At 50.5% G+C, this 69,428-nt stretch overlaps 3 protein-coding genes and 1 long non-coding RNA gene across 5 annotated transcripts in view; 1 reads left to right on the top strand and 3 right to left on the bottom strand.

Moving 5' to 3' along the window:
- The window catches only part of LOC139358895 (serine protease 27-like), a 6,542-nt gene extending 1,566 nt beyond the window's left edge, over positions 1-4,976 (bottom strand). Inside the window, exons 1-3 of the mRNA XM_071080937.1 lie at positions 4,931-4,976; positions 1,324-1,350; positions 596-758 (exon numbers count right to left, since the gene is read on the bottom strand). Coding sequence (XP_070937038.1) covers positions 596-758; positions 1,324-1,350; positions 4,931-4,976 — 236 coding nt within the window. The remainder of the gene's footprint in view (positions 1-595; positions 759-1,323; positions 1,351-4,930) is intronic.
- Positions 4,977-9,739: 4,763 nt separating this feature from the next.
- LOC139358894 (serine protease 27-like) lies at positions 9,740-16,334 on the bottom strand. Its single transcript, XM_071080936.1, has 5 exons — positions 16,289-16,334; positions 12,681-12,707; positions 11,901-12,063; positions 10,273-10,544; positions 9,740-9,906 (listed from the first exon to the last, which is right to left on the bottom strand). Exons 1-5 carry the CDS (start codon positions 16,332-16,334, stop codon positions 9,740-9,742), a joined length of 675 nt encoding a protein of 224 aa, XP_070937037.1.
- Positions 16,335-21,087: 4,753 nt separating this feature from the next.
- Positions 21,088-27,627, bottom strand: LOC139358893 (serine protease 27-like). Its single transcript, XM_071080935.1, has 5 exons — positions 27,582-27,627; positions 23,976-24,002; positions 23,248-23,410; positions 21,621-21,892; positions 21,088-21,254 (listed from the first exon to the last, which is right to left on the bottom strand). The coding sequence occupies exons 1-5, from the start codon at positions 27,625-27,627 to the stop codon at positions 21,088-21,090; spliced, it is 675 nt and encodes a 224-aa protein (XP_070937036.1).
- Positions 27,628-32,694: 5,067 nt separating this feature from the next.
- LOC139358585 (uncharacterized) lies at positions 32,695-47,725 on the top strand. Of its 2 annotated transcripts, none has more exons than XR_011613770.1 (3): positions 32,695-32,979; positions 33,778-33,931; positions 37,955-38,087. It is a non-coding gene; the product is annotated as an uncharacterized lncRNA (long non-coding RNA). The 2 variants fall into 2 exon arrangements; XR_011613769.1 differs by lacking the exon at positions 37,955-38,087 and adding an exon at positions 47,035-47,725 and having other exon boundaries at positions 32,698-32,979.
- The last annotated feature ends 21,703 nt before the right edge of the window (positions 47,726-69,428 follow it).

The following is a 69,428-nucleotide window of genomic DNA, read 5'->3' as shown; positions in this document are numbered from 1 at the left end:
AAGAAGAAAAAAGAAAAAAGAAAAAGATGTGGGGTTTAAAATAATTAGAGCTGTGGTGGTGAGGTGTGAGGTGAGGAACTTGAGACACACAGAAGGTGTGGGGCCAGGTGGTTCATACACGGCAGAGGGCTGGGTGGCCTGGCCTCTGCTCAGGGCTTTCTGGGGTGGCTCATGTGGGTGAGGGGAGGAAGGGCCATTCTGTCTGGTCCTTGGGCTTTGTGAGCAGAGTTCCTCCTGGGAAGAGTGTCGTGGAGCTGAGGTGTATGCGGGATGGGGAAAGGACAGGACAGGCCGGTGTGCAGAACCTGCCGGCGGCTTCCGCAGGGACCCACAGGGAGTGGGTGGAGGGGATGGAGGGGGTTGGAGGCCGTGCGAGGCGCCTCCCGCGGGCGGGAGCAGCGGTTGCAGTTGGAAGTTAGCCCTGGGGTTGGACCTAAGGGAAGCATCTGGCTGGAAAGGAGGCGGGGCTGGACCAGGAGCCCCCAGGGAGGTCACCCGCAGGACTTGGCGCGGCGGGCGCTGTCCGCGGTGCTGAACCGGCCGCGCGCGGGGCGCTGTCAGCGCTGCGGGCGGGGGCAGGGGCGGGCGGACTCACTTGGGGAAGCAGTGCGCGGCCGTCAGGACCCACCGCTCCGCGATGAGGCTGCCCCCGCAGAAGTGGCTTCCGTTGCGCTGGATGCTGACTTGCCAGGGCCACTCGCCCTCCTGCGCGTCCTGCCCGCCCACCATTCGGTTCAGCATCCTGGTGTGCCCACAGGCTGGGGGAGCATGGGGTGTGGGTGGGGGCGCTCACTGGGGCTGGTTCCATGGCCGAGGCTCAGCCCTCAGCCTCACACTCCAGTCCTCGGCCCTCCTGCCCCCGACCTGCCCGAAGACCTTGGGGAAGTCCGAGGCCTGAGCTTCTGGGCAGCCTGGGATACAGGCAGACCCTCCCTAGTTGCCCCCTGAGTCTGGCTCTCCATGCGGGGAAGGGCAACCTAACAGCTGCCTCGTGGGGGCCACAGAGACACTGAGATAACCCGGGAAGGGTCTTGTCCTAGGGCCTGACCCAAACAGGCACCTGGAAGGATGGAACGGGTGTCATGCCCTCTGCAAGGGAGCCACCCAGAGGGGGCCGGTCAATGCTCTGTGCTGGCCATCCTGCTCCCATGTGGACCTTCCTCCTCCTCTCCTTTCTGGGCTCCAGTTCCACGCAGCCCCCACTTTCCCCTCCTCTGGAATTCTCCAGTGCCCTTTGCGTTCCAAATTCCCTCTCGGTGTGAGTGTCCCTGTTTCAGTCCAGCCGGCTCCTGTCCCTCCCACCCCAGGGCCTTGGGTGCTTACCTGTTGCTGCCTTGGCCACCTGAGACCCTGGAAGTGAGGAGAGGGTGATCAGCCAGGCCAGGTGCAGCCTGGCCTACCCTCCCCAACCATGCAGCCCCTCTCCACTGACCCTCCCCTGCTCCGGAGGACTCCAGAAGGACAGTCCACAGAGGGACCTCACAGGAGAGCCCAAGGGCCTGCAGTTTCCCCCCAGGGCTGGCTCTGCCATATGCTCAGGCCCAGGCCCATGGGCCAGAGCTTATCTGCAAGGGTGGATGCTCCTTGCCACATGGGGAGCCGGTCAGGAGGTGCCAGTGAAGGGATCCCCAGGCTAGATGTCCCCTTCTCATCCTGGCAAGGGTTCTCTCTCTCCACACTCCCCACCCATCCTTGTCTGGAAGTTTCTGGGGAGGGTCCAGCCTTCAGCCCTGACACTGTGGGGTTGGCCTTTTCTCCTGGAACAGCTTGGAGCAGAAGAGGCCCAGGAACTGTCTCTGCATTTGAGCTGCCCAGGCTCTCTCACAGTCTGCTCCAGAATGGGCAGGTCTTCTTCCCCAAGTCTCACTTTGGTCCTGAGGCTGAGGCCTGAGCCCCACAGGCTTCTCCCTGGCCTCAGGGGGGTAGAGAAGGTACAGTGGTCTGCATTGGCCACCAGAGATCAGCCTTGTCAAGATTCCAGAGTCCCAAGAGCTGACCCCTCTCCCAGGCATGCAGCAGGCTCTGCAGGCGAGACCCAGGACCCCCTGCTGGACTGTGCAAGGGGGACTTTGGGGCGGATACGGTGAGGGGCCAGGAAGAGAAGTAAGGTATGGGATCGTTCAGGGGAACCAAGGATGGGACATTGCCTCCCACACCGAGGACACAAAGGACCTCTTGCTGGGCCTTTAACCAAACACTGGAGCCTCTACCCCAGCTTGGAGACCCCAGTCAGGACCACAGTGTACAGCCCCAGGGGTAGCAAAGCCTGGAACTGCCTGGCCTTGAGTCCTCTCACCACCCCTGCACTCCGTGCGTCTGCTTCTGTGGGGGCAGATTTGCCCGTAGCTGGGCGGGGGGTTAGAACAGGCACCTCCCCACATCTCGGCCCTCAGCTTCCCCTTAACCTCCAGTGCCTTCTGGGACCCAGCCTGGCTGCTATGGACCATGTCTTCGCTCCGCCTGGAAAAGATAACCAGTTCCCTGAAGTCAAGGGGCTGTGGGGACAGGAAGTGGCCATGGAGTGCTCAAGCACCCCGAGGGTTTTTACGGCATCCTCTTCCTTCCTGTCTGGCTCACAGTCTGGGGGGCACCTTCCCCAACACCATTGGTGGGCAGAGACACCCCTGGGGGGTGCTGGACAATAAGGCAGCAAGCTGCGAGGGGGCAGCTGTGGATGGGCAGGAGGAGGAGGTAGAGAAGGTGCAGGGCAGGCAAAGGGGTCCCCTGCAGATGCGGGGTCAGGAGCAACGGGAAATGGAGAGTCTGCCCTGGATGCTCTGCTCATTAATTTGTGCTAATTAGGTGCCCTTTTAAAATGCAAACACCCCCAGGAGGGTTATTCCCTGACCCCCCCCCAACCCCGACCCCTTGCTCCTTCCAAGCCTGAGGATCCTGCTTGCAGAAGAGCGCATACTGTCAGGCCTTCTCACCCTCTGGGAGTCTGCAGAAGCTGTGTCTCTATGCTCCCGGCCTGAGCACTGCCCCCTCCAGCGATGCCTCCTCCCCGTGCAGATCCTTCCTTCCTGAAGTGACCCTGTACTTCTCATTTAGGCAGAGTCTTCTGGCCTGTGAGTGCTTGCTCCCCTCACCCCACAATCTGGATGCCCTTCCCCTAGTCTCTGTAAATCCTAGTCTTCTTTTTTTTTTTTTTTTTTTTTTTTTGAGACAAAGTCTCACTGTGTCACCCAGGCTGGAGTACAGTGGCACAATCTCAGCTCACTGAAAGCTCCGCCTCCCGGGTTCATGCCATTCTCCTGCCTCAGTCTCCCAAGTAGCTGGGACTACAGGTGCCCACCACCGCGCCCAGCTAATTTTTTGTATTTTTTAGTAGAGACGGGGTTTCACCATGGTCTCGATCTCCTGACCTCGGCCTCCCAAAGTGCTGGGATTACAGGCGTGAGCCACGGCGCCCAGCCAAGTCCTAGTCTTGATCTAGAGATCAAGGCCCAACTGAATGCTGCCTCCTCCAGGAAGCCTTCCTTGCTGCTTGCATTGTCTATCTTGGAAGCCCCATACTCTCTCTCTAGCTCTCTGTCCTTCTGATGGGAGCTCTGCCTACAACACCCTGGAGCCAGAATCAAGTCTTATCTTAGCCCAGGAGCTCCAAGAAGGCAAAGGCTGCGTCTGGGGGACCTGAGCTCAGGAAATGTGTGGAGAGACACAAGTGTGGCTGTGGGGGCTGATCGGAAATGGGTGATGTGGAGAGCTGAGCCCTCCAGGGTGGGCGCCTTGTGGGGGCTGGAAGCAACAGACAGGGGTGCCGGGGATGTCGGGAGCATTGTTTGGGGCCTGGGCCTGTGATTCGCTGGTAGCTGGTGGGGATGGTGAAGCCTAGGACTCTAGTGGGTGCCAGCCAAAGACCTGGTGGGGGTGCCACCCTGGGGCTGGGGGTGAGGACGCATCCAGGAGTCCAGCCTCTGGTCATAGCTGTTGGTGAACCAACTGCTAAACTCATTGCCCAAGAGTTTTGGCAATGACCTTGGTTCCTCACCCCGCTCAGGGGCAGTCACTGCCTTCCACCTTCTGTGCAGATGGCTCGCTCAGAAGGCACCATCATCCTTGTGCTGGGAGGCTGGGGGGGATGGGGTGGGGGAGGCCGGGCCAGAGGGGCCACTCTGGTGCCCTCCTGCCCAGGAGAACTAGGAAGCCAGGAGTCCTGGCTAAGCTGCAGCCTGGGATGACCCGACCCAGCCCCGGGAGGTGACTTGAGGACAGGGAAGTGTGGTGGCTGCCGGGCTGGCCAGGCTAGCCCAGGAATGTGAGAGGGTTTCCCTGACAGAGAGTGTCCTGACCTGCAGGGAGGACCTGGCAGGTGGGGCCCCCTGGTTGGCACCTGCTATCCCTGACCCAGGACTGGGAGACGGCACAGTGGCGCATTGCCAGTTCCTCTGTCAGCAGGGGATAGGGCCCTCTGCCACCTGCACCCCCTGCCCCCAGCTCTCTATTGAGCCCGCAGCCAGCCTGCTGGGGCTTCCAGGCACAGGCAGCAGCCCTGGCTCGGCCACCCTCCCACCCCAAGAATGATGGTCCAGGCACTTGGAGCCTGAGTTCACATCCTGCACATACGAGGCTTCTGTCCTCACCTAGAGAATGGGGGGAGAGGCTGGAGAGAATGAAGTGGCAGGAAGCAGGGAGCCTGGCCAGAACTGGCACACCAGAGCCCACGGAGAGGCATGGGAGGAGGCCTTGCCCAGTTATGGCAGTGGGGTCCTCTGCGGCCTGTGTGCACACCTCCCACCCTGCCCTCCCCACTTTGGGCTCCCCAGTTGACACATCTAGAGCCTTCCCACCTGCTCAGGGGCAGGAGGGATGGCCTGTCCCACAGCCCTGGCCTGTCCCAGGGAGTAGGGGGCTGAGCTGAAGCCTCAGGCAGTGCAGCGGGGCCTGTTGGGCGACTGCAGCTCCCCGACCCTGCACCTTTGTCACTCACCAAAACACAGCAGCAGCAGGAGCGGCACCGCAGCGGGACGCCTCATGTCCTCAGGCCTGGCTGGGGCACAGGGCTGGGGTCGGCGGTGGCAGAAGTGTTGAAGCAGGAGCGAGGTGCAGGCTCCATGAAATGGAGTTTTATGCTGGAGATGAGCACAGGCCCGGCTATGCTGCCCAACCCGATGGCCCGGCCTGTCCAGCTCCTCTCCTCAGGAAGGAAGCGCCCAGAGCCGACTCCTCTGTGACCTGGCCCTGAACCCTGAGACCCCCGGGCAGACCCCTCAAGTCAGCGCGGCGCGGGGTGCCGTTGGCCTTGGTTCCTGGACCCTGAACACCCAGCACACCCCAAGCTGACCGCGGTGCACGCGAAGTCCGTCCAGCTTCATTCATTATTATTATTTTATTTATTTTTTTAATTTTTTGAGGCGGAGTCTTGCTCTGTCGCCCAGGCTGGAGCGCAATCTCGGTTCACTGCAAGCTCCGCCTCCCGGGTTCAAGCCATTCTCCTGCCTCAGCTTCCAGAGTAGCTGGGACTAAAGTCACCCGCCAACATGCCCGGCTAATTTTTTGTATTTTAGTAGAGACGGGGTTTCACCATGTTGGCCAGGCTGGTCGCGATCTCCTGACATCGTGATCGGTCCTCAGCCTTCCAAAGTGCTGGGATTACAGGGATGAGCCACCGCGCCCGGCCTCATTCAGTATTTTATTGAGCGCCGACGGAACACAGTGGGGCTAGGCAGCGCTGGTGGGAAAGTCAGGGACAGGGGTGTTTGTGGGGCCAAGGGCAGGGGAGGCGATGGGACATGGGGCGGGGTCCGGGGTTGGCCCCAGCGACCCTCCTCCCGGGACACCAGGCCCCAGAAGTCCCCCAGGCGCGCGTCAGCCCGGCCCAGGTGGCCGACACTGGCTCCGGCTGCCGTCCCTCGGGTGGGACGGGTGCTTCCCGGCACCAGGCGGGGCGGAAGCGGCTCCGGGAAGGCCGGGCCGTGGTGACAGTCTCGGTGTTGCCGCCTGGCTGTGGGCGCGGCGCCGCGGCGTAAGAGACTCGGGGAGGAAGTTATTTGGGGCACGGAGCTGACGTCAGAGCCAGAGTGGGGCCGGGCCGCGGGGTCGGGGGCGCCGGGCCTCAGTTTCCCCGCCGGCGCCGGGGGTGTACTCGTGGGCGGGGCGGGGCCCGGGCGGCTCCGGGCGGGGCTAGGGGGTGAGGGCGTTCCCGCCTCAGCCTTGTCCGCGCGCGTCGTGGTGCTGCCCTCTGGTGGGCGCGGGGCGCGGCGCAGACGTCCGGGGCGCGGGCGGGGCTCTCCCAGCCTCCTGGTCGCGGCTCCGGCTCCCTGAGCAGCCCTCCCTAGCCCTGCCCTCCCACCTCTCCGCCTCCACCGCCCCCTCCCACCCTCCCCGCCCCTCCCGCTCTAGTCCCTGGAGTTCCCGGGTCGGGGGTGGGAGGCGGGCTGGGCAGTCCCTGGGGGGCTGGAGGGAACGAGGGAACGAGGGAGGGCGGAGTGGGAAGAGGAGACTCCAAACGTATTCATTCATTTATTCATTCATTCAGTCAATCATTTCTGAACGGATTTGAGCCCAATACCGTCCCAGGTTTGGGGAATACAGACGTGACTCAAACAGACCTCACCTCACAGTGTGAGGGAGAGGACAGGACATCATTTAGCAGATAATCTCTAATTATAAACCGCGATGGGCCAGGTGCAGTGGCTCACACCTGTAATCCCAACACTTTGGGAGGCCAAGGCAGACGGATCACCTGAGGTCAGGAGTTCGAGACCAGCCTGGCCAACATGGTGAAAGACAAAATACCCCATCTCTACTAAAATACAAAATTAGCCGGACATGGTGGTGGGCGCCTGTGATCCTAGCTACTCAGGAGACTGAGGCAGGAGAATCACTTGAACCCGGGAGGCGGAGATGGTAGGGACACAAGATTACACCACTGCACTCCAGCCTGGGAGACAGTGAGACCACGTCTCAAAAAAAAAAAAATTAATAATAATAATTATTATTATTATAAACCACAGAAAGTGTTTCAAAGTGTCTGGGTGACCACATTTCTCCAGCACCCGATGGTCGGGTCACTGGTGGGCTCTCAGAGGCAGTCTTAGAGCCTCTCAGGTAACTACTTCCTCTTGGCACCTTTCTCTGTGTTCCTTGGTGTCTGCTCCCTAACCCTCCTTTTAAGCCCATTCTTCTAAGGGTGGCTCCGCCTTAAATTCAAGCAAGTTGGCCGGGCACGGTGGCTCAAGCCTGTAATCCCAGCACTTTGGGAGGCCGAGGTGGGTGGATCACGAGGTCAGGAGATCGAGACCATCCTGGCTAACACGGTGAAACCCCGTCTCTACTAAAAATACAAAAAAAAAAAAAAAACCTAGCCGGGCGTGGTGGCGGGCGCCTGTAGTCCCAGCTACTCGGAGGCTGAGGCGGGAGAATGGCGTGAACCCGGGAGGTGGAGCCTGCAGTGAGCCGAGATCGGGCCACTGCACTCCAGCCTGGGCCACACAGCGAGACTCCTCTCAAAAAAAAAAAAAAAATTCAAGCAAGTGACAAAAGTCAAGAGGACGACAGGGAAAGCTGGGCTCTTGAGGAACAAGGCACAGCCACGCCGGCGATTAGAGAATCAGGAACCCAGACTCGCCTCCATGTCCCTGTGCCTGGAGCCCACGGACCCAAGGCTGAGAACAGGCCCCTTCCTCACAGCAACCACCCAACAAATGAAGAGGGCGTTAAAATCCAGAAAGATTTTTATGGTTTTTTGTTTGTTTGTTTGTTTGTTTTTGAGACAGAATCTCACTCTGTTGCCCAGGCTGGAGTGCAGTGGCACAATCTCGGCTCACTGCAACCTCTGCCTCCCAGGTTCAAGCGTTCCTCCTGTCTCAGCCCCCCTAGTAGCTGGGATTGCAGGCACATGCCACCACGGCCAGTTAATTTTTGTATTTTTAGTAGAGACAGAGTTTCGCCATATTGGCCAGGCTGGTCTCGGACTCCCGACCTCAGGTGATCCACCCGCCTCAGCCTCCCAAAGTGCTGGGATTATAGGCGTGAGCCACCGTGCCCAGCCTGTTTCCACCTTTTGGCTTTTGTGAATAATGATGCTTGAACTTGGGTGTACAGATATCTGTTTTAGACACTGCTTTCAATTCTTTTGTGAATATACCCAGAAGTGGAATTGCTGGATCAAATGGGAATTCTTCATTTAATTTTTTGAGGAATAGGCAAAATGTTTCCCAAATTTTTAAGAGAAAATTAATGACTAAATATTGAAGATAATCCAACTTCTAAAAATGCCCTTAATTATTATTATTATTATTAATTTTGGAGACACAGTCTTGCTCTCTCACTCAGGCTGGAGTGCAGTGGTGTGATCTTGGCTCACTCCATCCTCTGTCTCCCAGGGTCAAACAATTCTCCTGCCTCAGCCTCCTGAGTACCTGGGATTACAGGTGCCCACCACTACACCTAGCTAATTTTTGTAATTTTAGTAGAGCCAGGGTTTCACCATATTTCCCAGGCTGGTCTCAAACTCCTAACTTCATGTAATCTGCCTGCATTGGCCTCTCAAAGTGAGATTACAGGCATGAGCCACTGCACCTGGCCAGCGGCCCTTAGTTATTAATATTCAAGTCCATTCTTTTTTTTTTTTTTTTTTTTTTGAGACGGAGTCTCACTCTGTCGCCCAGGTTGGAGTGCAGTGGCCGGATCTCAGCTCACTGCAAGTTCTGCCTCCTGGGTTTACATCATTCTCCTGCCTCAGCCTCCCAAGTAGCTGGGACTACAGGGGCCCGCCACCATGCCTGGCTAATTTTTGTATTTTTAGTAGAGACAGGGTTTCACCGTGTTGTTCAGGCTGGTCTTGAACTCCTGACCCCAGGCGATCCACCGCCTCGGCCTCCAAAAGTGCTGGGATTACAGGCATGAGTCACCACGCCTGGTGGTTTTTTTTGTTTGTTTTGTTTTGTTTTGTTTCTTTAAGTTATAGTATGTTCGTTTTTTGTTTTTTGTTTTTTGTTGAGATGGAGTCTTGCTCTGTTGCCCAGGCTGGAGTGCAGTGGCATGATCTTGGCTCATTGCAGGCTCTGCCTCCCGGTTCACGCCATTCTCCTGCCTCAGCCTCCCGAGTAGCTGGGACTACAGGCGCCCGCCACCATGCCCAGCTAATTTTTTTGCATTTTTTTAGTAGAGACGGGGTTTCACCGTGTTGCCCAGATTGGTCTTGAACTCCTGACCTCAGGTGATCCACCAGCCTCAGCTTCCCAAAGTGCTAGGATTGCAGGCGTGAGCCACCGCGCCGGCCTCTACCTTTTTTTTTTTTAAATATAATGTATTTAATTGTAGGCTTATAAAATTTATTTATTTATTTATTTATTTATTTATTTATTTATTTATTTATTTTTTGAGACGGAGTCTCGCTGTGTCTCCCAGGCTGGAGTGCAGTGGCGTGATCTCGGCTCACTGCAAGCTCCGCCTCCCGGGTTCACGCCATTCTCCTGCCTCAGCCTCCCAAGTAGCTGGGAGTACAGGCACCCACCACCACGCCTGGCTAATTTTTTGTATTTTTAGTAGAGACGGTTTCACCGTGTTAGCCAGGATGGTCTTGATCTCCTGACCTCGTGATCCGCCTGCTGCAGCCTCCCAAAGTGCTGGGATTACAGGCATGAGCCACCGCGCCCAGCCCGGAATCTGCTTTTTCGAAGCAAGCTGCTCAGCTGGTGGAATGCACAGCCCATGGAGCAGGGCATGATCCCACCCTGCCCTGGGCCCGGAGGCGGGGACTGAGTCCCCGTGGACACCACATTGCTCCCACCTTTCAGGCGTCCTTCTTGCCCTCCTCAAAGCCGGCGCACAGCATGTCATTCTTGATGGTTTTAGGTTGATAGCCAAATTCGGCGTCTTTGCTGTAGAGCAGGTTGCACTTGGGCGTGTCAATGATGGGCACAGCGAGTTTCTGCAGGATCCGCGGGTTGGGCAGGCGGTCTGGGGAGGGTCAGAACGGCCCGGGGCTCAACAGACTTCCTCATCAAGAACCCACGGCCTCGGGAACCACCACTCCTTCCTGCCTGCCCTTTCCTCATGTTTAGACTATCTCTGGCCTAGGGCACTGTGGGGCAGACATCCTCCCTCCTTCCAGGCAGCAGGCTGGGCCCTTTCTGTCCCCGTCTCCCTTCACCCCCTCTTCCTTCTGGGTCTGCTGCTGCTCCCCTCAGCCCCACCTATGTGAACAGAGACCGGGTGTGTGTATTAATACAGCAACAGGAAGACTGTGGGTTCAGAGTGGCCCCCAAGCCGCCCTGGGCCTTCTTGAGGCACATCCCTCATTATTTCCTAGCCGTGTTTCCTTACCTTGTTCACTGGAGCTGCCCCAGCCAGTGACCCAGCAGTTCATGCCCGTCTCAAAGATCACCGAGGGGTCGGGCAGGCGCACGGGGAGGATGTAATTGGTGAAGGACACTGGTTCCTCCAGCTCCACGAGGGCCACGTCGGCACTGGAGGCCATGCCCTCGTACAGGGGGTTGCTCTCCACCCGCCTCACCCGGGCATACACAGCGTGCGGCCCTGGCTGCACTAGCTGCCTTGCCCCCAGCAGGACCTGGTACAGGGACATCTCAGAGGTGCTGGCGGGAGAAGCAGAGAGGCCGTGTGAGGCTGCCCCTCATGTGGGGACAGGCCCAGGAGGGGCTGGGGCTCCTTCTCTGGCCACCATCGTGCCCCACACCTCTCTCTGCATGCTGTCTTTGAGAGCCATCTCTAGGACAGCCAGGTGTAGCAGTGATGCATGTTTACATTGAAGCCAGACCGCCCTCCTCAGATTTCCACCTCCACCCCTGGCCGCTGTGTGACCTTGGGGAAGTCACCTAACAAGTTCTCTGTGACGCAGCTTTCGCATCTGTGCTATGGGGACAGCCACAGTGCCTACCCGAAAGGCTGGCTGGGAGAGAACTACCCTCCAGGTGCAGCAGGGCCAGCACCACCTGTGGGCCTCTGGCAGGTGACCTGCCCTCTCTCAGCCCAAGTTTCTGATTTTTTTTTTCCCCTTAGAGACAGAGTTCTCATTCTGTCACCCAGGCTGCAGAGCAGTGACACAATTGTCGCTCATTGCAGCCTCCAACCCCTGGGTTCAAGCCATCCTCCCACCTCAGCTTCCTGAGTACTTGGGACCACAGGCACCACTGCACCTGGGTATTTTTTTTTTTTTTAAGTAGTACAGATAGGGTCTTGCTATGTTGCCCAGGCTGGTCTTGAACTCCTGGGTTCAACTAATCTGCCCGCCTTGGCCTCCCAAAGTGCTGGGATTATGGGCATGAGCCACCGTGCCTGGCCATGAGTATCTGAATTTAAGATGTGGGTTTTTTGTCATGATACTCTTTTAAAGATGAAGAAGAAAAAAGAAAAAAGAAAAAGATGTGGGGTTTAAAATAATTAGAGCTGTGGTGGTGAGGTGTGAGGTGAGGAACTTGAGACACACAGAAGGTGTGGGGCCAGGTGGTTCATACACGGCAGAGGGCTGGGTGGCCTGGCCTCTGCTCAGGGCTTTCTGGGGTGGCTCATGTGGGTGAGGGGAGGAAGGGCCATTCTGTCTGGTCCTTGGGCTTTGTGAGCAGAGTTCCTCCTGGGAAGAGTGTCGTGGAGCTGAGGTGTATGCGGGATGGGGAAAGGACAGGACAGGCCGGTGTGCAGAACCTGCCGGCGGCTTCCGCAGGGACCCACAGGGAGTGGGTGGAGGGGATGGAGGGGGTTGGAGGCCGTGCGAGGCGCCTCCCGCGGGCGGGAGCAGCGGTTGCAGTTGGAAGTTAGCCCTGGGGTTGGACCTAAGGGAAGCATCTGGCTGGAAAGGAGGCGGGGCTGGACCAGGAGCCCCCAGGGAGGTCACCCGCAGGACTTGGCGCGGCGGGCGCTGTCCGCGGTGCTGAACCGGCCGCGCGCGGGGCGCTGTCAGCGCTGCGGGCGGGGGCAGGGGCGGGCGGACTCACTTGGGGAAGCAGTGCGCGGCCGTCAGGACCCACCGCTCCGCGATGAGGCTGCCCCCGCAGAAGTGGCTTCCGTTGCGCTGGATGCTGACTTGCCAGGGCCACTCGCCCTCCTGCGCGTCCTGCCCGCCCACCATTCGGTTCAGCATCCTGGTGTGCCCACAGGCTGGGGGAGCATGGGGTGTGGGTGGGGGCGCTCACTGGGGCTGGTTCCATGGCCGAGGCTCAGCCCTCAGCCTCACACTCCAGTCCTCGGCCCTCCTGCCCCCGACCTGCCCGAAGACCTTGGGGAAGTCCGAGGCCTGAGCTTCTGGGCAGCCTGGGATACAGGCAGACCCTCCCTAGTTGCCCCCTGAGTCTGGCTCTCCATGCGGGGAAGGGCAACCTAACAGCTGCCTCGTGGGGGCCACAGAGACACTGAGATAACCCGGGAAGGGTCTTGTCCTAGGGCCTGACCCAAACAGGCACCTGGAAGGATGGAACGGGTGTCATGCCCTCTGCAAGGGAGCCACCCAGAGGGGGCCGGTCACTTTTCAGGGTGATCCTCAGACCCCGCCACCCTTGTCCTGCGCTGCGCCTCAATGCTCTGTGCTGGCCATCCTGCTCCCATGTGGACCTTCCTCCTCCTCTCCTTTCTGGGCTCCAGTTCCACGCAGCCCCCACTTTCCCCTCCTCTGGAATTCTCCAGTGCCCTTTGCGTTCCAAATTCCCTCTCGGTGTGAGTGTCCCTGTTTCAGTCCAGCCGGCTCCTGTCCCTCCCACCCCAGGGCCTTGGGTGCTTACCTGTTGCTGCCTTGGCCACCTGAGACCCTGGAAGTGAGGAGAGGGTGATCAGCCAGGCCAGGTGCAGCCTGGCCTACCCTCCCCAACCATGCAGCCCCTCTCCACTGACCCTCCCCTGCTCCGGAGGACTCCAGAAGGACAGTCCACAGAGGGACCTCACAGGAGAGCCCAAGGGCCTGCAGTTTCCCCCCAGGGCTGGCTCTGCCATATGCTCAGGCCCAGGCCCATGGGCCAGAGCTTATCTGCAAGGGTGGATGCTCCTTGCCACATGGGGAGCCGGTCAGGAGGTGCCAGTGAAGGGATCCCCAGGCTAGATGTCCCCTTCTCATCCTGGCAAGGGTTCTCTCTCTCCACACTCCCCACCCATCCTTGTCTGGAAGTTTCTGGGGAGGGTCCAGCCTTCAGCCCTGACACTGTGGGGTTGGCCTTTTCTCCTGGAACAGCTTGGAGCAGAAGAGGCCCAGGAACTGTCTCTGCATTTGAGCTGCCCAGGCTCTCTCACAGTCTGCTCCAGAATGGGCAGGTCTTCTTCCCCAAGTCTCACTTTGGTCCTGAGGCTGAGGCCTGAGCCCCACAGGCTTCTCCCTGGCCTCAGGGGGGTAGAGAAGGTACAGTGGTCTGCATTGGCCACCAGAGATCAGCCTTGTCAAGATTCCAGAGTCCCAAGAGCTGACCCCTCTCCCAGGCATGCAGCAGGCTCTGCAGGCGAGACCCAGGACCCCCTGCTGGACTGTGCAAGGGGGACTTTGGGGCGGATACGGTGAGGGGCCAGGAAGAGAAGTAAGGTATGGGATCGTTCAGGGGAACCAAGGATGGGACATTGCCTCCCACACCGAGGACACAAAGGACCTCTTGCTGGGCCTTTAACCAAACACTGGAGCCTCTACCCCAGCTTGGAGACCCCAGTCAGGACCGCAGTGTACAGCCCCAGGGGTAGCAAAGCCTGGAACTGCCTGGCCTTGAGTCCTCTCACCACCCCTGCACTCCGTGCGTCTGCTTCTGTGGGGGCAGATTTGCCCGTAGTTGGGCGGGGGGTTAGAACAGGCACCTCCCCACATCTCGGCCCTCAGCTTCCCCTTAACCTCCAGTGCCTTCTGGGACCCAGCCTGGCTGCTATGGACCATGTCTTCGCTCCGCCTGGAAAAGATAACCAGTTCCCTGAAGTCAAGGGGCTGTGGGGACAGGAAGTGGCCATGGAGTGCTCAAGCACCCCGAGGGTTTTTACGGCATCCTCTTCCTTCCTGTCTGGCTCACAGTCTGGGGGGCACCTTCCCCAACACCATTGGTGGGCAGAGACACCCCTGGGGGGTGCTGGACAATAAGGCAGCAAGCTGCGAGGGGGCAGCTGTGGATGGGCAGGAGGAGGAGGTAGAGAAGGTGCAGGGCAGGCAAAGGGGTCCCCTGCAGATGCGGGGTCAGGAGCAACGGGAAATGGAGAGTCTGCCCTGGATGCTCTGCTCATTAATTTGTGCTAATTAGGTGCCCTTTTAAAATGCAAACACCCCCAGGAGGGTTATTCCCTGACCACCCCCCCAACCCCGACCCCTTGCTCCTTCCAAGCCTGAGGATCCTGCTTGCAGAAGAGCGCATACTGTCAGGCCTTCTCACCCTCTGGGAGTCTGCAGAAGCTGTGTCTCTATGCTCCCGGCCTGAGCACTGCCCCCTCCAGCGATGCCTCCTCCCCGTGCAGATCCTTCCTTCCTGAAGTGACCCTGTACTTCTCATTTAGGCAGAGTCTTCTGGCCTGTGAGTGCTTGCTCCCCTCACCCCACAATCTGGATGCCCTTCCCCTAGTCTCTGTAAATCCTAGTCTTCTTTTTTTTTTTTTTTTTTTTTTTTTGAGACAAAGTCTCACTGTGTCACCCAGGCTGGAGTACAGTGGCACAATCTCAGCTCACTGAAAGCTCCGCCTCCCGGGTTCATGCCATTCTCCTGCCTCAGTCTCCCAAGTAGCTGGGACTACAGGTGCCCACCACCGCGCCCAGCTAATTTTTTGTATTTTTTAGTAGAGACGGGGTTTCACCATGGTCTCGATCTCCTGACCTCGGCCTCCCAAAGTGCTGGGATTACAGGCGTGAGCCACGGCGCCCAGCCAAGTCCTAGTCTTGATCTAGAGATCAAGGCCCAACTGAATGCTGCCTCCTCCAGGAAGCCTTCCTTGCTGCTTGCATTGTCTATCTTGGAAGCCCCATACTCTCTCTCTAGCTCTCTGTCCTTCTGATGGGAGCTCTGCCTACAACACCCTGGAGCCAGAATCAAGTCTTATCTTAGCCCAGGAGCTCCAAGAAGGCAAAGGCTGCGTCTGGGGGACCTGAGCTCAGGAAATGTGTGGAGAGACACAAGTGTGGCTGTGGGGGCTGATCGGAAATGGGTGATGTGGAGAGCTGAGCCCTCCAGGGTGGGCGCCTTGTGGGGGCTGGAAGCAACCGACAGGGGTGCCGGGGATGTCGGGAGCATTGTTTGGGGCCTGGGCCTGTGATTCGCTGGTAGCTGGTGGGGATGGTGAAGCCTAGGACTCTAGTGGGTGCCAGCCAAAGACCTGGTGGGGGTGCCACCCTGGGGCTGGGGGTGAGGACGCATCCAGGAGTCCAGCCTCTGGTCATAGCTGTTGGTGAACCAACTGCTAAACTCATTGCCCAAGAGTTTTGGCAATGACCTTGGTTCCTCACCCCGCTCAGGGGCAGTCACTGCCTTCCACCTTCTGTGCAGATGGCTCGCTCAGAAGGCACCATCATCCTTGTGCTGGGAGGCTGGGGGGGATGGGGTGGGGGAGGCCGGGCCAGAGGGGCCACTCTGGTGCCCTCCTGCCCAGGAGAACTAGGAAGCCAGGAGTCCTGGCTAAGCTGCAGCCTGGGATGACCCGACCCAGCCCCGGGAGGTGACTTGAGGACAGGGAAGTGTGGTGGCTGCCGGGCTGGCCAGGCTAGCCCAGGAATGTGAGAGGGTTTCCCTGACAGAGAGTGTCCTGACCTGCAGGGAGGACCTGGCAGGTGGGGCCCCCTGGTTGGCACCTGCTATCCCTGACCCAGGACTGGGAGACGGCACAGTGGCGCATTGCCAGTTCCTCTGTCAGCAGGGGATAGGGCCCTCTGCCACCTGCACCCCCTGCCCCCAGCTCTCTATTGAGCCCGCAGCCAGCCTGCTGGGGCTTCCAGGCACAGGCAGCAGCCCTGGCTCGGCCACCCTCCCACCCCAAGAATGATGGTCCAGGCACTTGGAGCCTGAGTTCACATCCTGCACATACGAGGCTTCTGTCCTCACCTAGAGAATGGGGGGAGAGGCTGGAGAGAATGAAGTGGCAGGAAGCAGGGAGCCTGGCCAGAACTGGCACACCAGAGCCCACGGAGAGGCATGGGAGGAGGCCTTGCCCAGTTATGGCAGTGGGGTCCTCTGCGGCCTGTGTGCACACCTCCCACCCTGCCCTCCCCACTTTGGGCTCCCCAGTTGACACATCTAGAGCCTTCCCACCTGCTCAGGGGCAGGAGGGATGGCCTGTCCCACAGCCCTGGCCTGTCCCAGGGAGTAGGGGGCTGAGCTGAAGCCTCAGGCAGTGCAGCGGGGCCTGTTGGGCGACTGCAGCTCCCCGACCCTGCACCTTTGTCACTCACCAAAACACAGCAGCAGCAGGAGCGGCACCGCAGCGGGACGCCTCATGTCCTCAGGCCTGGCTGGGGCACAGGGCTGGGGTCGGCGGTGGCAGAAGTGTTGAAGCAGGAGCGAGGTGCAGGCTCCATGAAATGCAGTTTTATGCTGGAGATGAGCACAGGCCCGGCTATGCTGCCCAACCCGATGGCCCGGCCTGTCCAGCTCCTCTCCTCAGGAAGGAAGCGCCCAGAGCCGACTCCTCTGTGACCTGGCCCTGAACCCTGAGACCCCCGGGCAGACCCCTCAAGTCAGCGCGGCGCGGGGTGCCGTTGGCCTTGGTTCCTGGACCCTGAACACCCAGCACACCCCAAGCTGACCGCGGTGCACGCGAAGTCCGTCCAGCTTCATTCATTATTATTATTTTATTTATTTTTTTAATTTTTTGAGGCGGAGTCTTGCTCTGTCGCCCAGGCTGGAGCGCAATCTCGGTTCACTGCAAGCTCCGCCTCCCGGGTTCAAGCCATTCTCCTGCCTCAGCTTCCAGAGTAGCTGGGACTAAAGTCACCCGCCAACATGCCCGGCTAATTTTTTGTATTTTAGTAGAGACGGGGTTTCACCATGTTGGCCAGGCTGGTCGCGATCTCCTGACATCGTGATCGGTCCTCAGCCTTCCAAAGTGCTGGGATTACAGGGATGAGCCACCGCGCCCGGCCTCATTCAGTATTTTATTGAGCGCCGACGGAACACAGTGGGGCTAGGCAGCGCTGGTGGGAAAGTCAGGGACAGGGGTGTTTGTGGGGCCAAGGGCAGGGGAGGCGATGGGACATGGGGCGGGGTCCGGGGTTGGCCCCAGCGACCCTCCTCCCGGGACACCAGGCCCCAGAAGTCCCCCAGGCGCGCGTCAGCCCGGCCCAGGTGGCCGACACTGGCTCCGGCTGCCGTCCCTCGGGTGGGACGGGTGCTTCCCGGCACCAGGCGGGGCGGAAGCGGCTCCGGGAAGGCCGGGCCGTGGTGACAGTCTCGGTGTTGCCGCCTGGCTGTGGGCGCGGCGCCGCGGCGTAAGAGACTCGGGGAGGAAGTTATTTGGGGCACGGAGCTGACGTCAGAGCCAGAGTGGGGCCGGGCCGCGGGGTCGGGGGCGCCGGGCCTCAGTTTCCCCGCCGGCGCCGGGGGTGTACTCGTGGGCGGGGCGGGGCCCGGGCGGCTCCGGGCGGGGCTAGGGGGTGAGGGCGTTCCCGCCTCAGCCTTGTCCGCGCGCGTCGTGGTGCTGCCCTCTGGTGGGCGCGGGGCGCGGCGCAGACGTCCGGGGCGCGGGCGGGGCTCTCCCAGCCTCCTGGTCGCGGCTCCGGCTCCCTGAGCAGCCCTCCCTAGCCCTGCCCTCCCACCTCTCCGCCTCCACCGCCCCCTCCCACCCTCCCCGCCCCTCCCGCTCTAGTCCCTGGAGTTCCCGGGTCGGGGGTGGGAGGCGGGCTGGGCAGTCCCTGGGGGGCTGGAGGGAACGAGGGAACGAGGGAGGGCGGAGTGGGAAGAGGAGACTCCAAACGTATTCATTCATTTATTCATTCATTCAGTCAATCATTTCTGAACGGATTTGAGCCCAATACCGTCCCAGGTTTGGGGAATACAGACGTGACTCAAACAGACCTCACCTCACAGTGTGAGGGAGAGGACAGGACATCATTTAGCAGATAATCTCTAATTATAAACCGCGATGGGCCAGGTGCAGTGGCTCACACCTGTAATCCCAACACTTTGGGAGGCCAAGGCAGACGGATCACCTGAGGTCAGGAGTTCGAGACCAGCCTGGCCAACATGGTGAAAGACAAAATACCCCATCTCTACTAAAATACAAAATTAGCCGGACATGGTGGTGGGCGCCTGTGATCCTAGCTACTCAGGAGACTGAGGCAGGAGAATCACTTGAACCCGGGAGGCGGAGATGGTAGGGACACAAGATTACACCACTGCACTCCAGCCTGGGAGACAGTGAGACCACGTCTCAAAAAAAAAAAATTAATAATAATAATTATTATTATTATAAACCACAGAAAGTGTTTCAAAGTGTCTGGGTGACCACATTTCTCCAGCACCCGATGGTCGGGTCACTGGTGGGCTCTCAGAGGCAGTCTTAGAGCCTCTCAGGTAACTACTTCCTCTTGGCACCTTTCTCTGTGTTCCTTGGTGTCTGCTCCCTAACCCTCCTTTTAAGCCCATTCTTCTAAGGGTGGCTCCGCCTTAAATTCAAGCAAGTTGGCCGGGCACGGTGGCTCAAGCCTGTAATCCCAGCACTTTGGGAGGCCGAGGTGGGTGGATCACGAGGTCAGGAGATCGAGACCATCCTGGCTAACACGGTGAAACCCCGTCTCTACTAAAAATACAAAAAAAAAAAAAAACCTAGCCGGGCGTGGTGGCGGGCGCCTGTAGTCCCAGCTACTCGGAGGCTGAGGCGGGAGAATGGCGTGAACCCGGGAGGTGGAGCCTGCAGTGAGCCGAGATCGGGCCACTGCACTCCAGCCTGGGCCACACAGCGAGACTCCTCTCAAAAAAAAAAAAAAAATTCAAGCAAGTGACAAAAGTCAAGAGGACGACAGGGAAAGCTGGGCTCTTGAGGAACAAGGCACAGCCACGCCGGCGATTAGAGAATCAGGAACCCAGACTCGCCTCCATGTCCCTGTGCCTGGAGCCCACGGACCCAAGGCTGAGAACAGGCCCCTTCCTCACAGCAACCACCCAACAAATGAAGAGGGCGTTAAAATCCAGAAAGATTTTTATGGTTTTTTGTTTGTTTGTTTGTTTGTTTTTGAGACAGAATCTCACTCTGTTGCCCAGGCTGGAGTGCAGTGGCACAATCTCGGCTCACTGCAACCTCTGCCTCCCAGGTTCAAGCGTTCCTCCTGTCTCAGCCCCTCTAGTAGCTGGGATTGCAGGCACATGCCACCACGGCCAGCTAATTTTTGTATTTTTAGTAGAGACAGAGTTTCGCCATATTGGCCAGGCTGGTCTCGAACTCCCGACCTCAGGTGATCCACCCGCCTCAGCCTCCCAAAGTGCTGGGATTATAGGCGTGAGCCACCGTGCCCAGCCTGTTTCCACCTTTTGGCTTTTGTGAATAATGATGCTTGAACTTGGGTGTACAGATACCTGTTTTAGACACTGCTTTCAATTCTTTTGTGAATATACCCAGAAGTGGAATTGCTGGATCAAATGGGAATTCTTCATTTAATTTTTTGAGGAATAGGCAAAATGTTTCCCAAATTTTTAAGAGAAAATTAATGACTAAATATTGAAGATAATCCAACTTCTAAAAATGCCCTTAATTATTATTATTATTATTAATTTTGGAGACACAGTCTTGCTCTCTCACTCAGGCTGGAGTGCAGTGGTGTGATCTCGGCTCACTCCATCCTCTGTCTCCCAGGGTCAAACAATTCTCCTGCCTCAGCCTCCTGAGTACCTGGGATTACAGGTGCCCACCACTACACCTAGCTAATTTTTGTAATTTTAGTAGAGCCAGGGTTTCACCATATTTCCCAGGCTGGTCTCAAACTCCTAACTTCATGTAATCTGCCTGCATTGGCCTCTCAAAGTGAGATTACAGGCATGAGCCACTGCACCTGGCCAGCGGCCCTTAGTTATTAATATTCAAGTCCATTCTTTTTTTTTTTTTTTTTTTTGAGACGGAGTCTCACTCTGTCGCCCAGGTTGGAGTGCAGTGGCCGGATCTCAGCTCACTGCAAGTTCTGCCTCCTGGGTTTACATCATTCTCCTGCCTCAGCCTCCCAAGTAGCTGGGACTACAGGGGCCCGCCACCATGCCTGGCTAATTTTTGTATTTTTAGTAGAGACAGGGTTTCACCGTGTTGTTCAGGCTGGTCTTGAACTCCTGACCCCAGGCGATCCACCGCCTCGGCCTCCAAAAGTGCTGGGATTACAGGCATGAGTCACCACGCCTGGTGGTTTTTTTTGTTTGTTTTGTTTTGTTTTGTTTCTTTAAGTTATAGTATGTTCGTTTTTTGTTTTTTGTTTTTTGTTGAGATGGAGTCTTGCTCTGTTGCCCAGGCTGGAGTGCAGTGGCATGATCTTGGCTCATTGCAGGCTCTGCCTCCCGGTTCACGCCATTCTCCTGCCTCAGCCTCCCGAGTAGCTGGGACTACAGGCGCCCGCCACCATGCCCAGCTAATTTTTTTGCATTTTTTTAGTAGAGACGGGGTTTCACCGTGTTGCCCAGATTGGTCTTGAACTCCTGACCTCAGGTGATCCACCAGCCTCAGCTTCCCAAAGTGCTAGGATTGCAGGCGTGAGCCACCGCGCCGGCCTCTACCTTTTTTTTTTAAATATAATGTATTTAATTGTAGGCTTATAAAATTTATTTATTTATTTATTTATTTATTTATTTATTTATTTATTTTTTGAGACGGAGTCTCGCTGTGTCTCCCAGGCTGGAGTGCAGTGGCGTGATCTCGGCTCACTGCAAGCTCCGCCTCCCGGGTTCACGCCATTCTCCTGCCTCAGCCTCCCAAGTAGCTGGGAGTACAGGCACCCACCACCACGCCTGGCTAATTTTTTGTATTTTTAGTAGAGACGGTTTCACCGTGTTAGCCAGGATGGTCTTGATCTCCTGACCTCGTGATCCGCCTGCTGCAGCCTCCCAAAGTGCTGGGATTACAGGCATGAGCCACCGCGCCCAGCCCGGAATCTGCTTTTTCGAAGCAAGCTGCTCAGCTGGTGGAATGCACAGCCCATGGAGCAGGGCATGATCCCACCCTGCCCTGGGCCCGGAGGCGGGGACTGAGTCCCCGTGGACACCACATTGCTCCCACCTTTCAGGCGTCCTTCTTGCCCTCCTCAAAGCCGGCGCACAGCATGTCATTCTTGATGGTTTTAGGTTGATAGCCAAATTCGGCGTCTTTGCTGTAGAGCAGGTTGCACTTGGGCGTGTCAATGATGGGCACAGCGAGTTTCTGCAGGATCCGCGGGTTGGGCAGGCGGTCTGGGGAGGGTCAGAACGGCCCGGGGCTCAACAGACTTCCTCATCAAGAACCCACGGCCTCGGGAACCACCACTCCTTCCTGCCTGCCCTTTCCTCATGTTTAGACTATCTCTGGCCTAGGGCACTGTGGGGCAGACATCCTCCCTCCTTCCAGGCAGCAGGCTGGGCCCTTTCTGTCCCCGTCTCCCTTCACCCCCTCTTCCTTCTGGGTCTGCTGCTGCTCCCCTCAGCCCCACCTATGTGAACAGAGACCGGGTGTGTGTATTAATACAGCAACAGGAAGACTGTGGGTTCAGAGTGGCCCCCAAGCCGCCCTGGGCCTTCTTGAGGCACATCCCTCATTATTTCCTAGCCGTGTTTCCTTACCTTGTTCACTGGAGCTGCCCCAGCCAGTGACCCAGCAGTTCATGCCCGTCTCAAAGATCACCGAGGGGTCGGGCAGGCGCACGGGGAGGATGTAATTGGTGAAGGACACTGGTTCCTCCAGCTCCACGAGGGCCACGTCGGCACTGGAGGCCATGCCCTCGTACAGGGGGTTGCTCTCCACCCGCCTCACCCGGGCATGCACAGCGTGCGGCCCTGGCTGCACTAGCTGCCTTGCCCCCAGCAGGACCTGGTACAGGGACATCTCAGAGGTGCTGGCGGGAGAAGCAGAGAGGCCGTGTGAGGATGCCCCTCATGTGGGGACAGGCCCAGGAGGGGCTGGGGCTCCTTCTCTGGCCACCATCGTGCCCCACACCTCTCTCTGCATGCTGTCTTTGAGAGCCATCTCTAGGACAGCCAGGTGTAGCAGTGATGCATGTTTACATTGAAGCCAGACCGCCCTCCTCAGATTTCCACCTCCACCCCTGGCCGCTGTGTGACCTTGGGGAAGTCACCTAACAAGTTCTCTGTGACGCAGCTTTCGCATCTGTGCTATGGGGACAGCCACAGTGCCTACCCGAAAGGCTGGCTGGGAGAGAACTACCCTCCAGGTGCAGCAGGGCCAGCACCACCTGTGGGCCTCTGGCAGGTGACCTGCCCTCTCTCAGCCCAAGTTTCTGATTTTTTTTTTCCCCTTAGAGACAGAGTTCTCATTCTGTCACCCAGGCTGCAGAGCAGTGACACAATTGTCGCTCATTGCAGCCTCCAACCCCTGGGTTCAAGCCATCCTCCCACCTCAGCTTCCTGAGTACTTGGGACCACAGGCACCACTGCACCTGGGTATTTTTTTTTTTTTAAGTAGTACAGATAGGGTCTTGCTATGTTGCCCAGGCTGGTCTTGAACTCCTGGGTTCAACTAATCTGCCTGCCTTGGCCTCCCAAAGTGCTGGGATTATGGGCATGAGCCACCGTGCCTGGCCATGAGTATCTGAATTTAAGATGTGGGTTTTTTGTCATGATACTCTTTTAAAGATGAAGAAGAAAAAAGAAAAAAGAAAAAGATGTGGGGTTTAAAATAATTAGAGCTGTGGTGGTGAGGTGTGAGGTGAGGAACTTGAGACACACAGAAGGTGTGGGGCCAGGTGGTTCATACACGGCAGAGGGCTGGGTGGCCTGGCCTCTGCTCAGGGCTTTCTGGGGTGGCTCATGTGGGTGAGGGGAGGAAGGGCCATTCTGTCTGGTCCTTGGGCTTTGTGAGCAGAGTTCCTCCTGGGAAGAGTGTCGTGGAGCTGAGGTGTATGCGGGATGGGGAAAGGACAGGACAGGCCGGTGTGCAGAACCTGCCGGCGGCTTCCGCAGGGACCCACAGGGAGTGGGTGGAGGGGATGGAGGGGGTTGGAGGCCGTGCGAGGCGCCTCCCGCGGGCGGGAGCAGCGGTTGCAGTTGGAAGTTAGCCCTGGGGTTGGACCTAAGGGAAGCATCTGGCTGGAAAGGAGGCGGGGCTGGACCAGGAGCCCCCAGGGAGGTCACCCGCAGGACTTGGCGCGGCGGGCGCTGTCCGCGGTGCTGAACCGGCCGCGCGCGGGGCGCTGTCAGCGCTGCGGGCGGGGGCAGGGGCGGGCGGACTCACTTGGGGAAGCAGTGCGCGGCCGTCAGGACCCACCGCTCCGCGATGAGGCTGCCCCCGCAGAAGTGGCTTCCGTTGCGCTGGATGCTGACTTGCCAGGGCCACTCGCCCTCCTGCGCGTCCTGCCCGCCCACCATTCGGTTCAGCATCCTGGTGTGCCCACAGGCTGGGGGAGCATGGGGTGTGGGTGGGGGCGCTCACTGGGGCTGGTTCCATGGCCGAGGCTCAGCCCTCAGCCTCACACTCCAGTCCTCGGCCCTCCTGCCCCCGACCTGCCCGAAGACCTTGGGGAAGTCCGAGGCCTGAGCTTCTGGGCAGCCTGGGATACAGGCAGACCCTCCCTAGTTGCCCCCTGAGTCTGGCTCTCCATGCGGGGAAGGGCAACCTAACAGCTGCCTCGTGGGGGCCACAGAGACACTGAGATAACCCGGGAAGGGTCTTGTCCTAGGGCCTGACCCAAACAGGCACCTGGAAGGATGGAACGGGTGTCATGCCCTCTGCAAGGGAGCCACCCAGAGGGGGCCGGTCAATGCTCTGTGCTGGCCATCCTGCTCCCATGTGGACCTTCCTCCTCCTCTCCTTTCTGGGCTCCAGTTCCACGCAGCCCCCACTTTCCCCTCCTCTGGAATTCTCCAGTGCCCTTTGCGTTCCAAATTCCCTCTCGGTGTGAGTGTCCCTGTTTCAGTCCAGCCGGCTCCTGTCCCTCCCACCCCAGGGCCTTGGGTGCTTACCTGTTGCTGCCTTGGCCACCTGAGACCCTGGAAGTGAGGAGAGGGTGATCAGCCAGGCCAGGTGCAGCCTGGCCTACCCTCCCCAACCATGCAGCCCCTCTCCACTGACCCTCCCCTGCTCCGGAGGACTCCAGAAGGACAGTCCACAGAGGGACCTCACAGGAGAGCCCAAGGGCCTGCAGTTTCCCCCCAGGGCTGGCTCTGCCATATGCTCAGGCCCAGGCCCATGGGCCAGAGCTTATCTGCAAGGGTGGATGCTCCTTGCCACATGGGGAGCCGGTCAGGAGGTGCCAGTGAAGGGATCCCCAGGCTAGATGTCCCCTTCTCATCCTGGCAAGGGTTCTCTCTCTCCACACTCCCCACCCATCCTTGTCTGGAAGTTTCTGGGGAGGGTCCAGCCTTCAGCCCTGACACTGTGGGGTTGGCCTTTTCTCCTGGAACAGCTTGGAGCAGAAGAGGCCCAGGAACTGTCTCTGCATTTGAGCTGCCCAGGCTCTCTCACAGTCTGCTCCAGAATGGGCAGGTCTTCTTCCCCAAGTCTCACTTTGGTCCTGAGGCTGAGGCCTGAGCCCCACAGGCTTCTCCCTGGCCTCAGGGGGGTAGAGAAGGTACAGTGGTCTGCATTGGCCACCAGAGATCAGCCTTGTCAAGATTCCAGAGTCCCAAGAGCTGACCCCTCTCCCAGGCATGCAGCAGGCTCTGCAGGCGAGACCCAGGACCCCCTGCTGGACTGTGCAAGGGGGACTTTGGGGCGGATACGGTGAGGGGCCAGGAAGAGAAGTAAGGTATGGGATCGTTCAGGGGAACCAAGGATGGGACATTGCCTCCCACACCGAGGACACAAAGGACCTCTTGCTGGGCCTTTAACCAAACACTGGAGCCTCTACCCCAGCTTGGAGACCCCAGTCAGGACCACAGTGTACAGCCCCAGGGGTAGCAAAGCCTGGAACTGCCTGGCCTTGAGTCCTCTCACCACCCCTGCACTCCGTGCGTCTGCTTCTGTGGGGGCAGATTTGCCCGTAGCTGGGCGGGGGGTTAGAACAGGCACCTCCCCACATCTCGGCCCTCAGCTTCCCCTTAACCTCCAGTGCCTTCTGGGACCCAGCCTGGCTGCTATGGACCATGTCTTCGCTCCGCCTGGAAAAGATAACCAGTTCCCTGAAGTCAAGGGGCTGTGGGGACAGGAAGTGGCCATGGAGTGCTCAAGCACCCCGAGGGTTTTTACGGCATCCTCTTCCTTCCTGTCTGGCTCACAGTCTGGGGGGCACCTTCCCCAACACCATTGGTGGGCAGAGACACCCCTGGGGGGTGCTGGACAATAAGGCAGCAAGCTGCGAGGGGGCAGCTGTGGATGGGCAGGAGGAGGAGGTAGAGAAGGTGCAGGGCAGGCAAAGGGGTCCCCTGCAGATGCGGGGTCAGGAGCAACGGGAAATGGAGAGTCTGCCCTGGATGCTCTGCTCATTAATTTGTGCTAATTAGGTGCCCTTTTAAAATGCAAACACCCCCAGGAGGGTTATTCCCTGACCCCCCCCCCAACCCCGACCCCTTGCTCCTTCCAAGCCTGAGGATCCTGCTTGCAGAAGAGCGCATACTGTCAGGCCTTCTCACCCTCTGGGAGTCTGCAGAAGCTGTGTCTCTATGCTCCCGGCCTGAGCACTGCCCCCTCCAGCGATGCCTCCTCCCCGTGCAGATCCTTCCTTCCTGAAGTGACCCTGTACTTCTCATTTAGGCAGAGTCTTCTGGCCTGTGAGTGCTTGCTCCCCTCACCCCACAATCTGGATGCCCTTCCCCTAGTCTCTGTAAATCCTAGTCTTCTTTTTTTTTTTTTTTTTTTTTTTGAGACAAAGTCTCACTGTGTCACCCAGGCTGGAGTACAGTGGCACAATCTCAGCTCACTGAAAGCTCCGCCTCCCGGGTTCATGCCATTCTCCTGCCTCAGTCTCCCAAGTAGCTGGGACTACAGGTGCCCACCACCGCGCCCAGCTAATTTTTTGTATTTTTTAGTAGAGACGGGGTTTCACCATGGTCTCGATCTCCTGACCTCGGCCTCCCAAAGTGCTGGGATTACAGGCGTGAGCCACGGCGCCCAGCCAAGTCCTAGTCTTGATCTAGAGATCAAGGCCCAACTGAATGCTGCCTCCTCCAGGAAGCCTTCCTTGCTGCTTGCATTGTCTATCTTGGAAGCCCCATACTCTCTCTCTAGCTCTCTGTCCTTCTGATGGGAGCTCTGCCTACAACACCCTGGAGCCAGAATCAAGTCTTATCTTAGCCCAGGAGCTCCAAGAAGGCAAAGGCTGCGTCTGGGGGACCTGAGCTCAGGAAATGTGTGGAGAGACACAAGTGTGGCTGTGGGGGCTGATCGGAAATGGGTGATGTGGAGAGCTGAGCCCTCCAGGGTGGGCGCCTTGTGGGGGCTGGAAGCAACAGACAGGGGTGCCGGGGATGTCGGGAGCATTGTTTGGGGCCTGGGCCTGTGATTCGCTGGTAGCTGGTGGGGATGGTGAAGCCTAGGACTCTAGTGGGTGCCAGCCAAAGACCTGGTGGGGGTGCCACCCTGGGGCTGGGGGTGAGGACGCATCCAGGAGTCCAGCCTCTGGTCATAGCTGTTGGTGAACCAACTGCTAAACTCATTGCCCAAGAGTTTTGGCAATGACCTTGGTTCCTCACCCCGCTCAGGGGCAGTCACTGCCTTCCACCTTCTGTGCAGATGGCTCGCTCAGAAGGCACCATCATCCTTGTGCTGGGAGGCTGGGGGGGATGGGGTGGGGGAGGCCGGGCCAGAGGGGCCACTCTGGTGCCCTCCTGCCCAGGAGAACTAGGAAGCCAGGAGTCCTGGCTAAGCTGCAGCCTGGGATGACCCGACCCAGCCCCGGGAGGTGACTTGAGGACAGGGAAGTGTGGTGGCTGCCGGGCTGGCCAGGCTAGCCCAGGAATGTGAGAGGGTTTCCCTGACAGAGAGTGTCCTGACCTGCAGGGAGGACCTGGCAGGTGGGGCCCCCTGGTTGGCACCTGCTATCCCTGACCCAGGACTGGGAGACGGCACAGTGGCGCATTGCCAGTTCCTCTGTCAGCAGGGGATAGGGCCCTCTGCCACCTGCACCCCCTGCCCCCAGCTCTCTATTGAGCCCGCAGCCAGCCTGCTGGGGCTTCCAGGCACAGGCAGCAGCCCTGGCTCGGCCACCCTCCCACCCCAAGAATGATGGTCCAGGCACTTGGAGCCTGAGTTCACATCCTGCACATACGAGGCTTCTGTCCTCACCTAGAGAATGGGGGGAGAGGCTGGAGAGAATGAAGTGGCAGGAAGCAGGGAGCCTGGCCAGAACTGGCACACCAGAGCCCACGGAGAGGCATGGGAGGAGGCCTTGCCCAGTTATGGCAGTGGGGTCCTCTGCGGCCTGTGTGCACACCTCCCACCCTGCCCTCCCCACTTTGGGCTCCCCAGTTGACACATCTAGAGCCTTCCCACCTGCTCAGGGGCAGGAGGGATGGCCTGTCCCACAGCCCTGGCCTGTCCCAGGGAGTAGGGGGCTGAGCTGAAGCCTCAGGCAGTGCAGCGGGGCCTGTTGGGCGACTGCAGCTCCCCGACCCTGCACCTTTGTCACTCACCAAAACACAGCAGCAGCAGGAGCGGCACCGCAGCGGGACGCCTCATGTCCTCAGGCCTGGCTGGGGCACAGGGCTGGGGTCGGCGGTGGCAGAAGTGTTGAAGCAGGAGCGAGGTGCAGGCTCCATGAAATGCAGTTTTATGCTGGAGATGAGCACAGGCCCGGCTATGCTGCCCAACCCGATGGCCCGGCCTGTCCAGCTCCTCTCCTCAGGAAGGAAGCGCCCAGAGCCGACTCCTCTGTGACCTGGCCCTGAACCCTGAGACCCCCGGGCAGACCCCTCAAGTCAGCGCGGCGCGGGGTGCCGTTGGCCTTGGTTCCTGGACCCTGAACACCCAGCACACCCCAAGCTGACCGCGGTGCACGCGAAGTCCGTCCAGCTTCATTCATTATTATTATTTTATTTATTTTTTTAATTTTTTGAGGCGGAGTCTTGCTCTGTCGCCCAGGCTGGAGCGCAATCTCGGTTCACTGCAAGCTCCGCCTCCCGGGTTCAAGCCATTCTCCTGCCTCAGCTTCCAGAGTAGCTGGGACTAAAGTCACCCGCCAACATGCCCGGCTAATTTTTTGTATTTTAGTAGAGACGGGGTTTCACCATGTTGGCCAGGCTGGTCGCGATCTCCTGACATCGTGATCGGTCCTCAGCCTTCCAAAGTGCTGGGATTACAGGGATGAGCCACCGCGCCCGGCCTCATTCAGTATTTTATTGAGCGCCGACGGAACACAGTGGGGCTAGGCAGCGCTGGTGGGAAAGTCAGGGACAGGGGTGTTTGTGGGGCCGAGGGCAGGGGAGGCGATGGGACATGGGGCGGGCTCCGGGGTTGGCCCCAGCGACCCTCCTCCCGGGACACCAGGCCCCAGAAGTCCCCCAGGCGCGCGTCAGCCCGGCCCAGGTGGCCGACACTGGCTCCGGCTGCCGTCCCTCGGGTGGGACGGGTGCTTCCCGGCACCAGGCGGGGCGGAAGCGGCTCCGGGAAGGCCGGGCCGTGGTGACAGTCTCGGTGTTGCCGCCTGGCTGTGGGCGCGGCGCCGCGGCGTAAGAGACTCGGGGAGGAAGTTATTTGGGGCACGGAGCTGACGTCAGAGCCAGAGTGGGGCCGGGCCGCGGGGTCGGGGGCGCCGGGCCTCAGTTTCCCCGCCGGCGCCGGGGGTGTACTCGTGGGCGGGGCGGGGCCCGGGCGGCTCCGGGCGGGGCTAGGGGGTGAGGGCGTTCCCGCCTCAGCCTTGTCCGCGCGCGTCGTGGTGCTGCCCTCTGGTGGGCGCGGGGCGCGGCGCAGACGTCCGGGGCGCGGGCGGGGCTCTCCCAGCCTCCTGGTCGCGGCTCCGGCTCCCTGAGCAGCCCTCCCTAGCCCTGCCCTCCCACCTCTCCGCCTCCACCGCCCCCTCCCACCCTCCCCGCCCCTCCCGCTCTAGTCCCTGGAGTTCCCGGGTCGGGGGTGGGAGGCGGGCTGGGCAGTCCCTGGGGGGCTGGAGGGAACGAGGGAACGAGGGAGGGCGGAGTGGGAAGAGGAGACTCCAAACGTATTCATTCATTTATTCATTCATTCAGTCAATCATTTCTGAACGGATTTGAGCCCAATACCGTCCCAGGTTTGGGGAATACAGACGTGACTCAAACAGACCTCACCTCACAGTGTGAGGGAGAGGACAGGACATCATTTAGCAGATAATCTCTAATTATAAACCGCGATGGGCCAGGTGCAGTGGCTCACACCTGTAATCCCAACACTTTGGGAGGCCAAGGCAGACGGATCACCTGAGGTCAGGAGTTCGAGACCAGCCTGGCCAACATGGTGAAAGAGGCCAACATGGTGAAAGACAAAATACCCCATCTCTACTAAAATACAAAATTAGCCGGACATGGTGGTGGGCGCCTGTGATCCTAGCTACTCAGGAGACTGAGGCAGGAGAATCACTTGAACCCGGGAGGCGGAGATGGTAGGGACACAAGATTACACCACTGCACTCCAGCCTGGGAGACAGTGAGACCACGTCTCAAAAAAAAAAAATTAATAATAATAATTATTATTATTATAAACCACAGAAAGTGTTTCAAAGTGTCTGGGTGACCACATTTCTCCAGCACCCGATGGTCGGGTCACTGGTGGGCTCTCAGAGGCAGTCTTAGAGCCTCTCAGGTAACTACTTCCTCTTGGCACCTTTCTCTGTGTTCCTTGGTGTCTGCTCCCTAACCCTCCTTTTAAGCCCATTCTTCTAAGGGTGGCTCCGCCTTAAATTCAAGCAAGTTGGCCGGGCACGGTGGCTCAAGCCTGTAATCCCAGCACTTTGGGAGGCCGAGGTGGGTGGATCACGAGGTCAGGAGATCGAGACCATCCTGGCTAACACGGTGAAACCCCGTCTCTACTAAAAATACAAAAAAAAAAAAAAAAACCTAGCCGGGCGTGGTGGCGGGCGCCTGTAGTCCCAGCTACTCGGAGGCTGAGGCGGGAGAATGGCGTGAACCCGGGAGGTGGAGCCTGCAGTGAGCCGAGATCGGGCCACTGCACTCCAGCCTGGGCCACACAGCGAGACTCCTCTCAAAAAAAAAAAAAAAAATTCAAGCAAGTGACAAAAGTCAAGAGGACGACAGAGAAAGCTGGGCTCTTGAGGAACAAGGCACAGCCACGCCGGCGATTAGAGAATCAGGAACCCAGACTCGCCTCCATGTCCCTGTGCCTGGAGCCCACGGACCCAAGGCTGAGAACAGGCCCCTTCCTCACAGCAACCACCCAACAAATGAAGAGGGCGTTAAAATCCAGAAAGATTTTTATGGTTTTTTGTTTGTTTGTTTGTTTGTTTTTGAGACAGAATCTCACTCTGTTGCCCAGGCTGGAGTGCAGTGGCACAATCTCGGCTCACTGCAACCTCTGCCTCCCAGGTTCAAGCGTTCCTCCTGTCTCAGCCCCCCTAGTAGCTGGGATTGCAGGCACATGCCACCACGGCCAGCTAATTTTTGTATTTTTAGTAGAGACAGAGTTTCGCCATATTGGCCAGGCTGGTCTCGAACTCCCGACCTCAGGTGATCCACCCGCCTCAGCCTCCCAAAGTGCTGGGATTATAGGCGTGAGCCACCGTGCCCAGCCTGTTTCCACCTTTTGGCTTTTGTGAATAATGATGCTTGAACTTGGGTGTACAGATATCTGTTTTAGACACTGCTTTCAATTCTTTTGTGAATATACCCAGAAGTGGAATTGCTGGATCAAATGGGAATTCTTCATTTAATTTTTTGAGGAATAGGCAAAATGTTTCCCAAATTTTTAAGAGAAAATTAATGACTAAATATTGAAGATAATCCAACTTCTAAAAATGCCCTTAATTATTATTATTATTATTATTAATTTTGGAGACACAGTCTTGCTCTCTCACTCAGGCTGGAGTGCAGTGGTGTGATCTTGGCTCACTCCATCCTCTGTCTCCCAGGGTCAAACAATTCTCCTGCCTCAGCCTTCTGAGTACCTGGGATTACAGGTGCCCACCACTACACCTAGCTAATTTTTGTAATTTTAGTAGAGCCAGGGTTTCACCATATTTCCCAGGCTGGTCTCAAACTCCTAACTTCATGTAATCTGCCTGCATTGGCCTCTCAAAGTGAGATTACAGGCATGAGCCACTGCACCTGGCCAGCGGCCCTTAGTTATTAATATTCAAGTCCATTCTTTTTTTTTTTTTTTTTTTTGAGACGGAGTCTCACTCTGTCGCCCAGGTTGGAGTGCAGTGGCCGGATCTCAGCTCACTGCAAGTTCTGCCTCCTGGGTTTACATCATTCTCCTGCCTCAGCCTCCCAAGTAGCTGGGACTACAGGGGCCCGCCACCATGCCTGGCTAATTTTTGTATTTTTAGTAGAGACAGGGTTTCACCGTGTTGTTCAGGCTGGTCTTGAACTCCTGACCCCAGGCGATCCACCGCCTCGGCCTCCAAAAGTGCTGGGATTACAGGCATGAGTCACCACGCCTGGTGGTTTTTTTTGTTTGTTTTGTTTTGTTTTGTTTCTTTAAGTTATAGTATGTTCGTTTTTTGTTTTTTGTTTTTTGTTGAGATGGAGTCTTGCTCTGTTGCCCAGGCTGGAGTGCAGTGGCATGATCTTGGCTCATTGCAGGCTCTGCCTCCCGGTTCACGCCATTCTCCTGCCTCAGCCTCCCGAGTAGCTGGGACTACAGGCGCCCGCCACCATGCCCAGCTAATTTTTTTGCATTTTTTTAGTAGAGACGGGGTTTCACCGTGTTGCCCAGATTGGTCTTGAACTCTTGACCTCAGGTGATCCACCAGCCTCAGCTTCCCAAAGTGCTAGGATTGCAGGCGTGAGCCACCGCGCCGGCCTCTACCTTTTTTTTTTTAAAATATAATGTATTTAATTGTAGGCTTATAAAATTTATTTATTTATTTATTTATTTATTTATTTATTTATTTATTTATTTTTTGAGACGGAGTCTCGCTGTGTCTCCCAGGCTGGAGTGCAGTGGCGTGATCTCGGCTCACTGCAAGCTCCGCCTCCCGGGTTCACGCCATTCTCCGGCCTCAGCCTCCCAAGTAGCTGAGACTACAGGCGCCCGCCACCACGCCCGGCTAGTTTTTTTTTTGTATTTTTAGTAGAGACGGGGTTTCACCATGTTAGCCAGGATAGTCTCGATCTCCTGACCTCGTGATCCACCTGCCTCGGCCTCCCAAAGCGCTGGGATTACAGGCTTGAGCCACCGCGCCCGGCCTAAAATTTATTTTTTAACAAAGACGTCAAAAATGTATTTAACACCCAGCTTGCAAAACGTCTGAAAATTTAACCATACGCTCTAGCGAATCCAGCACTGTCCTCAGATGCGGTTTTTGACGGTGCTCATTTTACTTCGTCATGTTTGGGGCTTTTAGTGGTCGGGACACGCAAAGCCAGGAAGAGGAAAGAGGCCAACGGGAGAAGAAAGCCGGGCTCCAGTCCCTCACGCGGCCACCGGGGGGCGACAGACACAGGCCAATGAGCAGTTGGGGACCGGAGGCGCCCGGGGTCGGCCGCTAGGCCTCTTCTCCTCCCACAAGGAGGACTGACACGCTTTTCCTGATGTTTTGAGCATGGCCTGGCACAGGCTCGGCGGCAGGGGTCTGGGGTGCCTAGGGGCCGCGCCCTGCCCGAACTTAGGTCCCTGGTATTGACTACCAACGCTGTCCATCCGCAGTGCCCCAAGTGGCCCCGGACACCGCCCAGGCTCACTCTGGCGGCCGCCATAACCCCTGCCCGGCAGCCTCTGCGGCCGGAAGTTGGCTCGGCCGGTCTTCCGGGCATCCCTCGGGCAGTTAACTGCATTTCTGCTGGCTGGGTATCCGCGGCAAGTTGAGATCATTAGTTGGCTGAAGTTAATTAATCACCGGACAATTAGCTTATATTTTTCCTGATCCTAAGATCAGCTGGATTGGTGAGGAGGAACTAGAGACAACAGCTTCCTTCTGAGTCACCTTGAGGCAGCAGCCCCTGGGGAAATTCAGGGAAGGAGAGTACCCAGGCTTCCTGGAGGGGTTGGCCCCAGGGCATGCCCTGCTTGGGCGGAAAAGCTGGAGTTTAGATGAGGAAACCTGTATTCTCTAGACCTCCTGCCAACTCTTTGCCTGACCTTGGGCAAAACATTTAACTCTCTGCTGGGCCTTGGTTTCTTTAGCAAACACTGACGCCTGCCTCTCCGGCCCCCCCGCCCCACCCTCATCCCCTGCTTTTTAAATGTTTATTTATTATTATTATTTTTTGAGAGTCTCCCTCTGTCATCAAGGTTGGAGTGCCGTGGGGCAATCTCAGCTCCCTGCATTCCCCTTTCTTGTTGGCAGACAGTGCCCACCTCTTCAGGGAAATTTACTCCAGTGCTTCAGCCTACCTGATTGGACACAGCCGACCACTGTGGTTGTGCACTCATTTTGTGCAACTGTTCTACCTGGGAAACCTACCCTTGTGTCTCCACATCACCAGGTCCCCCACAAACATAACCAGAACCCGCTCTGATTTTGGCAACTACAGTGTACTCATGGAACCCTGGGGAGCTGCAAGATCACTGGAGGTTTAGCCCTTGGTGTGGGCAGTCCCTAGTGGGGAGCATGACCCACCAAACACCTCCTGGGACAAAGAAAACATGAATGTGGTGCTAATCCCTGAAGGGTCAGCATCCGTGGCCAGGAATGGAAGTGAATTAGGGGTCATGTACTGCTCTCCCTGTCCACTGTTGCAGGTGCGACAGACTTTGCCTGCTGAGGGATGGCACAGGTACGCTTGGAGACAGAATTTCCAGCATGTTTTGTGGTGCTGCACTCAGGCCATTTCGGTGGTAGCTGCCAGAAGGAAATTTGTATGGATCTCAATTGCACTGTAGCAGGGAGCCAAAGGTCAGTGTCTGCATGAACGAAAGGTTATGATCCCTGTGTCAGGGTGTGAAAGGAAAGTGGACCACATCCCTGCCTTCCTAGGAAGATATGTTGATACAGTCCCCTTAATGCTCCCCCTGAGACCTCAGCATGTCCCCACATGAACTTTCCTCCAACCCCCATCAGGGCTGGTGCCTTCGCTCATGATTGGGCTGCCCATGGGAGAACCATACCATACTCTTAAGTGCAATTTACTGGACTGTAGACTCACTACAAGACCAAATAGGAAAAAAAAAAAAACCTGCTGGCAAAAGAACACAGTGGTAGTGTTTGAGATAAGTTCACTGAAACCTCCATACACATACCCCAAACCCTGCAGAATAGAGTGTGTAGGCTCATAATCCAATATTCCACTTCAACAAGCAGCGTGCAAGAAAGCCGCCACAAAGTAGCTATCCATACTATGGAATCCATACAGAGCCTTGGCCCCTGAAAACACCCAGAAATAAAGTCAAATAATTCTACACAACATACACCACAGTAATATTATGAAGGGAAAAACAGAATACAAATTTTAAATTTCCTCTAAATGATAGCAAATCACAAAATAAAGGGTGACAGCCACTTCATATTAGAAGGAATTAGTGCAAGAACTCCAGCAGCAGCCATACAAAAATACACAGTGTTTGACACCTTCAAATAATTTCACTAAGTCTCTACAAATGAATCCTAACCAAAATGAAAATTCTGAAATGATAAATAGTTTAAAATACAATAAGGAAGTTCTATGAAATCCAAGAGAGAGTTGAAGAATGACACAAAGAAGCCAGAAAACCAATTCAGGATTATAAGAGATGAGATAATTCTCTTTTAAAAATCCAGAAATTATGAAAAAAAAATACTAAATGAATTTCAAAATAGAGTTGAGATTTTTAATAATATTCTAGAATAAGTATAAGAAACAATTTCAGATATTGAACATTGGTCTTAAAATTTAGCCTAGTCAGACAAAATGAAGAAAATATAATTTTTTAAAATGAACAAATCCTCCAAGAAATATGGGATTATGCAAAACAAACAAATGTGTGACATATAGACATTCCTGTGAGAGAAGAAGAAAATGTAAGACAATTGAAAAACATATTTGAGGAATTAATTCAAGAAAGTTTCCCTGATCTTCTTAGAGAGATAGACTTCCAGAAATAGGAAACTCAGAGAACACCTGGCAGATACTATACAAGACAAACATCATCAAGCTATATAGTCATCAGATTATCCAAAATCAACACTAAACAAAAAATCTTAAAACCTTCTAGAGAGAAATGTAAAATCACCTATAAAGGAAATCTCATCAGACTTACAGTGGACTCAGCAGAAACTTTACAAACCAGAAGAGACTGGGGGCTTATTTTTAGCTTTCTTTTTTTTTTTTTTTTCTTTTTTTTTTTGAGACGGAGTCTTGCTCTGTAGCCCGGGCTGGAGTGCAGTGGCCGGATCTCAGCTCACTGCAAGCTCCGCCTCCCGGGTTTGCGCCATTCTCCTGCCTCAGCCTCCTGAGTAGCTGGGACTACAGGCGCCCGCCACCTCGCCCGGCTAGTTTTTTGTATTTTTAGTAGAGACGGGGTTTCACCGTGTTAGCCAGGATGGTCTCGATCTCCTGACCTCGTGATCCGCCCGTCTCGGCCTCCCAAAGTGCTGGGATTACAGGCTTGAGCCACCGCGCCCGGCCAATTTTTAGCTTTCTTGAAGAAAAAAAAAAAATGACAACCAAGAATTTTATATCATGCTGAATTAAGTTTCATAAATGAAGGAGAAATAAACTCATTACCAGACAAAACAAATGCTAAGTGAATATGTCACTATTAAGTTGGTCTTACAGAATATGCGCAAAGAAGTTCTAAGCATGGAACCAAAATACCTGACATGATAAAAATACACATAAGTATTATACAAAGTTCATAGACCCTCTAAGGCAATTACACAATTGAGATTACAGCCACTAACTAACAACACTATGACAAGAATAAAAACTCACATTCAATATTAACCTTGAATATAAATAACCTAAATATTCCACTTAAAATATATAAATTGGCAAATTGTATAAAAAGCAAGATTCAGCCATGTGCTTTCTACAAGAGACCAATTTAATGTGTAAAAACACCCATAAACTCAAAGTAAACGGGTAAAAAAAAGAAATATCATGCAAATGGAAAATGTAAAAGAACAGGAATTGCTATTATTATATGATATACAACAGACTTTAATTCAACAACAGTGAAAAAAAGAATACAAAGAAGGGCATGATATAATAATAAAGATTTTAATTCAACAAGATTTATCTAACTCGAATGTATATACACCCAACCTCAGAGTATCCAGTTTTAGGAAACAAACACTACTAGACCTAAGGAAACAGACGGGTGGCCATACCATAATAGTGAGGGATTTCATCATCCCACTGACAGCACTAGACATATCATCAAGGCAGAAACAAATAAACTATGGGCATAAACTGCACTCTTGACTAAATAGATCTAATACACATCTACAGAAAATGCCAACCAACAAACACAGAATATACATTTTTTCATCTGCATATGAAACAGTCTCCAAAACTGACCATATGCTTGGCCCCCAAGGAAGTTTCAATACATTAAAAAAATCAAATTTATATCAAGTATCTTCTGGGACCAAAAGGTCATAAAGTAAAAAATCAAATCAAAGGTGAGCTCTTAAAACACACTAGTATGCAAAAACTAAACCACTTGCTCTTGAACGACTTTTGAGTAAAAAACAAAATTAAGACAGAATATGTTTTTTAAATGGAAACAAATAAAAACACAGCCATAGCATACCAAAAACACTGGGATACACCACGAGCAGTTTTAAGAGGAGAATTTATGGCATTACATGCCTATATTCAAAAGACAGATTTTAAATTGACAACCTAACCTTGCACCCCAAGGAACTAGAAAAACAAGAACAAACCAAAACCAAAGCTACCAAAGGAAAATAAATAACAAAAATCAAAGCAAAACTAAATAAAATTGGGACTAAAAAATCATACAAAGGATCAACGAAATTAAAAGTTGCTTCTTTGAAAGAGTAAAAGTGATTAATAGACTGCTAGCTACATTAACAAAGAAAGAGAGAGAGAGAAGATTGAAATAAGCACAACCAGAAATAATAAAGCTGACATTGCAATTAATACTACAGAAATACAAAAAATCCTCAGAGACTGTTATGAACACCTCTATGCACACAATCTATACAAGCTAGAGGAAATGCATCAACTCCTGGAAACATACAACCTTCCAAGGTTGAATCAAGAAGAAACAGAAATCCTGAACAGACCAACAATGAGTAATAAAATTTAATCAGCAATATAAAATATATAGTAACAAAAATAAGCCCAGAACAGATAGATTCACAGCTGAATTTTATCAGATGTACAAGGAACAGCTGGTACCAATCTTCCAAAGGCTATTCAAAAAAAATTGAGACGAGATTCCTCCCTAACTAATTCTATAAAACCAGTATTATCCTGATACCAAAGCCAAACAAAGACCCAAGAAAAAATAAACCTACAGGTAAATAGGCACAGGTAGGCACCACCATGCCCAGCCCCCATGATGACTTTACTTTTCTTCTTGAACCTGGTGAATTTCTGTATTAACATTTCTGATTTGAACCCTTCTGATATTTCTGAGATAAACTTTATGTGACCTTGGTATTCTGTTGGATTTTGGTTAGCTGATACTTCAAGATTTTTATAAAACTGGGTTGTAATTTACTTGTGTTCCCATTTCTAGCTGTCTCAGAGCTTCATCAAATGGGCAGGAACACTTTCCCTTAACTTCTCCTTTTCTGGAACAACAGACATATCCTGTCCTGTGGATATGGTTCCCCACAGGTCTGGGATATGCGTGCTGTGAATACTGCTGTGCTGGGGCTTTGGGAAGTGTGTTTGCATGCGTGTGCGTTGGGATACAGGTGTGATTACTACTTTAATTTCTTTTCTTTTTTTTTTTTTTTTTTGAGACGAAGTCTCACTCTGTTGCCCAGGCTGGAGTGCAATGGCGCGATCTCAACTCACTGCAGTCTCCACCTCCTGGGTTCAAGCAACTCTCCTGCCTCAGCCTCCAGAGTTGCTGGAATTACAGGCACCCACAACCATGCCCGAAATTTTGTATTTTTAGTAAAGATGGAGTTTAACCATTTGGCCAGGCTTGTCTTGAACTCCCAGTTACCAATTTCGTATGTGTCCTTTTGAAGGCTTTCTAAGTATGACCAATGTAGTAAAGTGAGTCACCTACCACTCTTTTTTTTTTTCCGGATGGGGTTTCACCTTGTTGCCCAGGCTACTCTTGAACTCTTGGGCTCCAGCAATCTACCCCCTTCAGCTTCCCAAAGTTCTGGAATTATAGGCATGAGCCACCATACCCAGCCCCACCACTCATTCTTGACCTATTCTCCTTTGCCTTTCTCTGTTGCAGAGTCCCGGAAGTTAAATGCTCTATTTCCTAGCCTCCCTTGCAGCTAGGAACAGTCATGTGACTCCATTTTGGCCAATGAGATACAAGAAACACTTGCTGAGCGGTACAATCAGAAAGTATTTGCTTTTCCAATAACATGTAGGACCAATCACCTTTTTGCTCTTCCCCTTTCTTCTTAATTTGAACATTGCATTGCCATCATGTTTGGAGATGAGTCAGCCATCTTGCAAATAGGAGGCAACAAGACTGAGGGAAATGCCATCCTGCTTCAGAGAGCAGAATGGAAAGAGAAGCCTAAGATGGCAATGGCACAGTTGGGCAGCTGAGTCAGGACTGAGGCCACTGCCTCTGGGTCTCAAGGGAGAAAAACCCCTGTTTGTTGGCCTCATGTTAGGTTGGATTTTTTTTACTTAAAGCCAAAACATTTCTGACATACAAAACCAGACACACAAGTGCATGCCACACATACATCACAAGTGATCACATACTGTCCCATTAGCACCTTGATTTTTCCACTGAACCATCAATCTTGTGGATCATCCTTTATCAGTGCCTGGCAAATTGTCTTGTTCTTGTTTTCTTGGGTTTTGTTTTTGCTTTGTTTTGTTTTGTTTTGTTTTGTTTTAAAGACAAGGTCTCACTCTGTTGCCCAAGCTGGAGTGCATTGGCACAATCATAGCTCACTACCGCCTGGATCTTCTGGGCTTAGCAATCCTCCAGCCTCAGCCCCCCAAGTAGCTGGTACTAAAGGCATGTGCCACCATGCCTGGCTAATTTTCACATGTTCTCTTAGAGACTGGGTCTTGCTTTGTTGCCCAGGCTGGTCTTGAACTCCTGGACTCGAGAGGTCCCCCTGCCTAGGCCTCCCAAACTGCTGACACTACAGGCATGAGTCACTCCACCAGCCTTGTTTTTGTTAATGGCAGTATACCCCCACTCTGGGTGTGTAATATGATTTATTTAACCAGCCTCATCGACCTTTTGAGTTGTTTCCAAACTTTTGCTATTAAGGTAGAAAACAGAACTCAACTCTGGAGGTAGGACTCAGACACTGGACCAAATTGAGGACTAGCTAAAACAGGTCCAGGGCAGAGGCACCTCCCCATAAGACACACCCACCAGTGTGCCATGTCAGTTTACCATTACCATGGCAACACCTAGAAGTTACGGCATCTTTCCATGGCAATGACCTGGTAACCCAGAAGTTACCACCCTCACCCTAGAAATGTCTGCATAAACTACCCCTTAATTTGCATGTAATTAAAAGTGGGTATAAATCTGAGTGCAGAGCTGCCTCTGAGCACTGCTCTGGGTGTACTACCTATGGGTGGCCCTGCTCCACAAGGGACAGTGGCTCTGCTGCTGCCATGCATGGCTGCTCCGCTGTGCATAGCAGTTTGCCTCTGAATTCTTCCCTAGGTGAAACCAGGAACCCTCCTGGGCTAAGCCCCAATTTGGGGGCTTGCCTGCCCCGCACCACTGTTACAGACAATGCTACAGTGAATAACCTTGCACGAACCTCATTTCATACACATGAGAACATATCCATAGGATAAATTCCCAGCAGTGAAGATTGTTGTCTTATGATGCTCAGCCACTGGGTCTGAGAACAGGATATACCTTTCATTCACTCAAGTCTCCTTTCATGTCCCTCAGTGGATTTAAAGTGTTATTCCTTTTGATTGTACATGTTTCTTTTTAGGTTTATTCCTAGGTTTTAATTTTTTTTGGTGCTATGGTAAATGGGATATTTTTTCTCATCAATATTCCTGCTAGCAAGTCATTTTTTATATAGATGAAGGCTAATTATCATGTTACTTTAGTCCCAGTCACAAAACTTTTTTTTTTTTCCAGATGGAGTCTTGCTCTGTCATCCAAGCTGGAGTGCAGTGGCCAATCTCGGCTCACTGCAAGCTCTGTCTCCCGGGTTCATGCCATTCTCCTGCCTCAGCCTCCCCAGTAGCTGGGACTACAGGCACCCACCACCACGCCCGGCTAATTTTTTTGTATTTTTATTAGAGACGGGGTTTCACTGTGTTAGCCAGGATGGTCTCAATCTCCGGACCTCATGATCCGCCTGCCTCGGCCTCCCAAAGTGCTGGGATTACAGGCATGAGCCACCGTACCTGGCCTCTGGCCACAAAACTTAAATATTGTTTGTAATAGAAATTAAATTGATCTTGGATTTTCCAGGGACTTGATCATGTCATCTGCAAAAAGTGATATTCTATTTCCTCCTTTGCATTTTTTAAACTTAATTTCTTTCTCTCTTCTAATTGCAAAAAAATTAAATAATGGGCCAAATGTACAAGGCAATTATGTACAGGAATTGGACAACTGGCAAGACTGTGATAACCTGAGAGAAGGGAAATACCTGAAGTGAGTCCAAGTTTGCCCTGTCTTTTTACTTTGGGTTTTCCTACCAAGATATGACAGGTAAAGCCACAGCAGAGATCACCAGTCAGAGATCACTGGCTGGGAAAGCAGAGATCAGCGTTTGGGCGCTGAGGTGGCTACAACTGGTAGAGCAGGGCACTGAAGGGGAGCGTGCTACGTAGAATGAGGGTTCAGAGGCTGCATGTGGGTCCCTCGGATCCCTGGGTGAGTCCAGGCTGTACATGTGCAAGGTGATCCTTCACAAGGCCTAGCGGGAAGCTGCTGCTGTGGGGCTGAGAGCTGACAGACAAGCCCAGCAGTGTGCAGTGCGAGGTGACATTGCAGTTCTTGCCCAGCTAGGGTGGAGAAACCTCACTGAGCCCCTCAGGCAATCAGTTGAGAAATCAGAAAGGATGTGGCTTAAGAATAAGAATCACAGTCCAGAATAAGGGCCAAAGCATAGCACTAAGAACAAAACCCAAACAGATTCACCCTTACAAAGCATAAAACCAAGCCTGGAGTGACATCAGGGAAATGATGGAATTGGAGGCTGTGGACTCTCCTTTTCAAAACCATGAAGACATCAACTCAACAACAATTCATGAAAATTCCCTTTGCAAGAAATCCAGAAACTAGTTGAGAGTCTCCTGCATTCCAGGTGAGCATGAATCTACTCATATTGAAACCGGTAGGGAATTTAAGACACCCTCTTGGCATGATCCCTACGCCCAGCACAGTGCCGTATGACTGCGAGGAAATCCCCTAGCTCCCAACTTACCATGGAGTGAGAGAGAAATGAGCTGTGTATTCAATACCTCAACTTTTCTGAGGGCTACCCAGGGGGCTGACTTCTGTCTAGCCTGTCTCAGAACGTGGAAGGGACCTGAAATAACCCCACTGCCTCAGGGCCATGAGAAGAGACATGGTGGCATGATCTAGAGTGCAACTGGTCACCACAGCCCAACTCAACACAGACTGAATAGGAAAAAAAAACATAACACACCTTAGATTCAAGCTTCTCCCTAGGGAAGAAAACAGTTGAACAGAACACCCAACAATCCAATTTTCTGGAGTCTACCTGAAGAACTTCTTTCAGTCACTTGTCTAAAGTGCTGACAGGACTTGGCATACTCTAGACACCTGGGGGCTGAAGAAAACAAAGAAGGTGGGTTGGATCAGCAGGAAGTTTAGAGAGGCCCCCAGAATCTTTGGCTTGGCTGATTGGTGAGGGTCTTCTCCTATACCTGGCCAGTTCATGAAAACTTGACAGAGGCCTGCTTTGTTTAATGTTCAGACACCAACACAGAAAGGCAAGGAAAATGAAGAAACAGGGAACAATGTTTCAAACAAAGGAATAAGATAAATCTCTAGAAACTGACTCTAGTGATAGGGAGTTATATGATTTATTGGACAGAGAATTTTAAATAACTGTCATACAATTGCTCACTGAAGACGGGAAAACAATGTATAAACAATGGGAGAATTTCAACAGAGAGACAGAAAATACTAAAAAGTACCAAACAGAAATCATGGAACTGAAGAATATGATAACTGTACTGAAAAATTCACAAGAGGAGCCGAACAGCAGACTGGATCCATCGGAAAAAAGGATCAGTGAACTTAAAGAAAGGTCACTGGAAATTAATCATAGGAGCAAACAGCAAAAAGAAAAAAAGAGTAAAGAAAGTAGAAGGGACTTATGGGACACCATCAAGCAGACTAATAGATGCATTAAGGGAGTCCCAGAAAGATAAGGGAAAGAACCATTATATTCAAAGAAATAATGGTTGAAAACTCCTCAGATCTGGGGAAGAAAATGGACATCCAGATTCAAGAAGGCCAAAATGTCCCAAATAAGATGAACTCAAAGAAATTTATAGCAAGGCTACATTAAAATCAAGTTGCCAGAGACAAACAGAGAATTAGAAAGCAGCAGGGAAAAGTGACTTATCACATTTAAGAGAATCTCCATAAGAAATAAACTGATTTTTCAGAAATCTTGCAAACCAGAGGGAATGGGATGACATACACAAAGTGCTGACATTTTTAAAAAACTACCAAGCAAGAATATTGTACCTGGGAAAAAACTCTTTCAAAAATGAAGCTGAGAGACATACTTTCCAGACAAACAAAAGCTGACACTGTTCTTCACTATTAACTTGCCTTATAAGAAATAATGAAGGGAGTTATTTCACTGGAAATGAAAGGTCAATAAACAGCAACGTGATAGCATAAGAAAACATAAAACTGTTTTTATTTGTTTTTTTTTTTTTTTTTTTTTGAGATGGAGTTTCGCTCTTGTTGCCCACGCTAGAGTACAATGACGCCATCTCAGCTCACTACAACCTCCGCCTCCCAGGTTCAAGCAATTCTCCTGCCTCAGCTTCCCAAGTAGCTGGGATTACAGGCACACACCACCACACCTAGCTAATTTTTGTATTTTTAGTAGAGACGGAGTTTCACCATGTTGGCCAGGCTGGTCTCGAACTTCTGACCTCAGGTAATCTGACCTTCTCGGGCTCCCAAAGTGCTGGGATTACAGACGTGAGCCACCGTGCACAGCCACATAAAACTCTTTGACGAGGGTAAATATATAGACAAATACAGAATACTGTATTACTGTCATGGTGGTGGGTAAATCACTTTAGTTCTAACATAAAAGTTAAATTACAGAATTATTGAAGATAACTACAACTAAAAATATTTTAATGGGTGCACAATATAAGTGGATGTTAATTGTGACATCAGTAACATAAAGTAGGAGGAATGGTAAAAGTGTATAATTTGCTTATGTGATTGAAGTTATCAGCTTAAAACACACTATTTTAATTATAAGGTACTTTATGTAAGCCCTATGGTAAACACAAAGAAAATACCTATAGAAGTTACACAGAAGAAAAGGAGAAAGGAATCAAAGCATAGCAACACAAAAATATCAATGAAACCCAAAAAAGAGAACACGAGAAGAGGGATGAAGCAGAGGAAAACAGCAAAGGAAGACAGAAACAAAAACAGGAAGACAAATCTACCTGATTCCACTTATATGAGATATCTGGAATAGTCAAACTCATAAAGTCAGGGAATAGAATGTTGTTTGCCTGCCAGGAGCTGGGAGGAGGGGGAAATGAGGAGTTTCTAGTCAATGGGCATAAAGTCTCAATTATTCAAGATGAATAAGTTCTAGAGATCTCCTATACAACATTGCCCCATAGTTAACAATACTGTAGTGTACTACACTTAAGAATTTGTACAGAGGGTAGATCCCAAGTTAAGTGTTCTTATCACATAAAAATAAAAACTTTAGATAAGGAAAACTGAGGACATCTACAAGCATATTCATTGCAGAAAACTGAAGACTCAGAAAAGGCTAAAATCATTATCTCAACAAACCAGGGATAACTTTACCATGATCGTAAAATATTTCCTTCTAGTCCTTTCTATGCTTATATAGCCATTGTCAAATTTTTACAAATAAGGGATGGTGTCAGATATATTATTTTATAATGTATACTTTTGCTCAATTTACAATTAAGAATAAACATTTTTCTTTTTGAGACAGGGTCTCACTCTGTTGCCCAGGCTGAAGTACAGTGGGAAAATCATGGTTCACTTGAACCTCCTAGGTTCAAGCAATCCTCCCACCTCAGCCTCTCAAGTAGCTGGGATTACAGACATGTGACACCATGCCCAGCTAATTTATTTTAATTTTTTACTTTTTTTTTTTTTTTTAAAGACAGGGTCTCACTATGTTGCAGAAACTGGTCTCCAATTTCTGGACTCAAGCAATCCTCTTGCCTTGGCCTCCCAAAGTGTTGGGATTACAGGCAGGAGACATATGAATATTTTAATAACATTATTTTATATTATCAAAACACAAGCAGCCAGGTGCGGTGGTGGGTACTTGTAGTTCCAGCTCTCCAGGAGGCTGAGGTGGGAGGATCACTTGAGCCCAGGAGTTTGAGGCTGCAGTGAGCCATGATCACGTCACTGCACTCAAGCCTGGGCAACAGAGTGAGACTCTGTCTCAAAACAAAATAAAAATAAATTTTAAAATAAGCAGAAGTCAAGCCTGATATGTTCAAGATGATCTGCCAGTAGAATAGAAATAAATAGAAGCAGATCTCCAGGTGAACAGATGTTGGAATTAGCAGACCTTAACTTTAAAAGACCTATTGTAAATAGGTCCAAAGATTAAAGGAGCAAATGAGTGACATGAATGGACAAACATGAAATCTCCATAGTGAAATGGAAACTAGAAGGCCAGGCGTGCTGGCTCACACTGTAATCCCCCTGCTTTGGGAAGCTGAGGTGGGAGGATTGCCTTAGGCCAAAAGTTCAAGACCAGCCTGGGCAATATAGCAAGACCCCATCTGCACACACACACACACACACACACACACACACACACACACACACAGACAGTTAGGCCAGGTGGCACACTCCTGTAGTCTTAGCTACTTGGGAGACTAAAGCAGGACTATGACTTGAACCCAGGAGTTCGAGGCTGCAGTGCACTATGATCAGCACTGCACTCCAGCCCGGGTGACAGAGCAAGACCCTGTCTCTAGAAAAGAGAGAAAGAGAGAAGGGTCAGGCATGGTGGCTAATGCCTATAATGCTACAGCATTATCAAGGTGATAAAGAAATCATGGTAGAGCCCTATCATGAAATACTATGCGGCAAAACCAAAAATGAATGATTGATGTATGCCACAACATGAATGAACCTCAAAAACTTTAGATGGAATAAAAAATGCCAAACACAAAAACATGTGTACTTAATATTTCTATTCAAATGAAGAATAAATGAATTCTTCATTTGAATATAATCATGAATTCACAGGCAAAATGAATCTATGTTGAGTGAAATCAGAAGAGTGATTAGTTATGGGGTTAGGAATAATCTTCAAGAGGCAAAGTAACTTTTTGGGGTGATGGAAATGGCTTATACTTTGATTGAGGCTATTGTCTGCAATGGCTCATACATTTCTCAAATCTCATTGAATTGTACACTTAAGATCTGTATATTGGAATACCTCCTCCACTAAAAGGAATTAGGGATCCTTGAAGGAATGGCTAGTAACTAGATTGGTTCAGGGAACATATAAGGGGAGCCCTGGAACACCATGTTTATCAGAGAGTAAGTTGTGCTTCAAGAATGAAGGGGCCTGTGTGGTGGTGCACACCTGTAGTCCCAGATGCTTGGGAGGCTGAGGTGGGAGGATCCCTTAAGCCCAGGACTTCGCAACCAGCCTGGGCAACATAGCAAGACCCTGGTTCTACAAACAGTTTTTGTAAAAATTAGCTGGGACTCGCTGGGTGCAGTGGCTCATGCCTATAATTCTAGCACTTTGGGAGGCCGAGGCAGGCAGATTGCTTGAGCTCAGGAGTTCAAGACCAGCTTCGGCAACATGGTGAAACCCGTCTCTACTAAAATATAAAAAATTAGCCAGACATGGTAGTGCACACCTGTAGTCCTAGCTACCCGGGAGGCTGAGGCAGGAGAATTACTTGAACCCAGGAAGCGGAGGTTACAGTGAACCGAGATCACGCCATTGCACTCCAGCCTGGGTGACAGAGCCAGACTCTGTCTAAAAACAACAACAACAACAAAACAGAGAAAAATTAGCCAGGACTGGTAGTGAGCACCTATAGTCCCAGTTACCTGGGAGGCTGAGGTGGGAGGATCCCTTGAACCCAGGAGGTGGAGCTGCAGTGAGGTGTGATCATGCCACCATATACCAGCCTGGGTGACTGAGCAAGACTCTGTCTCAAACAAACAGACAAAAAAAACAAATGAAGGGGGTATGTCAAAAAGACATAGGAGCTAGCTTAAGTGGTCAAATCTGGGATGATTTGAGCTATAAAATAAATACTGAAAGTTACAATTAGAATGCATTGAATAAATAAGAATTCATGAATCCACACTGATATGTATTAATTACATGACGTATGAGGACTAGGATATTTGCATAGTCTCCATATACCTTCTCACAAAATGTTTAGTAACTACAGAGGGAGAGAGAGCAGCTTCACATTCTGAGAACTGATCAAGGTGCAGATCGTCTGTAACAGGGCAAAGTGAAATGTGTGTTCACCTGATGGGGTGCCCTGGGAACACAGCCTGTCTTCTGAGATGTTCGTAACAACAATGTACATCCTGAATCTAAAAATGAGGAAATCTCAGGCAGATCCAGACTGAGGAACATCCTACAAAATAACCGGCATGTGATTTTTCCAATGTGTCCAGGACATAAAAGTCAAGGAAATACTGAAGAACGAATCCAAACGGAAGGAGATTGGAGAGATGGGGCAACTGAATGCAGTGTGGAGTTCCAGATGGGATCGTGTGAGGAAAGTGATGAAATCTGCAGGGAGTTTGACAACTAGAAGGCACTGCTTCATCAGTGTCAGTTTCCTGACTTTGTTTGGTGGTTTTTTTGTTTGTTTGTTTGTTTGTTTTTGAGACAGAGTCTCGCTCTGTTGCCCAGGCTGGTGTGCAGTGGTGCGATCTCGGCTCACTGCACCCCCCATCTCCCGGGTTCAAGTGATTCTTCTGCCTCAGCCTCCCGAGTAGCTGGAACTATAGGCGCCCGCCACCGCACCTGGCTAATTTTTGTATTTTTTGTAGAGACGAGGTTTCACCGTGTTCGCCAGGATGGTCTCGATCTCCTGACCTCGTAATCGGCCTCCCCTCAGCCTCCCAAAGTGCTGGGATTACAGGCGGGAGCCACCATGCCCAGCCAGTTTCCTGACTTTGAGAGTTGGATTTTCATTATTTGAGAGAATAGTCTTGCTATGGGAACCACACACTGAAGCACTTGAGGGTGATGGGGCATCGGGTCAGCAACTTACTCTCAAATGGTTCCAGAAAATAAGTTGAAAGTTTTCTGTAGGTTTAAGATTGTTTTAAAAATCTGTCCATTTGACTGTATGTAAATTTCCTCAACAAAATAAAATATGTTAAATTTTATAAAATGCCTCTTCAAGTATCTAAGGAGAGGTTAATAACTTGTGCCTTCTGATTTGTTAATATGGTGAATTGTATTAAAATATTCTCCATTAATGAGCCATCCTGGTTGGGCACAGTGGTTCATGCCTGTTATCCTGGCATTTTGGGAGGCTGAAGCAGGCGGAACACTTGAGGTCAGGAGTCGGAGACCAACCTGGCCAACATGGTGAAACCTCGTCTCTACTAAAAATACAAAAATTAGCCAGGCATGATGGCATACACCTGTAATCCCAGCTACTGGCAGGAGGCTGTGACAGGAGAATCGCTTGAACCCGGGAGGCAGAGGTTGCAGTGAGCCGAGATCTCACCATTACACTCCAGCCTGGGGTGATAAAGCGAGACTCCGCCTCAAAAAAAAAAAAGAGCCACCCTTACATTCCATGATTCCATGGTAGACGTCACGCGGTTTCAGAGTATGGTTGGGTGGGGTTTTTTTTTTTCAGTGCATGTTATTTTTTTCTGTCACCCCAATTGGAGTGCAGTGATGTGATCATAGCTCACTGTAAAGTCAAATTCCTAGGCTTAAGCGATCCCCCTGGCTCAGCCTCCCGAGTAGCTAGGACTACAGGTGTACACTACCACAGCCAGGCAATTTTTCAAACATTGTAGAGCCAGGATCTTGTTACGTTTCCCAGGCTGGTCTCAAAGTCCTGGTCTCAAGCAATCCTCCCGCCTTGACCTCCCAACACAGGGAGATTACAGGCGAAAGCCATTGTGTCTGACCCCTGCAAGCTCCGCCTCCTGGGTTCAGGCCATTCTCTCCCTCAGCCTCCCCAGTAGCTGGGACTACAGGCACGCATGCCGCCACACCCAGCTAAGTTTTTGTTTTTTTTTTTTGTTTTTTTTGTTTTTTTGTTTGTTTTTTTGAGACGGAGTCTCGCTCTGCCGCCCAGGCTGGAGTGCAGTGGCCGGATCTCGGCTCACTGCAAGCTCCGCCTCCCGGATTCACGCCATTCTCCTGCCTCAGCCTCCCCAGTAGCTGGGACTACAGGCGCCCGCCACCGCGCCCGGCTAGTTTTTTGTATTTTTTAGTAGAGACGGGGTTTCACTGTGTTAGCCAGGATGGTCTCGATCTCCTGACCTCGTGATCCACCCGCCCTGGGCCTCCCAAAGTGCTGGGATTACAGGCGTGAGCCACCGCGCCCGGCCCAGAGTGTGATTTTTTAAAATGTGCTGCCTGATCCTATTTACCAATATCTTATTTAATATTTTTGCATTGTCGTTATTGCAAATGACAATAACGTTGCAATGATTGTCATTACAGCCTATAATTTTACGTTATTGTGCTACATTTTGGAGTTTTGTTATCACTATTATTTTTAAAATATGTTATTTTTATTGACAGATTTTTTTCTTTTTTTTTTTTTAAGACAGGATCTAGGCCGGGTGTGGTGGCTCACGCCTGTAATCCTAGCACTCTGGTAGGCCAAGGCAGGTGGATTGCCTGAGCTCAGGAGTTCGAGAACAGCCTGGGCAACACGGTGAAACCCTGTCTCTACTAAAATACAAAAGAAATTAGCCGGGCATGGCAGTGTGCACCTGTAGTCCCAGCTACTTGGAAAAGTGAGGCAGGAGGATTACTTGTACCCAGGAGGCAGAGGTTGCAGTGAGCCGAGATTGTGCCACTGCACTCCAGCCTGGGCAACAGAGTGAGTTGTTTCAAAAACAATTTTTTTTAACATTTAAAAAAATTAAAAATGGGGTTGAGCCCGGTGGCTCATGCCTGTAATCCCAGCACTTTGGGAAGCCGAGACGGGCGGATCACGAGGTCAGGAGATCGAGACCATCCTGACTAACACGGTGAAACCCTGTCTCTACTAAAAATACAAAAATTAGCCAGGCGCGGTGGCCGGCGCCTATAGTCCCAGCTACACAGGAGGCTGAGGCAGTAGAATGGCATGAACGCGGGAGGCGGAGCTTGCAGTGAGTGGAGATCGGGCCACTGCACTCCAGCCTGGGTGACAGAGCAAGACTCCGTCTCAAAAAAAAAAAAAAAAAAAGTTTTAGAGCAGGAATGAAAGGAAGGAAAGTGCGCTTGGAAGAGGGCCAGGCAGGCGATGTGGAGGGCGAGTACCTCTTTTCTCTCCTTGACTGGGTTTTCTCGTTGTTTTTCTATTTTATTTTGATTTCATCCCCAAATAGTTAGCTCCTAGACTTACTTATTCATTCTAACCAACCTGAATCCATTCATTTTTGCTTCTCTCTTTACGATCTGACCCTTTAGGATGTGGTTGCCCATCATCCCCACTGCAGGCAGGGAGCCGTTTTACCATCAGCATCTCCCTCTCTCACTCCCACCTGACGAGGACAGCCTCGGGGCTGGGCCAAAAGCCAGCGTTTGCCCTCCCGCCTATTTCCCAGGCCGTGGTGAGGGACTTTTTCTCAGGGTCTTCATGGGGGAGAGTCAGGGGATGAGCACCTCTTTCCTCATTTTCCACTCCTTCCTCTACGTCATGCCAAGGCGCTTCAGCGGCTCAGCCTCCACTGATGGAGGTGACTCTGGAGCTCAGGCTTCTATCAACCAACGAAGAAAAATGTTAAAAGCACTTCCAGCTTTTTTTTTTTTTTTTTTTTTTTTTTTTTTTTTTATGAGATGTAATCTTGCTCTGTTGCCCAGGCTGGAGTGCAGTGGCACGATCTCTGCTCACTGCAAGCTCCACCTCCCGGGTTCAGGCCATTCTCCTGGCTCAGCCTCCCATATAGCTGGGACTACAGGCATCCACCACCACGCCTGGCTAATTTTTTGTATATTTAATAGAGACAGGGTTTCACCATGTTAGCCACGATGGTCTCCATCTCCTGACCTCGTGATCCGCCAGCCTCGGCCTCCCAAAGTGCTGGGATTACAGATGTGAGCCACCGCGCCCGGCCACCTCCAGCTTCTTGAGCTAAAAATACTGAATTCAGAATCTCTTGTAAATGCACACAGCTCGACAGACTCTAATCTTTAAGTCTGTGCTTCCCTCCCAGGTTTAGTGTTTGCAGAAGCCACCCCCCTACACACCCCCAGTCTTCTAACAATATAAATGACAAATCTTGCAAACCTTTTGATGTGTAAGCCTTCTTTTCCCAATTTAGGTTTGTGCTGATCCCCCCTGGGACATGCCGGGATCTGATTTTAATTGCAGGTTTGGAAGCGGTGAGGTTAGTAGTGGTGGAGTGATGGAAATCAGCACCTACTTGTAAAGTAACCACATCAGGTGAGGTCACAGCAAGGTCTTCAAACAAGGCAGGACCACACCCATCAAACAGGGGCTACTTCTGCTTGGCGTGATTGTCAGGGTATGCAGCTCATCGCTCCCCTCCTGATTCTGGGGTCCAGCACCTTCCCAGTCCATGCCCTGATTCTCACATAAGACACCTGAGGGAGGATGAAAGTCCAGTCTACATCGGCATTCAGCAAACCTCCCAATAATGCCCTGAAGCTGACTTGAGGGCACATCAGACTCAACAACCTTAAGAGATAAGAGATTCTTCTAGTGATTATGGAAACCTTCTTGTTCTCTGACCATGGCTTGAGCTCAGCATTTGAAAAGCCCAACTATGTCATCTTGTTTCATTAGACTCTCCAGGGCAGCTCAGAGCAGCCGCCCCATCCCACAGCCCTGTGCCCCTCCTGCCCACTGTACTGTGCTGCCATACCAGACCCACACTGCACAGGCATTTCACTCTGGGTGAGCATGGGTGGTTACTTAATAACTTTTACCAGGTGCCATGGACTCCAAATATCCCTTCATCCTCATGGCCCCCAAACCCAACCAGGTCGCAGAAACCATCCCAGAATTTCACCCTCAAAGGTCTGTTCTCTGCAATCACTTATGGTATCAAATACTGTAGGAGACAGGATTCAGCTGTGGATAACAAAAACTTATCCTGGCTACTTTTGGTAAAAAGGGGATTGAATGAAGGCAGAATGGAGAGAATTAAGAGCACTGTGACAGCGGGAAGACCAGGGTTTCAGCCGAGCCTCAGCAATGACTCTCACAATGGTACTGCAGAATTGTCCTGCTGTGGCAGATTAGAAATGGCCACAGATCCTTTGTAGCTCTTGCAGTCAAGACGTCGATCAATTTCACCACCTCTCTCAACCCCCTCATTAGGGACTGGCCTGTGACTAGCTTTGATCAAAGAAGGTATTCAAAGTAAAGCTGTGGAGCTCCTGCTCTGGTGCTCTTGGAGAGCTGGAACCATGTGAACAAGTATTGGTGAGGCTAAGAAACTGGGTAAGTGTTGAAGCACCCCAGCCCCAAACCAGTCAACTAATAGATCTGTGTGTGATGCCAATAAGAACCAGCCAGATCCCAGCTGACCCATCAACTAACAACAGGACCAACAGCTGACCACAGAAGCAAGAGTGAACCTAGCCAAGCCCAGCAGAATAACTATCCTGCTGAGCCCAGCCCAAATTGTCAACCCACAGAATCATGACCTGAATGCATGGTCATTGAGCTTTGGGATGATTCATTACACAGCAAAAAGATATCCAAGGCACCTCTCAAGGAAGTTTCCATTCCTGCCACAATCTAGAAATTGTGGAAACAGAAGATGCCCCTATGTTTGACTCTAGGACCATATTTCCCTAGCCAAGACAAATAACAGCAAAATGAATATCCTATGACATGAGGTCTAAGGGTGAGACTCTGAAGCTTCTGTTACTGCCACCTCAGAAATGCTGACCATCTCCCTGTCTGGGCTTGCTAGTGGAAAACGAGGGAAGCAACATGACAGTTTCCACCTTGTTTTTCCCATCCAACTGTCACCAGAGGGTGTCTGTTAGAGGGGCATGCTTCATGGAGCCCATGGCAGCTACTTATCCAATCCACAGCCTCAACCCAGCCCTGTCAGTACTGAACCGCATTTTCATTTCCACCAGTTTGACTCATGGGCCTCACTTGGTCTGAATTTGGTGTGTATGTGTGTCGGGGGAGGGATGGGCCATTATTTGTGGTCCTCTTCAACACCCCCACCACAAAAGCACAGAAGCCACAAAGACTGACAGACCTAACTACACAAAAATTTCAAACTTCTGATCAGTTAAGAGAACCACAGTGAACAAACTGAGGAATGCTTCTTGCAACATACGTCCCAAAATGATGGACAGATTCAACCATAAGCATTTAAGACTTTTACTCAGCAAACACTGCATCATGAACTCTGAATTTGCAATATATATATATATATATATATATATATATATATATATATATATATATTTGCAATATACATATATACATAATGGAAGAAATGACAGATTTTTCCATTTAAAAATTAAAAATATCTCATGGCAAAAGACACTATAGACAAATATAGCCAGTGCAACCTGTTCTACCAGCTTGGGGTACAAATAAGGTCACATATTTTTGTTCTTCATAGGAGCCCCACCCACTCCCAGTGCTGGAAAGGGAACTCTATTCCCTCTCTGGGTGAGCTCACACAGAGTGCAGCCTCTGTGCAGAGCAGCACCATTGCCCCCACCGACATCTTCAGACATGTTCGCTCTTGACATGGTACACCCACAGCGATAGAGCCATCCCTCAAAAAACCTGCACAGGGGCGGCTCCACAGCAACACCTTGAAATGTCCATCACTGGGGCACCGGGAGAATGTTCTGTGTGCAGGTGCTTCACGACAACAGAGTCCTCACTGTGATTAGACAGACTGGAGTGGACCCCTAGGCCAAGGGCAAAAGGCTGGTTTCTCCTGCCCAAGATGCCTGAACAGGCAGGGCTGGGAGCTCTGTTTATACCCCAAGCACCAGAAGTGCTGATTTTCTAAAATGAGGATAAAATGCATAGCCAAGTTGGGAGGTCAGAAGGAGGGATGTGGACCCACAGGGGCAGGGCTATTGGATCCAGCTGCGTCTGGGAGGCACTGGGCTCTGGGGACACAGCCAGGCCACAGGCTCTGCCCAGACAGGGACTGGAACTGGGCTCTGCACAAGGCTGGGCCTGTGAGGGTCTGTACCTCAGGAAGGGGGACAAAAGAGGGCAGAGGTACCCAGCAGGGGCACCCTTCCAGAGTGGGCATAGCATCCTTGAGAATCCTGTCTGCTCTGGGGAGGCTCATGTGCTTCTTGTCCATGTGTATGTACTCACAGCACATTTGGAGACCAAATTCATGCAAAGGAGAGGTGCGGGCCTAGGGCCTCTCCCACTTGTGTGGAGGTGGGAGCTTCATGCTGAGTGACCCGGAAGGGATCAGGATGCTCTGTCAGCTCTGTGGCCATGGCCATCCATGTAGCCCTTCTATGCCTCAGTTTCTTACCTGCAAAATGGGAATAATAACAGTATCACCAGCAAAACACCTGTGGTGCTGCAGGTTGATTAAGTGAATTATTTTTGCAAAGGTTTCAGAGCAAGATCTGGCATAGAGTGAACACTGTGAAGCATTTGTTAAAGGAATGAAGAAATATGACGTGGTTAGCTTGTCTCTGAGGCCGAGCTCTGGAGTAAAATTTCTTTCCCCATTCAGGGGAAAGGATCTACCCGCTAAGAGGTGGGAACATCTACAAGGCATAGAGGTGCAGGATGAGCTACACAGGACAAAACCGTAACAGTATCCCATTCCCTAAGCCCTCTCATTCTTTCTCAGCTACACCAGAGGTGTGCTGGCGTCTTGACCTCAGTCAGTGAGGGCCACTGAGTGCATGTCTCGGCTGTCTAACCAAGCAAACCAGGGACACCTCCTCACTGGTAAGCAATCAGCCATGTGCCAGCAGCTCCAATAAGGAAATACACGTGGATAAGCATGACCAGATCCACCCTTGGTGGAGGACCACCCTTGGAAGCTGCTGTGGACTGAATATTTGAATCCCCCCAAATTCATATGTTGAAGTCTTCACCTCCAGGGTGATAGTCTTAGGAGGTGAGGTCTTGGGGAGGTGAATACATTATAAGGGCACAGCCTTCATGAGTGGGTTTAGTGCCCTCTAAAAGAGGCCCTAGGAAGCTGTTCAAGCTTGGCCACATGAGGACAGAGTGAGAAGGCACTGTCTATGAAGAATAAGCCCTCAACAGACACGGAATCTGCCAGCATTTTGATTTCAGACTTCCAGCCTCCAAAACTATGAACAATAAATATCTTATAAACCACTTAGTCTATGGTAGCCTCTTAAAGCAGGCCAGACTAAGACAGAAGCCATCCCCACACTCAACCCAAGAGTTTCTACCCATATGAATTTTGGGGTGTCAGCCATCTCTCATTGGGTTTGGACTTTATATGTGTCCCCATGGGGCATGCTGGGATCTGCCTTGAGTTACGAATCTAGAGGCAAAAAAGGATGCTGAGGCTGTGAGACAGGAGAATCCCCCAGCAAACAACTGCCTTGAGGGAGGTGATTACAGGGCAGGCATGAAGTTAGGGGCTGCATTCTGCAAAACTGCCATTACTTCTGACACCTACTGTAGGTTTGGAGGGTTCCCGAGATCACTCTGTGGTTCAACAATTTACCAGAAGGGCCTACAGAGCTCACTGAAAGCTGTTATACTCGTGTTTATGGTTTATTACAGCAAAAAGATATGGATTAAAAGCAGTCAAAGGAAGAGGCACTGGGGTCAGGGGCCAGGAGACACCACGTGCAAGCTTCCAGGTGTTCTCTCCCTCCAGAGTTGTGGATGGTGTGACTTCTTGGTACTGATGTGTGACAGTCTGCATGGAGTATGGCCAAGCAGGGAAGCTCACTTGAGCCTCAGTGTCCAAAGTCTTTATTGGACTCCATGACTGATTACCTGTGTGGCCAACCTCAGTCTCTGGTCCCTCTGGACATCAGGCAATCCCATGTGACCCGAGACTCTCACCATAAATCACACTGTAAGTGTAGACTGTCTGGTGTGGCCCAAAACCTCCACAGAAACAAAGACCCTCTTATTAGGCTGGACATTCTAAGGACCTAGAGATTAGTACCCAGGAGCTGAAGGCAAAGACCGGACCTCCTGTTGGGCAAGGTTAAAATCTGTACCACTCACCTGCCAAGCAAAGGAAGGCCAGTCTACACAGAGGGGAGGAGGGGCTGCTTTGTAAGCCAGGGAGTCTGGAGAGAGGTTGGAAGTTCAAGTTCATCAGACTCATTCCAACCCAGGTAATATTCTCATTCTGATTCTCAGGACTCTACTCTCCCTGAGTTGATGCTAACTTTCATATACATGACCTGGTGAGGCTCTAGATTCAACTTTCCTTTGACTTCTGCAACTTCCAAGGCCAATTTGGGGTGACTTTCAACTAAGTTAGTGCTGAGGCTACACAAGGTAAGTGGTTAGGGCCATGATAGATGCTCCATTTTTTGTCATTTGTAAATGAAGACATTTAACCACAGGATTCTCACTGACTTTCATTAAGTTCCCCAGTGCAGGCATCAGCAACTGCCCAATCCTCATTCCTCATAGTCATCATTCACACCTGTGCTAAAAAGGTGAAAGCAATGGCCACATTTCTTCACTATCCCTGGATCCACACTCTGTACCATATGTCCTTGCAATGCTCCCTACCAACAGGGGTAGTCTCTTTCTCCATGTCTTGTATCTGGTGTGTGGACCCCAGAACTGTGTCCAACAGAGTGTGTTAGACATGTCATTTAACAGTCCCAGGACTGAACCTCAAGACCCCTTGAGCAAGCGCAGTCATGTCCACTGAAAATTACAAAATGTTGTTGAAAGAAGACCTAAATGGAGAGACATCCCATGTTCATGGATTGGACAACTCAACACTGTTAAGATGCAATAATTCCCACATTCATCTACAGATGTATTGTAGTCCTTACTAAAATTTCAGCTGGCTTTGTTTTGTTTTCTTGCTTTCCTAGAAATTGGCATACCAATAAAGTACCCCAAATAGCCAACAGAATCTTAAAAAGAAGGTCAAAGATGGAAGACTTACACTTCCTAATTTCACTTACTACAAAGTCACAGTAATCAAGACAATGTGGTACTGGAAATATGATAGACATACAGATAAATGGAAAAGAACTGAAAATCCATAAGTAATCTTTTACATTTATGGTCCATAGATTTTTCAACAAGAAGCCAGCCCAGAGAATGGGAGAAAACACTCGAATTTTATATATTCCCTAAAGGACTTATATTAATAATATGTGTGTGCCTGTGTCTTACAACTAAGTAAGAAGATAAACATCCCAATTTAAAATGGCCAAAAGATTTGAAGAGATATTTCTCCAAAGGACATATTCAGATGCTTTCAAAAATGCTTGGCAACATTAGTTAATAGAGAAATGCAAATTATAACCACGAGATACCACTCTGCACACCCTGGGATGCCTGTAACCAGAAAGACAGATAAGAGCTGGAGAGGTTGTGGAGAAGCTGGAGCCCTCGCTTATTCATAACAGGAATGTAAAATGGTGCAGTAACTGCTTTGGAGACAGTTTGGCAGGTTCTTGGATTGTTAAACATAGAGTCACCATATGGCCCAGCAATCCCACTCTTAGGTATCCACCCAAGAGAAATGAAAACATATCTGCACACAAAAACTTGTACGTGAATATTTATAGCAGTTTTATTCATAGTAGCCCCCAAACTGGAAATAACCCAAGTGTCTATCCACTGGTGAATGGAGAAACAGTGTGGTCTATTCATGCAGTGGGACATGATATGGTAATAAAAAGGAACAAAGTTCTGATACATGGAATAACATGACTATACTGAGTGAAAGCCATCAGACACAAAAGACCATAGATTTTATGACTCCACTGATACAAAATGTCCAGAAAAGGCAAATCTACAGACAGGAAATGAATGGAATAGTTCAGTCCCTGGGGACCACGGGTGGGAACAGGGAGTGACTGCAAGGGTGTGCAGCCTCCTCTTGGGGTGATGGAGGTGTTCTGAGCTTAGAGTCATTACCATTGCATGACTCTCCATTTGTGAAAAGTAATTGAATTGTATGCTGGAAATGAGTGCATTTTATCAGACGGGATCGGGTGCATTCAGGGTGGTATGGCCGTAGATAAGAGTGTATTTATGGTATATGAAATGTATGTTAATAAAGCTGGAAAGAAAGAGAAGAAGGAAAGAGAGAAAGAAGAAAGACAAGGCAGCCATGAACACTCCTCCCTCTGTTCCTGCCATGCTGCTGTGGGAACAAGCCCAGGCTAGAGTGCTGGAGGATGAAAGGCATTGTGGCCCAGTCACTCCCATTGCCCCAGCTGACCTTCAACCACACCTAGAGGTGATAGTGAGACCACCTTAAACTAGTTAACCCTCAGTTGACCTGCCAGGTGGCCACAGGCTCATAAGCAAGCTCAGCAAAGACCAGGCCCAGATCAGCAGAACTGCAGCTGGGCCAGAACCTCCCAAGCAACAGTAAGTGCCCACTTAACATCTTCAGCCATGGAGGTGCACGGCTGTGACACAGCTCTGGCTAACTGATGTGCCACCCCAGCAGCCTATCGCAGCATTTCATCGCAGACAACTCCAGGTGGTAATCTGGATAAAGGTTCGCAGGGATGATACAGGCTATCGCGTTCCATTTTCCGTTAGAATGAGGCCGTCACCACGTCCGAGCCTGGTCATGTGAACCAAGCCCAGATTATCATAGAGTCTGACTCCGCTTTTGCTCTTTGACTGCTGAAAACTTTCAGGTAAGCCTCTTCCCCGCAAACCTTTGCCCTGCATCTGAGCAAACCAACAAGAAAGCCCATATTCAGGAAGTTCAAACCACGCAAACAGCCCCAGCCCCGGCTCCAGTAAACACCAAAGCAACGCACACCCTCTTTACTCAGCCATTCGGGACCAGGTTGTGCCTGCCCTGCCTCCTCAGAAAGTTCATTATCTGAGCAACACAACTTCCCATATGCTCTAGGGGTGTGAGGCTTCTTCAGTCTCAACATCTGGACCCCTGTGTGAAGCAACCGCAGAATGCAAGTCGGGGTTCTCCACAGAGCACAGATTGGGGTCTTTCTCTTGGATGCATTCCTGATGCTCAGTGTGGATCAGCAGACAGGAAACAGAAACCACTCTGTGTGTTTCTAATACAGAGAACCTGTACAGAATACAATGGGATGGAGGTGTTGTCCAAAGATCCTGACCCATGGGAAGTAGCTATGACGCCTGTAGGAGCCTGAGCTAGACATCCCACCTGCTGCACAGCCATGACCAGGGATGGGCCTTGGTGGCCTCCACCCTGCAAAACCTCCATCACCTGAGCCTAAGCTCCTTTGCTACGATGTCACTTTGAGACAGCTGCTGCTGCTGCCAAGGTCAAAAGCAGAGTGGTCCTTCCTAGCCCCTGCATTCTAACCCCACACAAGTGCCTCCAAGTACAGAACCCCATGGAAATCCATTTGGCAGCAGGTCTGGGGAATGTAGTTTTCAGACGTCTAGCCCCAGTGCTGTGGAGGAGAGTGAGAAGAGCTGGTAAGGGCTGAGTAGCCAGAAACAAAATCTGCTATAAATCCTACAGCCACATAGGCATAAAAATCAACTTACCACAAGGAGAGAAAAAACAGCTGACGCCAAGCTTCTCCACAGCAATATGCAATGCTGAAGGACAGCAGTGATCGAAGCATTTTATACCACTCTTTTCAAACATGTCAGAATCCAGGTGTTAGGGCACCTGTGAGTTCCTATTTCTCACACACACACTTGGAAACTGGGCATGGTGGTGCACACCTGTGGTCCCAGCTACTCAGGAGGCTGAGGCAGGAGGATCACTTGAGCCCAGGAGTTCACGGCTGCAGTAAGCCATGATCATGCCACTGTACTCCAGCCTGGGTGACAGAGCAAAACCCCATCTCTAAAAAAAAAAAACACTTGGTATTGAAATGTAAGAGCAATATTGAAGTGAAGTGGGTGTAAGAAATCCTGAATTGCCCAACAGTGTCCTACACACACCCTTAGGCACAAGCAGAACAGGGACAAGAAAAGGGATTTTTTGTTTTGTTTTGAGATGAAGTTTTGCTCTTGTTGCCCAGGCTGGAGCACAATGGCATGATCTCGGCCCACTGCAACCTCCGCCGCATCGGTTCAAGCGATTCTCCTGCCTCAGCCTTACGAGTAGCTGGGATTATAGGCAACACCCGCCATGCCTGGCTAATTTTTGTATTTTTAGTAGAGACAGGGTTTCACTGTGTTGACTAGGCTGGTCTTGAATTTTTGACCTCAGATGATCCACCTGCCTTGGCCTCCCAAAGTGCTGGGATTACAGGTGTGAGCCACCACTCCCAGCCAAAAAAGGAACTATTGTCAAGGGTATTTTGAAATGGATATTCATCCATTCATGCATGCAGTATCTGCTGGGTGTCTGCGACATACCAGGTCACACCTGGGGACAGGACAGGGGAAACCCAGTCTAAGTCTGCCCTACTGGACCTTGGCTTCTGGGGGCAGACAGACAGTAAACAGCTCCAGCAGTGAGAGGCACCGTGGGGCCGTGACTCACAGAGACGCTCCCAGGACCAGGGAGGGGTGCTGGATGACAGGCAGAGGCTTTAAGATGCAAGGGAGGGACAAGTGCACATGCCTGGGAGGCCGCCCAAGGAGCCAGGGCAGGGTGGAGGGTGGGGGGCTGGACCATGGGGCGACCTTTAAGGACTTGGGCTTTTTCCTCTGAATAAGGTGGAAAGGCACTGGAGGGTTCTTCTATTTCCAGAGGAGAGGAAGAAGGATGAGGAAGGTGAGATCTCCCTGCCCCTCTAGCTGCTCAGGTTAGGATGCACTTGGTCAGGAAAGGCCACTGTGAGGACGACCCCTCTGTTTCCCATGCTCTGGACCCTGAGGGGCTGCTTGGCCTGGGGAACTGGGAGATTCTTATGCTGAGAAAATTGGTGCTGAGCATCAGCTGCACTTAAATAATTTGGTTGAACTACACAAAATTGCTGATAGGTGGCTGTTTTGACTAAAAAGAGGCAATTTCATACCATTCAATCAAGTAGGATGAAAGGCCACCCGGCTGCGGAGGTTAGGTGGGCGAGCAGAATGTGATGGACTGGGCCCTGGCTGGCAAGGACTGACAGGAGGGTGAGAACCAGGCAGGGTAAGTCGCCTCCTGGTCCTTCACTATGGAGCTGCTTGACTCTGCCCAAAGTCCATTAGTTCAATGCCCCCAGCCACTCGTATTTAGACAACAGCACAAAAAGGGTCCTTTAAAATGACACTCCATGCTATATGGACAGGAACTCACACAGAGCCCTCTTTTCATTTGCTGACATTCAGATAAATCGCCCATAGGATGCCTGGAAAAGCCGTGAGGATGACGCTTGTAGGTCAGAGCCAGGTGCAGGACCGGGAGCCATTTCACAGACGACCCCATGGCTCTGCCCCAAATCCCACAGCCTGCCAGCTGGGTGGGGAAGACAGGAATGCCCCCGCTGTAGTAGAAGTCAGCAGCTCTTTTTGGAAGTAGTTTGGCAGCACTCATCCAAAATGCTTCATTGTCCTGCAACCCAGCAATTTCATGTCTAGGAATGGAAATAGCAAGCTGGCTTGGATGACTCAGTCAACATCTCCATCATTAGCAGAGCTCATGTCAGTTTTCTAAAAGACAGAAGCGAGAACAAGTAAGGGAATTTAGCAAGGTTGTGGGATATAAGAGCATTAAACAAAAATCAACCGTATTTTTTTTTTTTTTTTTGAGACGGAGTTTCGCTCTTGTCATGTAGGCTGGAGTGTGCAATGGAACAATTTCAGCTCACTATAACCTCTGCCTCCCAGGTTCAAGGGATTCTCCTGCCTCAGCCTCCCAAGTAGCTGGGATTACAGGTGCCTGCCATCAGGCCCGGATAATTTTTGTATTTTTAGTAGAGACAGGGTTTCACCATGTTGGCCAGGCTGGTCTTGAACTCCTGACCTCAGGTCCGCCTGCCTCAGTCTCCCAAAGTGCTGGGATTATAGGCATGAGCCACCACACCCGGCTAAATCAATTGTATTTTTATGTATTTACAAGAAACAATTGGAAATTGAGAAATTTTAAAACACGACCCACAAAGGCATCACGTAGTATAAAATACTAAGGATAAATTTGACAAAAGAGATGTCAGGTGTATAAACTGAAAACTACGAATCATGAACTGCACACCTAAAGATGGTTTGGATGGTACATTTTACAGTATGTGATTTTACCGCAATAAAAATTAAATAGAATAAAAGGACAGAAAACAAAACAAAAATCCCAAAATATTAACTGTGGTTGTTTCTCAGTAGTGGGATGATGGATTTTTCCCCCTTAGTTTCTGTATATTTGTCCTTTTCAAATCTTCTCTAATGCATAAGTGTTACTTTTGCAAAACAAAGTAGCAAATGTAAGAAGCTTTCTGCTTGCAGTATAATTTCACAAAGCCCTGACTCTTCCACAATGTGTAGCTCTCCAGAAAGATGCTTTGAAGACAAAGCAGGACAGAGTGCACGGCCCCCACATCTCTTGCCTGAGTCACTACATTCCTCCAAAGATAAATGACCCCTGCCAGGCTCAGTGGAGGCCCATGTGGGATGATCATCTGAGGCCAAGGGTTTGAGACCAGCCTGGGCAACATGGCAAGACCCTGTCTCTATTTTTATTTTTATTTTTGAGACAGAGTCTAGCTCTGTCACCCAGGCTGGAGTGCAGTGGCAGGATCTTGGCTCACTGCAACCTCCGCAGTTGAGGTTCAAGTGATTCTCCCGCCTCAGTCTCCTGAGTAGCTGGGATTACAGGCATGCGCCATCACGCCCAGCTAATTTTTATATTTTTAGTAGAGATGGGGTTTCATCATGTTGGCCAGGATGACCTCCAACTCCTGACCTCAAGTGATCCACCTGCCTCAGCCTCCCAAAGTGCTGGGATTACAGGCATGAGCCACCGTGCTTGGCCTTAAAAATTTTTTTAAGTAGCTGGGCATGGTGGCACATGTCTAGCTGCTTGGGAGGTTGAGGCAGGAGGATCACTTGAGCTTAGGAGTTTGAGGTTACACCGTGAGCTATGATCAGACAACCCTGGACAGTCAGCTCTGAGTCCCTTCCTGGTGGCCATGATTGCTGATTAAATTTTAAAAAATCAGTCACTGCACTCCAGCCTGGATGACAGCCTGACTCAAAAAAAAAAAAAAAATTATTGGCCGGGCGCCGTGGCTCATGCCTGTAATCCCAGCACTTTGGGAGGCCGAGGCGGGTGGATCATGAGGTCAGGAGTTCAAGACCAGCCTGGCCAAGATGGTGAAACCCCGTCTCTACTAAAAATACAAATAAATTACCCGGGCGTGGTGGCACGCGCCTGTAATCCCAGCTACTCCGGATGCCGAGGCAGAGAATTGCTTAAACCTGGAGGGGCAGAGGTTGCAGTGAGCTGAGATCGTGCCACTGCACTCCAGGCTGGGTGACAGAGCAAGACTCTCAAAAAAAAAATTTTTTTTTTGCCTTTTCCTACACATAAGATAACATGTGATGGGGTTCTTGATGATGCCTCTGTCATCTATAAGCAGATGTACTCTACCACCAAACCTCGATGTGACTCTGCTTCAGTGTCACATCCGAGCACGTTGATGTGCTCTTGCACATATTAACCCCCACTCCATACACAAGCAGTGAGCTGAAACACTGTGTTGGAGTAGCCTGACAGAGCTGCTCCCAGGCTGTTGGCCTTAATCTGTAGTCCTCAGTCAGACTTCACAATAAAACTAACTTCATTTATTTGAAAGCTTGATTTTTTCTCCTTTAGTCAACAATCATGACTACCATGAGGGAACTCCAAGCCCAGCTGCCCAGAGTTGTCTGAAACATCACCAGGACCCGGTGCCTTGGTACCAGCCTGTGCCCTTTGAGTCCCTCTGGCTCCCCAGTGGTTACAGACAACTGAGTGAGTCTCTCCTCCCACATAGCTGGTGGTCTTGAGATTTATTCACACGCAGTTGCTATGACTCCTTGATGAAGGGGTAAGTTATTCCTGGCGACTTTTATTTCTTGAGAAGGGGATTTCTCCTCGCTGAAAGATACTAGGAAGAAATGATCATGTGAGGTGTCTGATTGGCTAGGTTGTGGCAGTGCTCTCTCTCCCTTTCCGTTTGACTCTGTAAGCAAGGCTCAGCGGGACAGAAGCTATGAAAATCTATGAGGGTTTGACCTGAGTCAACTTCAAAGACCAGGAATATTTGCTCCTTCCAACTAGATTCTGATTTGGCATCCCTTGGTGATTAGAGGGCTCACGGAAGTGTTGGAGATGCCATCCTTTCAACACACAGAGGTCCCACAGGAAATTCCTTGTCACAAGCGATTGACAATTGGCTCTTCTGGGGACACACACATGAGGGTTGGTCACACAGTACTCTGAAGCCCCACAAGTTTTTAGATAACCAGAGGGAGAAACAGAGACAATGATTTAACACTGAAATGACCAAAAATTGTATTTTCAAACATTAAGACATGCCAGGTTTTCTGCGACTACAGTCAGCTACATATTATTACCCATTCTTGTCCACATGTTTAAACTGATGGACAGATAACATCAAGAAAACTTCAGAATTTGAGCAACCAATCTTCAACTACAGAGTTAACATGTAGAGTATTCTAAGTTCTCTCTCTTTTTTTCTTTTATTTCTGACTACATTGAATCTGCTGACTTTTCTTTTTTTTTCTTTTCTTTTTTTGAGACAGAATCTCGTTCAGTCACCCAGACTGGAGTGCAGTGGTGCGATCTTGGCTCACTGCAAGCTCCGCCTCCTGGATCCATGCCATTCTCCTGCCTCAGCCTCCTGAGCAGCTGAGACTACAGGCACCCGCCACCACGCCTGGCTAATTTTTTCTATTTTTTTAGTAGAGACCGGGTTTCACCATGTTAGCCAGGATGGTCTTGATCTCCCGACTTTGTGATCCACCTGCTTCAGCCTCCCAAAGTGCTGGAATTACAGGCATGAGCCACTGTGTCCGGCCTGAATCTGCTGAATTTTCTAGTGCTTTCAAGATAAAACTCATTGTTTATGGTATTACTAGTTCAAGACTACTTGGAGATTTTGTTTTTCTTACAGAATTCAGCCAGTTCTAACTAAAATGTATACACTGAATTTTTAACCCTAAACTCATGTAAAACTAAAAAAAAAGGTAAAAGGGGTTTTAAAAATTTAAGCAAATAAAGTTTAGCCATGTGAACATGTCCCAGTGTTGTCAGAAATGTAACTTGGGGCCAGGCCCGGTGGCTCACACCTGTAACCCCAGCACTTTGGAAGGCCAAGGTGGGCAGATCACTTGAGGTAAGGAGTTCGAGACCAGCCTGACCAACATAATGAAACCCCGTCTTTACTAAAAATACAAATATTAGCTGGGCTGCTGGTGGGTGCCTTTAATCCCAGCTACTCAGGAGGCTGAGAACCAAGATTCGCTTGAACCTGGGGGTGGAGGTTGCAATGAGCCAAGATTGTGCCACTGCACTCCAGCCTGGGCAACAAGAGTGAGATTCTGCCTCAAAAAAAAAAAAAAAAAAAAAAATGTAACTTGGATCCAAACATCTTTTATAAACCAGTGAGTTTCTTATTAGTATCTCATGACTAAAATTCTAAAATGAAAGCTGTAAGACATTTGTGTGTGTGTATGTGTGTTTGATGTGTTTACAAATATGTACGTTTATGTTATATGTTGTGTCTACATGGTACCAAATGACTTGTAAATGAGTGCTCATCAATTAGTAAGCCCAAATATTTTTGAAGTTCATCTAACTTAAGTAAATCTCTAAGAAATAAGATGACTTTGAAATTAGTGGTAAAATAAGAAACAGAAATGTCTTCAGAATTGTCAGCATACATTTGCCTGGGTTGAGTGGTCAGACAGGTTTATATGAGCTGATAAATATTTTAAGGTGTCAGGGTTTAGCATGAAGACTATAAAACTATAAGCCCAGCCAGAAACAGAATGACCTTTGTGTAATTTTTTAATGAGAAAAATTATTTCATATTGTTGGTTTAATAAAAAGAGTTAAATCTTCTGAGTTATCAGAAAAATAGCCGTATATATCTAACTTTAATATTCTTACTTAGGTGAACACCTAATATTCACAGGCTGTAAAAATGGTTAGCAGGAAAATAACTTAAAAATGATGATTCACTTTGTCTAATATCTCAGTTTTTATAATTAATCTAGGCAAAGACCTTCTCTTGAAGATCTAGAAAAGCAATTTACTAAATAAGTAAATGTCAATGGGATAAATGCCTATAAATAAACTTTTCGTATTTGAAATCTTAAATGTCTCCATTTCCAACTAAGAAATATTATGTTACATGTTTCTACAAATTATAATATGAGCCAGGCCTGGTGACTCATGCCTGAAATCTCAGTACTTTGGGAGGCTGAGGCAGGCAGATCATCCAAGGTCAGGAGTTCAAGACCAGCCTGGCTAACACGGCAAAACCCCATCACTACAAAAATACAAAAATTAGCTGGGTGTGGTGGCATGCACCTGTAGTCCCAGCTACTTGGGAGGCTGAGGTGGGAGAATCACTTGAACCTGGGAGAAGGAGGTTGCAGTGAGCCAAGATCATGCCACTGCACTCCAGCCTGGGTGATAGAGCAAGACTCCATCTCAAAAAAATTGTAATATTGTTCTCATCAATAAAATTCTAGTATGTGACAAATAATTCAAGATTTCTGGCTTCCTAGGTTTTCACTAAATTTAAGTTTATTTACTAAGAGTTAAAAATTATAATTTATATATTATTTCATATGTAAATGTGCCAGAAATGTGTTTTTAATTTAAAAATTATTTAAAAGGCACAAAATGTGTTCTTTATTGAGAAAAAATAATTTTTGTCTAATTTTCAGTTTTTTTTAAATATGAAACAAAATTAAAAGAAGCCAGCAAGTAGGAGGGAGAGATGTAAAGAAGTTTATGGATATGAAGTTGTATTTTTGGTAAGAAAAGTTTAAAAAAGAGAGAGAGAATAATTTTGTATGAGAAAGAATCTTGTATGGTGAAGTTTTTGTCCTAAAATAAAATGACTGATTATAGGACAAAGCAAAAAGTCCAAGCATAACTTAAATGGCCTGTGTAAGTTGTGATAAGTTTCATGAAAAGAAAATTTTATAAAAGGAATTTTGTATGTGATTAAGTTAGCTATAATTTTAAATAATTATTTATAATAATCTTTCTAAGGTTTGAGCTTTGATATTAAAAATAAACCACTATGGCTGGGCGCGGTGGCTTACGCCTGTAATCCCAGCACTTTGGGAGGCCGAGGAAGGCGGATCACGAGGTCAGGAGATCAAGACCATCCTAGTTAACAACGTGAAACCCCATCTCTACTAAAAATACAAAAAATTAGCTGGGTGTGGTGGCAAGCGTCTGCAGTCCCAGAACTTTGGGAGGCCAAGGCGGGCGGATCATGAGGTCAGGAGATCGAGACCATCCTAGTTAACAAAGTGAAACCCTATCTCTACTAAAAATACAAAAAATTAACTGGGTGTGGTGGTGGGCACCTGTAATCCCAGCACTTTGGGAGGCTGAGGCAGGTGGTGGATCACGAGGTCAGGAGATTGAGACCATCCTAGTTAACAACGTGAAACCCTGTTTCTACTAAAAATACAAAAAATTAGCCGGGTGTGGTGGCAGGCACCTGTAATCCCAGCACTTTGGGAGGCCGAGGCGGGTGGATCACAAGGTCAGGAAATCGAGACCATCCTAGACCCCGTCTCTACTAAAAGTACAAAAAACTAGCTGGGTGTGGTGGTGGGTGTCTGTAGTCCCAGATACTAGGGAGGCTGAGACAGGAGAATGGCATGAACCCTGGAGACGGAGCTTGTGGTCAGCAGAGATCACGCCACTGCACTCCAGCCTGGGTGATAAAGCGAGACTCCGTCTCAAAAAAAAAAAAAAAAATACACTACTACAAAACTAAAAATTGGTTCCCTATATTAGAACAAAGTTTTCTTAAAGTCTTGATTTGCTCTTAATAAAATTATAAGAGGTTTTGATTCTTATCTGTTTCCTTTTTTAAACTTCTCAAATTTACATCTCAGAAGTTCAACTTTTGCCATGTAATGTGCAGTCATATGTCATTGCCTTCTATTCCCTCTCCCCTTGAAAAGGCATATCTTTTTGTTTGGCTGGGATTGTAACTCTCTCCTTCAATCTTTTCATCAACTCCTGTTCTAACTTTGCTGTTGTGGTCTGATGCTTAAATGTTTATCTTCACAGTTTAGAAAAGCAATGTTTTCCTCCAGTATAATTTGATTCTGTGCTGTTGGCTTTTCTTTTTATTTCCTTTCTTTTTCAAACAGGGTCTCACTTTGTCACCAGGCTGGAGTGCAGTGGCTTGATCACATTTGACTTTTCTTTCTTTTTCTTTGTGTGTGTGTGTATGTGTGTGCAGACAGGGTCTTGCTATATTGATCAGACTGGTTTCAAACTCCTGGCCTCAGGGGATCCTCCTACCTTAGCTTCCCAAAGTGTTAGAATTACAGTGTGAGCCACTGTGCCTGGTTGGCTTTTCTTAACATGTCTGAATTGTTCAGTGTAACCAGGATACTTCCCATGCCATTACTAAGAGTCATGTATTCCCCCATTCAAGATACTAGTTTTCTTGTTTACACTCCCCTATAATGTAGTGTACACTCATTACCCTGGACACACTCTCCTGTGTCTGATTAAGTACAAACACCCTTTCTTAATGAAGTTTGATTTCTAGGTTACCTAAACCTAGAAATCAACCTAGAAGCCACCTATTGCTTCCCATAAAGAGAAGCAATCAGACATTACAAGAGGTTTTCCTTTACCTTTTTAGTAACTGGCCTAAAACACACACACACAAGATTTTACATTTTGTCAAGATAATTCCTGTGTTGTCTCTATTTGTTTTTTGATAACTTAGAAGAACTGAGCTTTGAAAGAGTTAAGGCTTTTACATCCATGTAACTTTTGTATTGCCTTTGAGGTCTTTTAATTATCACTCTGGTTAAACAAATAACTATTATTTTTCAATGACTTGCGATTCTGTTTTGATCAAGTGCTTTAAACCTTTTGACATTTTTTATGGGTTTCTCCAGGACCAAAATCCTAAATTAAGCCTTTTTGAATTACATGATTAGACTTATTTGGTAAACTGTATGGAAACATTGTCAAATGGTAAGTGATGCTAGACCTTCTTTCAATTACATTTATGGGTATATTATTGATATAAATGTTCCAAAATTGTAGAAATTAAAAAAAAACAAATATAAGTCATAACTTTGTTATATTAAAACCTGTTCTAAACCTATGTTTACATAGATATGTTATTAATGTGAGTATTTTAAAGATTGCATAAAATTTATAAAAGCCTGATAGCCCTTATGTGACACTGTCAGTCATGGTTCTTATTGTTATCTTAAAATGCTACAGGTAACAAAAATAACTACATTTCCTTGTACCGTGGGAATTTTATCAAATTTTAACCATGACTAGTCTAAGTTTTGTCATTCAAAGTTATTGTTCTAAATTCTTCTCTGCAAACATTTACAATCAGCTCTAGTCCAAAATTTCTTTTCCTAAAAAAGACTCTAATAAGTATGGCTACAGAAAAAGGGGAAAAATAGTACAATTAATATAAAAATAGGCCGTCTCAAAAAATAAAAAAAAGAACACAGATCATCTCAAATTAATTAATCATTAATTAGAGAAATGCAAATCAAAACCACAGTGAGATACCACCTCCCACCCAATAAGATGGCTGTTATTAAAACAAAACAAAACAT

This window comes from Macaca nemestrina, chromosome 15 (assembly GCF_043159975.1).
Source record: "Macaca nemestrina isolate mMacNem1 chromosome 15, mMacNem.hap1, whole genome shotgun sequence".
NCBI lineage: Eukaryota > Metazoa > Chordata > Mammalia > Primates > Cercopithecidae > Macaca > Macaca nemestrina.
The sequence above is the reverse complement of the archived record's forward strand: the minus strand, read 5'-3'. Positions and strand labels throughout refer to the sequence as shown.

What these genes read in the sequence shown, in the direction of transcription:
- LOC139358893 (XM_071080935.1), bottom strand. Translation starts at nt 27,627, where the DNA reads ATGAGGCGTCCCGCTGCGGTGCCGCTCCTGCTGCTGCTGTGTTTTG. An exon ending in GCCGCGCACTGCTTCCCCAA is followed by an intron (nt 21,893 to 23,247) that starts GTGAGTCCGCCC and finishes TTCTCCCGCCAG; the next exon opens with CACCTCTGAGATGTCCCTGT. An exon ending in GGGCAGCTCCAGTGAACAAG is followed by an intron (nt 21,255 to 21,620) that starts GTAAGGAAACAC and finishes GACCCTCCCCAG; the next exon opens with ACCGCCTGCCCAACCCGCGG.
- LOC139358894 (XM_071080936.1), bottom strand. Translation starts at nt 16,334, where the DNA reads ATGAGGCGTCCCGCTGCGGTGCCGCTCCTGCTGCTGCTGTGTTTTG. An exon ending in GCCGCGCACTGCTTCCCCAA is followed by an intron (nt 10,545 to 11,900) that starts GTGAGTCCGCCC and finishes TTCTCCCGCCAG; the next exon opens with CACCTCTGAGATGTCCCTGT. An exon ending in GGGCAGCTCCAGTGAACAAG is followed by an intron (nt 9,907 to 10,272) that starts GTAAGGAAACAC and finishes GACCCTCCCCAG; the next exon opens with ACCGCCTGCCCAACCCGCGG.